Source organism: Gossypium hirsutum, chromosome D11, assembly GCF_007990345.1.
Source record: "Gossypium hirsutum isolate 1008001.06 chromosome D11, Gossypium_hirsutum_v2.1, whole genome shotgun sequence".
Taxonomy (NCBI): Eukaryota; Viridiplantae; Streptophyta; class Magnoliopsida; order Malvales; family Malvaceae; genus Gossypium; species Gossypium hirsutum.
The window spans coordinates 40,708,266-40,780,354 of NC_053447.1; the positions used below are offsets into that span (position 1 = coordinate 40,708,266).

General features: G+C 36.1%; 3 non-coding genes across 3 annotated transcripts; all 3 read left to right on the top strand.

Moving 5' to 3' along the window:
- Positions 1-32,760: 32,760 nt before the first annotated feature.
- On the top strand, positions 32,761-32,867 carry LOC121223897 (small nucleolar RNA R71). The gene has a single exon (XR_005921363.1). It is a non-coding gene; the product is annotated as a small nucleolar RNA R71 (small nucleolar RNA).
- A 7,753-nt stretch (positions 32,868-40,620) lies between these two features.
- Positions 40,621-40,727, top strand: LOC121224050 (small nucleolar RNA R71). Its single transcript, XR_005921513.1, has one exon. It is a non-coding gene; the product is annotated as a small nucleolar RNA R71 (small nucleolar RNA).
- A 1,723-nt stretch (positions 40,728-42,450) lies between these two features.
- Positions 42,451-42,557, top strand: LOC121223877 (small nucleolar RNA R71). Its single transcript, XR_005921343.1, has one exon. It is a non-coding gene; the product is annotated as a small nucleolar RNA R71 (small nucleolar RNA).
- The last annotated feature ends 29,532 nt before the right edge of the window (positions 42,558-72,089 follow it).

Genomic DNA, 72,089 nt, shown 5'->3' on the forward strand with positions numbered 1-72,089 from the left:
TTCTTTTATTTATTTATGCCCACTTTCATTCGAATAGTTTATTTGCTTATTCTTTTGCATGTTTAATTCGTTTTTTATTTATTTATCTTTTATTTGTTGTTACTCGTATTATTCATACTTACATTATCGAATTCATTATTGTTTTGTTACGAGCATTAACATCGTGTTTTATTTCTACTATTACGCGTTAAATTATTTTTCATTCAATGTATGAATTATGATTTTTGAATAAACAAAATTTCATGTTTAGACTCGAGAAGGTCGTACCCTAACTTATTGGGTTTCGATTTTCACGATAAATCTAAATACGCGAGTTTTTTTTAACCAAAGTTTTAAATGATCTCGGAAATTAAGAAAGGATCAAGTCCTAACTTACTGGACTTGATCCCTTTTTTAAATTCGAAATAGTTAAACATCTTTTAAATAAGTAATTTTTTTACATTCATTCGCGTATCGGGAATTCGAGACATTGTGTCCTAACTTACTGGATACGATGCTTTCTTTCTCGATTAACGTGGAACGTACCTTCTTTCCTAAAATTTTTAACATTTTAATACAAGGATCGTATTTTTAAATTTCTTTAAAGTTTTCAGTTTTTCGACACTAAGACATTAAGTAATCAACTAGGTACCAATTTTGGGCGTATCGAGGGTGCTAATCCTTCCTCGTGCGTAACCGACGCCCGAACCCGTTTTTCTAAATTTCGTGGACCAAACTTGTTGTTTTAATAAAATCAAACCGCTTATTAAAAACAACCACTTTTCGAGGTGATCCAATCACACATTATCAAAAAGGATTGGTGGCGACTCCCGTTTTTATTTTCAAAATCCAAGTCGACCCCGTTTTCTATCTAAAAAATGGTGTCAACAGCTTGGCGACTCCACTGGGGAACAAAATAAGAGAGTCAGGCCACATGTTGATTACTTTTTGTCTTTTGTCGAAAATTGAAAATTTGGTTTAAAATTACGATCCTTTCATTGCATTTTATCGGTCTTTATCATAATCTTCATCATTGTGGTTTATAATTACTCTGTTCATTTAAATTTTGGGTATCTTTTCGCATTGCATTGCATGACCGTTGGTCACACATTTTTAAGTGGGAGTGAGAAGCTACGCATTCGTGAGGTTTTCACCTCCGCATGGGATAGTGAATCGCTTTCGGGATACATCCGTACCTATGTCTTCGTGAGATTTTCATCTCCGCATGGCCATAGGGAAATGTATCCCCCTGAACTGAACTGGTCCATATGAGCCTATAATGGGTGAGGATCGAGGAATCTGCTGGTTCGAGTACCATTACTTTAGAACCAATCCTCATGTAGTGGACTTAGGAACTTAACCTAGATAGAGCCACTCCAAACCCCTAGTAGTCACCCGATTAGGTACTTTCTGTTCTCCTTGTTTATTTTTGTACTAACCCCTCTTATTGTACTTTGATTATGATTGCATCGCATCTGCATCTTAGGAAAGAGATATTGATTCAAGTCCGATTACTAAATTAGAAAGCTTGTCATGGAATACGGATTCCTTGATAAAGTGGAAAATAATACGACTTCCCAAATATATTCTGAGAAACACAAGAAGGGTGATAAAAGAGTTCGTGACCTTGTACCGGGGCCTGTGGATTCAAAATGATCGTCTGAGGGCTTTCGACGTGTCAATGCCCTTAAAGAAGCTGACGAGCTTTATGAAGATGGGCAGGTGATGGATCGTGACCAAGATTAAGAGAAGGAGCTAGCAATGGCATCTATTGGCAAGATTACCTCAAACATGCAGATGAAGAAAAAGATTGATGTTGTTTCTTGGAATATGAGGGTGAAGCCGTACATGTATCCGTTTTATGTAAGGGAATTTGCTTTCTAGAAAAGTTTTCTAAATGTAATTGAATCAGAATCAATGTCTCTTTAGGCATACATCTCATGCATTTGCATTACATGCATTAGAGTCCATTTAAAGGGTCTAATTGAGTAAATTTATTTCAGCTAATCTGGAAAACCAATCAACCATACATCCTTACAGTACTCGTTGCAAAGCCAAAGAAATGGATCAAAGGTTAGAGAAACTGGAGCAAACGCAAAAAGAGATGCAAGATCAACTACAGAGGCAAATGAAAGAACATATGGAAAAGATCCAGAAAGACATGGTGCAAAAGATGAAAGAGTCTCAAGATGACCTAATGACTAAATTAACGCAATTAATAACCAAGGGAGCGGATAAAGGGAAAAGTCCTGTGATTTGCGATGAAGAAGGAAACGATGATGAGCCACTTTTTCCTCTAGGATTCACGCATCCGCAAGTGCAAATTCAGATTGAACCACATCCACGAAGACCTTCTGTTTCGATTAGGCCTCAGCACTTTCAAGATGATGCTTCAATACCGAAGAACCTTCAGGTCAGATCTGGTTCTAGTCCTGGTGATAATCTGGTTTCCCGGACTTCGATGAAGTAGCTGAGAAAGACAAGATGAAGGAGGAGTTACCAAAGCAGTTTGAGGAAAAATGGAAATGGATTGAAGAGAAGTTTAGGGCGATAGAAAGTATCGACAGCTATCGTGGAATAGATGCGAAAGATCTGAGCTTAGTTCCGGATTTGGTGTTTCCTTACAAATTTAAGATACCGGAATTCGAGAAATATAATGGGACCAGTTGCCCAGAAGCTCATATCACTATGTTCTGCAGGAGAATGACGGGGTATATTAATAATAATCAATTATTAATACACTGCTTTCAGGATAGTCTTATAGGTGCAGCGTTAAAATGGTACAATCAGCTAAGCCGGACCAAAATTACTACTTGAGAGATTTGGCACAGGCATTCATGAGACAATACAATCACGTCTCAGAAATGATGCCTGACAGGATAACTCTGCAGAATTTGGAGAAGAAATCGAACGAGAGCTTCAGACAGTACGCACAGAGGTGGAGAGAAGTGGCAGTGCAGGTGCAACCACCTCTTTTGGAAAAAGAAATGACGACGCATTTTATTAATACATTGAAAGCCCCATTCATCACTCACATGTTGGGAAGCGCTTCAAAGAATTTCTCAGATATAATCATGAGCGGCGAAATGATCGAGCATGCTATTAAAAGTGGAAGAATAGACAGAGGGAAGAGCAATAAAAGGACAGCCCCGAGGAAAAGAGAAAATAAGGTGAACAACACAGGTTACTCAAGGTCAGTAAGTCATCCAGGTAAAGGGGTCGCTAGTCAACAAGGTTCATCAAGACAAGAATCGTATGTGAAGCAAGGCACTGAGAACCTCCAGTTCACGCCAATTCTGATGTCGTATAAGGAGCTGTATCAAAGCTTATTCAACGCACGTATTGTCGCCCCTCTCTACACGAAACCTCCACAGCCTCCGTACCCCAAATGGCACGATGCGAATGCACAATGCGAGTATCATGCGGGAAATACGGGGCATTCCACAGAAAACTGCATTGCCTTTAAGAAACTGATTGAAAGGCTTATCAATATAGGCGTCGTTAAATTTGATGATTCCTCCACTGCGGAAAATCCATTACCCAACCATAATTGACGAGTGGAGTGAATGCAACGCACAAGCAACTGAAAATGGACCTTGTTAGATGTCGGCCCTTATAAATTTGGGAGTGTTCTAAGTAATCCCTATAGTGTTTAGGGCTTGTTTAGAGTAATGTTCAGAATACACTTGTTGCTTTTCGCCTAGAGGCAACAAAAACTTTTTTGTGAAATAGGCTCATGTCTGAACATCATTATTTTAATAAAAATGCATCTTTGCGATCTTTTTGAACCAATATTCTTTCATTTCTTATGAATGATTATTCTTTTATTCTTTCTTCCAGATCATTATTGCATTCATAATCCTATTGTACATAACTTTATATATTCTTTGGTACCTACAATAGGTCTCTAAATATCAACAATATGAATGACACTGCTACAGACTTAGAATCTCCTTTTGAGCGAGACATGTGTTTAGAGGGATCTCACGACTTTGAAGATGACATAGATCATAGCTTATCTCCAAACTTATTGAGGATGGTAGAACAAGAGGATAAACAGATCTTACCTCTCAAGGAATCATTAGAAATTGTGAGCTTGGTGAAGACTAGAATTGATCTGACCACAGAGACGAAGCAAGACCTTGTTGAGTTACCTCTAGAGTTCAAAGACGTCTTTGTATGATCATACGAGGGTATGCCTCGATTCTTATGATAATACCTGCAAAACAACACGATGTCAAAAATTTACAGTGCGAATGATGCAATTCTTTGTCGGGGTAATGCCTCTCTCGTTGAGTCAGCATAGCTTTGCCCATTTGAAGTCAAGTTTCCATCCCTTCAAGATGTTGTTGGATTTTATCCTGATTAAAGAGGAAGATCCAAAGTTTTCTGTCGTAGTTGCGTCCCAAAAGGGCTCTATGAAAGAAATCTGGTACCAAAGAAGGTTTTTCACATACAAGATGAAAGTGGAAGATCTTATATGGAAGACTTTAGAATAACATTGATTCTAGTCGAAAAGCATGACCAGGACTTGCCTGATCTCATGAGTTCAGACTCAAAAAAAAATCAAAAAAATCAAAAAAATAAAAAAACCAAAGTCAAAAATAGGAGAAAAAGAAAAAAGAAAAAGGAGAGGTCAAGGCGAAACCCCGCAAAGGGCGCTTTGACCAAAGGTGGATCTGAGTTGAAAACCCGAAAAAGGGCGACTCAAATTTTGAGTAAAAAGGGGCATGGACATCACCATTATCGAAGGCTTCTAATGGGCATTGCTTCATTTTTTTGAGAGGCTACTTCATGAGCCAAAGTCATCGTATACCGATACAGAATTTCAGAGAAGAGGGTATTGGAGAATGCATTGAGCTTAAACAATAGCACGATAGCTGAGGTCTCAAATTAACTCAGAAGTGGACACCACGATTTGTCACTGAAGTTCCTAGAGTTGAACATCGAAAATTGAAGGAAAATGACTGAGACTTACAAGGATTGACGTGAGAAATTACCATTTGCCCTCATTGTTTGTTAAACATCGGTACTGGGGCAACACCTCTCTTTTTGATTTATAGGATTGAGGTAGTTCTACCTATTAAAATCCCCTCATTGCTTGTTGAAGGGATCCAATCGCAATGTGATCAGTTGGCCCTAGGAAAAGGGTTAAAAGCTATCCATCAGGGTCAGATGTACCATAAATAAATAATATGAGCCCATAATAAACATGCTCGTCTCAGAGAATTCCACAAGAGGGCTGGATGTTGAAAAAGATTCTTCCTTAACGAAAGGATTCTAAAGGGAAATGAATGCCAAACTAGGAAAGTCCCTATGTTGTAAAGAAGACCATTTTTAGAGGAGCACTGATCCTGAGTGAGATTGCTAATCCTATAAACTCGGATCCAGTCAAGAAACACTTCGTTTAAAGAAGAAGGAAGGACCAAGGTGAAAACCTGCAAAAGGGCACTTTGAGTAAAAAAAAAGATGAAAAAAATGAAAAAATGAAAAAGAAAAAGGAGAGGCCAAGGCGAAAACCCGCAAAGGGCGCCTTCAGACCAAAGGGGCTTGAGTTGAAAACCCGAAAAGGGTGACTCAAATTTTGGATCAAATTGGGGCATGAGGTGATCAGAGCGGCTCAAATCTTGATCAGATCGGGGCATGTGATGATCTTGCTATACCTGAATCAATAGGAAAGGGTAGGCAACATCTTGGGGCATCGACAAAGTCTTGTAGATCTCCTAAACACATGTCAAACTCAGAATGGTCTTTCAAAGAGTTTGTACAGAGAAGTTCAAGCTGCGATATCTGGGGCACCTAACCTTCATACTATTTGTATTGATTTTTTTTTCGATTTTTTGGAATACTTCATTCTTTTTCAAGATACGTGTTCCCAATTAATTCCCTTTTTATGCTTACTATCCTTGATAATTTATCCACTTCAGGCTATGGTCTCAAATTAATTCTATCTTATCCATTGTTATGATATTTTTGCAAGCATGTTGCATTGGAATAATGATTAATGGACTAATAAAACTTTCACAAGGGAAGTTTTGCATATTACTCTAGAAGTTTCTAAATAATATAGGAACCTGAAACAGGACTATTGTTTAGAAAACACCAAGTTTAAAGGGTGAAATATCTAAGAAGGAAGGGTCTAAGTTAAAGACTATCCTTTCAGATTTTGTTGTCCAAACATTGATTGAGCAAAATGACAAGATGTCGTGTTGGTAGCAAAGCTTCAATGAACCAACAAGTGATGTTCACCAGGCAAAAAGAAAAGGTCTTCTAGGAGAAGAAAATTTTGCAATTGTACATGAGCATTTGGTATGACACCTTGGGAATGGGGTAAAGGACCAAAGAGCTTTACATTCTGTATCCTTGAATTGCGATAGGAGAAGATTGAGAAAAGCCATATCTTTCTACCCTTGGGTTACAGTGGGAGATTGATGGTACAAATTTTATGTCCCAGTGGATTGAACTTTGACGTTCACAGTGGGGGCAATCAGATTAAATGTTTCTTCATAAAAGCCAATCAAGCAAGAAGGCGTCGTAGCACGTTAGTCACAAAGCCTTAGTAAACTTTGAGTAATGATAACCTAAGAGGGATCATTTTCAAAGAATAAAATTCTGCATTCATGCAAACACCATCCATACATGTCTAGTTAGGAGTATTTGATTCATTTTGATCATGCCATCCTAATCATTAGGCATAATTAGGTTCATTATACAGGTCATGTTCCCTAGAGAACAGATCAGTGAAGACAAAAGATCTTGTCTTCCTGCATTGACAACGAAGCAGGTCGAAGACACAAACCTTGCCTCTCTCGGTTGTGATAGAGCTGGTTGAAGACAAAAGACCTTGCCTTCCTGCATTGAAAGCGAAGCAGGTCGAAGACTCAAACCTTGCCTCTTTCGGTTGTGATGGAGCTGGTTGAAGACAAAAGATCTTGCCTTCCTGCATTGACAGCGAAGCAGGTCGAAAACATAAACCTTGCCTCCATCGGTGGCAGTGGAGCTAGTTGAAGATAGCAGATCTTGCCTTCATGCGTTAACAACGAAGCAGATCAAAAACAAAGCCTTGCCTCCCTGAGATTACAGCGGAGCAGATTAAAGTTAGTAATCCTATCTCCCTGAGATTACAGTGGAGTGGATTAAAATAAAGGATCTTATCTCTCTGAAGTTACAGCAGAGTAGATCGCGTCAGGTCTTATTTCCCTGAGATTACAGTGGAATAGACCAAAGAATGTCAGATCTTATCTCCCTGAGATTACAGCGGAGCAGATTGAAGTTAGTAATCCTATCTCCCTGAGATTACCGTGGAGTGGATTAAAATGAAGGATCTTATCTCTCTGAAGTTACAGTAGAGCAGATCGCACCAGGTCGTATTTCCCTGAGATTACAGTGGAACAGACTGAAGAATTTCAGGTCTTATTTCCCTGAGATTACGGTGGAACAGACCGAAGAATTGCAGATCTTATCTCCCTGAGATTACAGCGGAGCAGATTGAAGCTAGTAATCCTATCTCCCTGATATTACAGTGGAGCGGATTAAAATAAAGGATCTTATCTCTCTGAAGTTACAGTACAGTAGATCGTGTCAGATCTTATCTCCCTGAGATTACAGCGGAGCAGATTGAAGTTAGTAATCCTATCTCCCTGAGATTACCATGGAGTGGATTAAAATGAAGGATCTTATCTCTCTGAAGTTACAGTAGAGCAGATCGTACCAGGTCTTATTTCCCTGAGATTACAGTGGAACAGACTGAAGAATTTCAGGTCTTATTTCCCTGAGATTACGGTGGAACGACCGAAGAATTGCAGATCTTATCTCCCTGAGATTACAGAAGAGCAGATTGAAGCTAGTAATCCTATCTCCCTGATATTACAGTGGAGCGGATTAAAATAAAGGATCTTATCTCTCTGAAGTTACAGTACAGTAGATCGTGTCAGATCTTATCTCCCTGAGATTACAGCGGAGCAGATTGAAGTTAGTAATCCTATCTCCCTGAGATTACCGTGGAGTGGATTAAAATGAAGGATCTTATCTCTCTGAAGTTACAGTAGAGTAGATCTCACCAGGTCTTATTTCCCTGAGATTACAGTGGAACAGACCGAGGAATTTCAGATTTTATCTCCCTAACGTTGCAGTAGAGCAAACTAAAACCACAAACCTCATCCCCTGAAGTTGCTGCGAAGAAGATTAAAGCTACAAGTCAGATCTTTCTGAAGTACAATGGAGTAGATTGAAGTAACAAGCCGCAGTGGACTGGAAAGAGGTTACCTGAAGGGCACCAAGAAGTCAAGATTCGGCGAGACCGGGCAAAATTGGTCTTTCTTAGTCTTTGCTCTGTTCTCGTTACACGACAATGAGCAAAGAGGGGCAGCTGTACAGACCCAATTTTACCCGGGCCTAGTACCAAAAATATTAACCCAATCCAGCCCAAATCAAAAAACAAAAACAATTAACCACTACCCAAACAGACCCAAAAACAAGCCCAAACTAACCCACAGCCCAAAACCTAAAAAACCCAATACCCATTTTCAGAAAAAAAACAAAAGAAAACCCTAGCCGCCGCACCTAGCCCACTTGCCCTGCCACCGCCGCCTCTGACCAGCACCGCCACGATCACGTCGCCTCACCCACTTGTACCTGCAACACCTGCAAAACAAAGACCAAACACGCAAGCAAAGAAGGACAAAACAGCAGTAGAAATAATAGAAAAATTGTAAAAATGGTTATTTAAAAAGCCATTCAAACAGATCTAGTGGGGGGGACTTTTGTTTTTTTGAAATCGGTATACAAACCGATTGAAACCTTTGTAACAGGGGGGTTGTTTTTTTCTCTTCCGATTTTTGTAAGGAAAGAAACCTTTTTGGTACAAGTTCTATTTTCCTTTTTTATTTTTACTTTTCTCTTTATTTTTTTCTCTTTTCGTAACTGTTTGTATTTCTTTATTTTTATTTTTCTTTTATATTTAAAAACTATATATAACGTATAAAAAAAGCAAAAAAATACCTTCTTTTGAATTTTTCACGGTGGCCGGCGTGGCAGCGACGTGGCGGCCCTATTCACCGGTTTCTGGGCTCTGGTCGGAAGAAGGGAGAGAGACTTGAGAGAAATTTTTTGTTTTTTTTTGGAGAAGAATGGAAGAATGAAAATTTTGAAAAAAAATTATTTTAAATAAGTACTAAAACGACATCGTTTTGAGCAGCCTTCTCAGGCACCAAAACAGCGCCGTTTTGACCTGAGCCGTTGACCGACCCGACCCGCACCAGGGGGATCCGCGTGTTTTTGACGGAAGGGCTAATTACACGTTTAGCCCTTCCTCTTTTTAATGCTTTTAAAATTAGGTTCTTTTAATCTTTTGAATTTTACCCGGAAATTTTTTGCATTTTCAATTTAATCCTTACCCGAACTACGTCATTTTAATGGAAGGGAAATTTCCTTTACTGGTCCCTCCATGTTTTATGAATTTTCAGAGTAGTCCCCCCGCTTTTGTTTATTTGCGTTTTGAGCCCTGAATCTTGTTTTAATGTTTAATTTAGTCTTTTTGCTATTTTGTTTATTTTCCTAACAAATTTCATATTATTATTATTATTATTATTATTATTATACTCTTTTAATCTTAAAATTCTTGTTATATATTTACATATACAAACGCATACTTTTTATAATATATATGTGTACATATTTTATTTTATTTTTTTGTGTGTGAATATATACATTTTCCTAGTACATATACACATACATTTTAAAGTTATTATAAATATATTTTTATATTTCATTTTTCACACTTACACATACCTATATCTATTTCTACATATTTTATTACACATAGATATACGTATACATATTTTTAAATATTTTCTATGTTCTCATAATTCTAAAATATATATATACATGTATTTATATATTTTTATTTCTTTTATGGTTTCGTTATTTCGCGTGGTGTTTACTTTCTTTTATTTATTTATGCCCACTTTCATTCGAATAGTTTATTTGCTTATTCTTTTGCATGTTTAATTCGTTTTTTATTTATTTATCTTTTATTTGTTGTTACTCGTATTATTCATACTTACATTATCGAATTCATTATTGTTTTGTTACGAGGATTAACATCGTGTTTTATTTCTACTATTACGCGTTAAATTATTTTTCATTCAATGTATGAATTATGATTTTTGAATAAACAAAATTTCATGTTTAGACTCGAGAAGGTCGTACCCTAACTTACTGGGTTTCGATTTTCACGATAAATCTAAATACGTGAGTTTTTTTTAACCAAAGTTTTAAATGATCTCGGAAATTAAGAAAGGATCAAGTCCTAACTTACTGGACTTGATCCCCTTTTTTAAATTCGAAATAGTTAAACATCTTTTAAATAAGTAATTTTTTACATTCATTCGCGTATCAGGAATTCGAGACATTGTGTCCTAACTTACTGGATATGATGCTTTCTTTCTCGATTAACGTGGAACGTACCCTGTTTTCCTAAAATTTTTAACATTTTAATACAAGGATCGTATTTTAAAATTTCTTTAAAGTTTTCAGTTTTTCGACACTAAGACATTAAGTAATCAACTAGGTACCAATTTTGGGCGTATCGAGGGTGCTAATCCTTCCTCGTGCGTAACCGACGCCCGAACCCGTTTTTCTGAATTTCGTGGACCAAACTTGTTGTTTTAATAAAATCAAACCGTTTATTAAAAACAACCACTTTTTGAGGTGATCCAATCACACCTTATCAAAAAGGATTGGTGGCGACTCCCGTTTTTATTTTCAAAATCCAAGTCGACCCCGTTTTCCATCCAAAAAATGGTGTCAACAACGACTCTTTCAGACGACACCAATATGTATTTGTAAAAATACCCATGAAAATATAAGTATAAACAGTGGGAGAAAATGAAAAAAATACAAGTATATATGAGTATAAAAAAATTTATTAGTGTTCGCTTTCTCTTTCATTTAGCCTTCGGTGTCCCATCATCATTTTTAGATGCATACAATAATTCATTTACGAAATCACCATTGATTTCACAATAAAATATAGAAACAATTAACATCAAATATGAATGCATATTTTCATTTAAGTATCTTAAAAATCCCAATATATGAAATTCTCGTGTTTTTACAACTCTCCTGTTCAAATATAAATCTGACTTCATAACTATGCTCTAGGGAGCTCAAACTATCAATAAACAACATTTTTCGCCAAAGTTCACATCATATCTCTATCTAACTTCAAGCATTCAACCATGATTATCTTAATAAAGTTTAACAATTTCAAAATCTAGCAAATGAGTTTAAACTATCTAATATCATAAGTTAAGAATCCATAAAAATTCAAATGAAAAGTCACTACTTACCCCAAGAATAATGCACGAAAATGGAGAGGAAACTAAAGAAAATTTTCTTCTCTCTTTTCTTAACTAGTTGGTTTCTTTCCTTAACTAGTCGGTAGAGAAAGATGAAGATGAAACCTGGTAAATGGAATATATTCTCTCCCCCAGTAACATATGTTTTTAGCTTAATAAACTTAATTAAGAAAACCAAATCAATTTCCATGATTTATTGATATGGGATGAGTGCGGTACAAGATCGTAAGTTTGTCTAAGTCGCAAATTTGACTTAGGGCTCAAGATGATAAAAAAGAAACTAAGATTTTGAGACAACCTGAAGCACAAACAAATCCAAGTCAGATATAAGAATTTAAAAATTAAAGGAAGCAATTAAAATAGATAATTAAGATAAAAAAGTGATTAAATAAATCAAAGATTTGAATAATTAAATATGAACAAAATAGAATAAAGGAGAAAATAAAACAGATAGATGAAAACCTAAGTCCAAAAGAACCTTGGAAACCCAATGAATCCATAACCCCCTTCAAACGGCTCTGATTTTCCCTCCAAGAAAGAAAACTTGTCAAGAAAAAGCTTGAAGATAATCCCCACAATCTGAAACAATTATTAAAACTCTTCTAAAAGTAAAGTCAAGAGAAATTCTTAAATAGAAAATTCAAAGAGAATTTTATTAACTTAAAGTGGATAATGAATGAATTAATTCTTGAATAATTGTGTACAGTGAAGAGGCCTTTTTTAACACCAGTTATCTTTATTGATCGAAACTTAAGAAAAGTTAAGATTGAATTGAAAGGATTAGCAAATTTTCTAACTCCACCAGAAGATTCAAAAATTTTAGTGGCTGAATTTTGATTTGTTGGATCTCAATTCTAGTTTGGTTAGGATGGAACTGGCTGGTTCCATAATGGGAGACCAAATGATTAAGGATGGATGGTTGAGATGGATGGTGAGGATTGTGCCTAAGGAGTGTATATATAGGTGTGGGTGGAGACAAAATTTTCTCAATTTTGTTTACAAATATTGTTTTTCCATAGCATCATCTTTTTCAATTATTCTGAAGAAGAAAGGGATGCAGTTGAAGGAAGCTCTGCATGTAGCAACAGTCACGTGAATTGAAGTCTGGTAGTAGAGAAATTGAGAAATGAGTAAGCTTTTTTATCTCTCTGTACTTGTGGATTGAAGAAAGGAGTGAAGTAGTAACTCTTAAAAGCTCCTACAAAATTATAGATTTCTAGTTTTTAAGGGTTGAACACCTTTAGTTTAACCAATAAATAGTTGCCATGTTTAGCTTCCAGGACGAAGAAGACTCTGGCGTTCGGACAAGCTAAGTTGATGATGATAAAGGAATCCAGGTGAGTTTCTATATCCCACTGTTTGAGTGAACTAAGATACTATGCTTCTAGACCAAAATACCTTCTTGACTGTTACGTAGTGTGTCTAGAAACTTGATTGTGAATATTGTAAGAATGATTGCTGCTTGTCTGTGGATTCTTCTCGATGTTTGAATGTTTGGCACATTGTGTATGGGTATATAGTGTCTTATAGTATGTTGAAATGAATGATTTGCATGTCTATAAAGGCAGAGTATGGAGGGGAAATTATCGACTAGTTAGACAAAGTTAGGATTCGGAAAGTTGGGTTTCCGTTTACTACCATACGGTGTTACTGGGTACAAACCATGATTTCTGAAACTTTGGGCCTTGCGAAGGGGACACTGGGGTGTTCGAGCACCAAGGTATAGAAATGGAGAAATGGAGGAATGGGCGGATGAATAGGGTGTTGGGTCACTGGGATGCCCCGAGATGCAGTAGAAAAATTATTCCGATGATTCAAACCAGGAATCCATGCAAGAGGAACGAATCGAGAAAGAAAAGTTTGAAAATGTACCTTTCAATATCTGAAAAATACGAAGGAACCACTGCTGGTTGAATACCCTTCGCACGCTGTTGATCCAAAACCGTAATAGAATCGTCCCGGCCTCTACGTAGTCCACCCAGTTGCGAACGAACGAACAAAAACTTTCTCTGAACGTTTTAGAGAGTTTTTTCCAAAAAAAAATGCGGCTGCTAAACCTAGGTTTCTTTTCCTTTTCGTGGTTAATCTTGGTAACACTCTCTCACCTTAGGATTTTTATGATTCCCTTTTATTTTAATATCCATATTAAAACCAGAATCATCCCTTTTTGGTGCCAAAAATATATGGAAAATATCATAATGTAATATCCTCTCCAAAAAGATATTACCATATATTTTATGTTTGACCGAAATTATTATAACACTTTATTTTAATAATTTTGGTAAACAATACATAATTAATATTTTATATGAATTAAATTCATACATTTATTTTAACTATGTTCTCCAGTCTTGTACAACAAATTTGTACATATACTATGTTTATTATTTAACTATCAAATTAAATTAATTCAATAATTAATATAAATTTTGTGACAGTTAAATTTAATACCAATTGTGTTTGTAACATTGGTACATATAATTTGTACATATAATTTATTTTAACTATGCTTGTAACATTGGTAGTAATACTAGAACACCTCTAACATTACAAGTAATGAGTGGAATCTAGCAATGCATCATCGCTACCTAAGTTACAATAAGTTGTGGTTCGGCATAACCTTTTTATGATAAATTTTCATGTATTATATCCTTTTGTCCTTTATATCTTGATTGGACACAAGTCATGAAGTAGTCACACTTGCAAAGTCCAATATCATGTTTCTTGATGCCCGAAGTAGAATACAATTAACAAATAAGTGTAATATCTTATATTAACTTATTTGAGCATGACCATGCATTTCCAGTCTCACTTCATCAAGTGGCCTAAGATATTGCTCCCATTAAGTTGGAGGGACAAATCCTATCTTGATCAATAATATCCCATTGCATAGATTGTGGCATACCCAACATCAGTATTTATAGTACAACCTGTTACTGTAGACGTTTGACTATATCAAAATATACGACTCACTATGTTGGGAAATGATGATCTTAGGTCCAAGGATTGTAACAGCCCGATTTTAGGCCTAGTCGGAACAGTGGTTTCGGGACCACAAATTCGACGAGGAAAAATTTATTTTTTATTATATTTTTATGGTCTACAATTTCACAGAATGTTTTCGTAAAAATTTCGTTAAAAATTTCGACGTTTAGGCACTCAATTTAGCCAAAAGGACTAAATTGTAAAAAAGGCAAAAGTTGAGTTCTACATGTTAGAAGTGTCCAATTGTTATGAAATTTTAAATTGGAGGTCCTTAAATGGTAATTAGACCATTGGTTAACTTGTTGGACAAAAATAGACAAGAGATAAGTGAAATAGGATATTTTTAAGTTGGCGGCATTTTGGTCATTTAGTAATTAAAAGAATTAAAAAGGCCAAAATAACCAAAAATTTTTCCATCTTCTCCATGATGAACGAAAATAGCAAGGGGGAAGCCATGGTTAGGGTTTTCAAGCTTCCAAGCTCCATAGTAAGTGATTCCAAGCCCCGTATTTAATGTTCTTTACGTTTTTTAAGTCCTAGTAGCTTAATTTAACTTATTATAGCAATAATTTAACCTAGGGTTTATATTTGGAAAAATACCCATAGGTTAAATGTGTTTATTTTGATGTTGTATGGTAGAATATGAAGCTTAAAATTGTGTTAAACAATTTTTGCTAAAGCGATTTTTAGTGAAAACAAGTGAAACGACATAATCGGTAAAAAAATATTATTGTTCATAAGTGCATGTTAGAGAAAGAATTTGATGTTTCTATAGAAGGGAAAAATGTTCAGCATGTTATAAAACATAAAAAAGGAATAAAGTTTAATTTATGAGCCTAGGGGAAAATCGTAATTTTGTGAAACTTTAGGGGCAAAAATATAGTTTTTTCAAAATGTGATTTTTGGACTGGATTGAATAATGTGAATGTTATATAAGCTAAATATGTTATTATAAATTGAGAAAGACAAGAAATTGACATTGATTAGTAAAAAAAAGTGAGAAGAAGTGAAAATTACAGGTTGAACCTTCGGAATGAAAGAGATACGAGTGAAGTTACTAGATCACGTGTGTAGTACTATGTGCAGGCTACTACGTGTATCGGATGAAAATGGTCATGTGTGTAGTACTATGTGCAGGCTACTACTATGTGTACTGGAATGATAGGTCGCATGTGTAGTACTATGTGCAGGCTACTATGCGTACCGGATAGCTTCGATCACGTGTGTAGTACTATGTGCAGGCTACTACGTGTATCGGATGAAAATGGTCACATGTGTAGTACTATGTGCAGGCTACTATGTGAACCGGGTATCATTTATTATAAGGTGGTTGCTATGTGTTGATTCCACCGTGTATCTGTTATTATTCCGAAGTGTTCATCGGGAAATTGACTAAGTGTAATTGAGTGATGAATATATATGTGGAATTGAATTGAAGATTGACTTGAAATTGGAAATGAGAAATTGGATTGCTTTGAATATAGTGATAAATTGAATGAATTGTATATGAATTGAAATTAACTATAGGAATGAGATGTGAAAAATTCAATGGAATTGAGATAGTGAAAAAGTGAAATTATGAAAAAATACATTTTACAACAAAACAATTTAGACAGCAACAGTTGTGTGAATTTGAAAAATCACCAAAAATGGTGAAAATTGAATTAGAGAGTGAATAAGATATGAAATCAAAACTTAATGAGTCTATTTTTACATAAAAGAAACAGAGCAAGCAAAAGAGTTATATATTTTGAGATATTTTAATTTTAGTGAGGTAAGGTCGGATTGATTTTGGAATCCCCTGTTCTGACTTTGGAAAATAATTAAAAATTTTACAAAAATAATTATGAGTTATAATTTTTATTCTTTAGAATCCTTAATGAGTCTATTTTCAAAGGAAACAAACGGAAATATCATCCAAATTCTGTACAATGAGATAATTCATTTTTAGTGAAGAGAGGTCAGAGATGTTGAGTAGTGAAACATGGGTGACTTTAAAGAATAAAATGTACTAATTGGACAAGTAAAAAATTCTGAAAATTTTATGGTAAGAAGATATGTGAGTATAGTTTTGGGTAACATTAACAGATCTTAATTTGAAGCTCTGTAGCTCCAGTTAGTGACTCTGACTGAAATAGACAGCTTTGAATTTAAATATAAGTAAATAGTGAAATTATGTATAATGCTATTTGAGCATGTTATATACATAAAGGAGGAGGAGGACAATAAAGTATATGAATGAATTGTGTATAATTGGTTATATACCTGATTATAATCGATAAACGTTGAAATAGGAGTGATGTTTATATTGGTGCATTACTGGTCATGGTAAGCTCATGAGAGAAAATAAAGTTTCATAGCATGTGTGTGGTATATTTGGCATGAAGTGATGTCATGAGTGACTCATGAATTAACTATGTTGGTAAGTTGATGCATAATTATAGTATTCAAATATATACATATTTGTAATATTTTGCTATGTGATTCGAAAAAAAAAGGTAATAAATAACATAATGAAAATTCGGCCATGGTGCTAGTTTATGTTAAATGAGTGTTTTATGGCATATCTTAAGTAATGGAATGTTATAAATTTTGAGGTTAATTTTCTAGTCAAATAAATGACAAATGAATTGACTGCATATTCGTAATTTTGACATATGCTTGGTATATGAAACGTAATAATATATGCTTGAATAAGCTTTAAGTATTCAAATGGCATGGATTTGATGGTGATAAGAATCAAATATTGAATTCATGAAGCACAGGTGATGTATTATTGTTGTGTGATAGCTTGGTTCGAGAAATTGATTAGGTAAATGGTAAGTGGAAGCATTTATGGATTTAGAAGAAAATTTGGAATGAACATGAAATTTAGCTCAATTAAATGATTTCATCAATTAAACATTGTGTATACCAGAATGTGTTAGTGAATTGCATATTTGTAAGTTAACATTCGAAGTTCAGTAAGTGATATATGAAGTTAACATGAAAAGATTTATGATTGTTATTAATATTGATTCTGACATAAAGTGGATTCTTCAATATTGGATTGATTTAACGAATATAATGAGTATATAAATGGGTATGTATTGGGCCTCGTATACCCTAATTAGTGACTCGAAAATAATAATTTGAAAGTTTTTAATTTGGATGAAATTTTATAACTCGGTTTAATATGTCTATAAGTGTATTTATTCTGGTAATGCCTCGTACCCTATTCCAGCGTTGAATACGGGTAAGAGGTGTTACAATGTGACATCACCAGATTCGACCCTAATGTTTAGGCTGAGTTTGGGGTGTTACAAGGATTGTATACATAGTTATCACTATGAGTAATGTTGACTATTATATAATAATCCAAGAAACATACTCATAGCAGGTCAGTCCAATATGTCGCTTTCTAACATATACTCATGTATTGATTTTGACATCCCTTTGTAAATGACAACACTTTGTCATCAATCAACTACATATTAGTCTTAATGCATTATTGTTGTCCAAGCCCACAATAATACTTGACAAAGGACCTTTTAAGAATAATCATATTATTCATTGGAGATTATTATAAATCAGTTTATTTTACACACACAGAAAGTGAAACTGAAATAACAATGACAATGCCTTTTATTAATAAACAAGGTAGAATGAATATGTGATTACAGTCATCTCATGATAAGTCTTTGGGCATACTTTAACATAGAGGAGTTGGAATTCTGTTAAGATATCACCATATGGTGCTGCTTAATGCAAATCGTGATGTGTGAAGCTTCTAGTGTTGGGAGGGACACTACGATGTTCGGGCATCAACGTAAAATGTGAAAAGGAATGATATTGACTGGTCATTCGAGGCGACACCATGACAATGATATTTCGGTTCTATAAAGCAACACCGTGACGATGATATGGTTCTTCAAGATGGCACCTCAAATAGGTTTAAGGTGTAAGACCATAGCTCAACTATTGTAACCAGGAGAGTCTGCTGAGACAATAAACATGGGTAGTTAGCTAGGACGTTAAACATGGGGTATATTGTGTAAGACCATAGCTCGACTATGATAGCATAGAAAATCCTTTAGGAAATTAAACCTGGGTTCAGACTAAGTAAGATCGTAGCTTGACTATGGTGTCTGTGAGATTCACAAAAAATATTGGGCTAGGAAGATGAAAGTGCAAGGGTAGAAGGAGTTCAAATTATGATATACTTGGAAAGTAACATGAAAGAGCAAGTATGAGTCACCCGAGAACACGGGTAAATGGGATAACCCAAAAAGATCCGCCAAATTAAGAAGATACGAAAGATGAGTAAGAACATATAAGGCTGCAAGTATTTGGTGAATAACCCTGAACAAGGTGTAATAGTTGATCAAGCGGAGTACTCTAAGCCAGTAAAATTCATCATTCGAAAGTCATCATTCATAATTCTAATGTTGTCTTTTCTCTCTTTCTTTTTCATTTTTTCTCTCTTTTTTTTCTTTTTTCTCGTCTTAGCCCTCCATCACTTAAATAGTCCCACTTTTCAGCCACTTGATTTGGCAGATTTGCTTCAATTAAATTGCACATTGCCTCTTTACATTAGTATTCCCTTGCATAATAGAGAGGCTACAACTTACTGATTATATATTACTAATTAGCTTCTAATTTTAGCAAAAAATCACTCCAAGTAACTCTTCAATCAGCCAACAATCCTTCGATACAAAATTGAAAATCAAGATGAACTCCCAATTGAATTAACTAGCCTAGAGAAGGTGAGTCAAAATCATTCAAGCTTGGTTCAATTTCTGGAGGTAAATTAATAAAATTGGGGTATTAAGCCTTCAAATTGGCTAACTAATTGGAGATCGTGTCAAGGTCGGTCTTTGTGGATAATGTGGCTCGCGTCCTAACACCTCTTAAATCATGTTCATGTGGATCAAATGTATTACTAGATTCAATAAGATCTAAAGAAAGTTCTAGAGTAATTCGCAATTGATAACAATAATGACACATGAATAAATAATACTGCTATCACAAGTTGGCGTGGATGTCCCAACTTCACACTCTAAGCTCAATTTTCTCGCAAGGACCACATGATTGATCAATTTAGCAAAAGAAATTTAAGCCAGTCCTGATTTTAAAGTACAAAATTAAGTATGAAATTGAATTTTTTTTCTTTTTTCCTAAACCAAAAGCAGTTACTTGAAAACAAAATTGAATCCGACTAGTCGACATGCAACAATCACCACTAAATATGTTAGAAAATCAATCAAATGAAATGATTCTCCCCCATACTTAATGTTTGCATTGCCCCTAATGTAAAAAAAATAATTAAAAACTACTAATGAAAAGAAAGAATAAAAACGTAAAAGATAAAAGAAAAACTTCTCTAAATGAGTGGTTGCCTCCCACAAGCGCCTTTGTTTGATGTTGTTGCCTCGACATTGCAATTCTTCATGGATCCTCAAGATTGATCTCCTCCATCCAAGCTGCTTGCTCCCCTTCATGGAAATGCTTCAACCTGTGACCATTTACCTTGAAGATTTTATTAGGTTCGAGGCTCCTAATTTCTATTTCCCCATGATGATGCACTTCGGTTATTATAAATGGTCCAAGCCACCTTGATTTTAACTTACCGAGAAACAATTTAAGCTTGGAATTAAATAGTAGTACCTTCTCACCTACCTTAAATTCTTTGCGAATCAGCTTGGAGTCACGAAATGATTTCAACTTACCTTTCTAGATGACCAAATTGTCATATGCTTTTAGGGCGCAACTCCTCCAACTCTTGCAGCTTCAATTTGCGCTCTTCCCCTGCCAAACTATAGTCCAAATTGCATTGCTTAACAGCCCCAAATGACCTATGTTCTAGCTCTACGGAAAGATGACATGCCTTCCCAAAGACAACCCTATAAGGCAATATCCCTATTAGAGTTTTGTAGGCTATTCGAACAGCCCACAATGCTTTATCTAGCCTTTGGCTCCAATCTTTCCTATTAGGCTTGACAATTTTCTCTAAAACTCCCTTAATTTCTTTGTTGCTACTCTCGGCTTGCCCATTGGTTTGAGGATGATAGGCTGTCGATACCTTATGGCTAACACTATATTGTGCAAGCAAGGCTCTCAAGGTTCGATTACAAAAATGGGTCCCCTTATCACTAATTATAGCCCTAGGTACCCCATACCTATTTAAGATGTTGGCCTTAAGAAGTTTCATAACTGTTCTAACATCATCAGTACTAGTTGGAAATGCTTCCATCCATTTTGACAAGTAATCAACACACACAAGAATGTATAAATAACCAAAAGAGGAAGGGAACGGCCCTATAAAATCAATGCCCCATACGTTAAATATATCACAAACATAGAAATTATGTAATGGCATTTGATTTCTACTACTTAAGTTGCAAGTTTTTTGACATGATGCACACTTTTTACAAAATGCATATGAGTCTTTATGAATAGTTGGCCAAAATAACCCACACTCAAGTATCCTATGGGTTGTTCTCTTCGGTCCAAAATGTCCTCCACCCTCTTGAGAATGGAAAAAATTAAGCATGGATTCTATCTCACTATTATCGACACAACCCCTAATCATTTGATCACTACAAAATCGCCAAAGGTATGTCTCATCCCACAGGTAAAATCAGGCTTGACTTTTGATTTTCTCTCTCAAGTGTCTAGATACATTCATGGGGAACTCTTTGGTCACTAAGTAATTCACTATGTCATCATACCATGGTAGAGCACTAGACACACTATAAAGCTTCTCATCGGGAAATAGATCACTGGGCTTACTCCTCGCATCCCCGGTCTCTATCCTACTCAAATGATCAGCCACAAACTTCTCTTTGCCCATCTTATCCTTAATTTCTAAGTCAAATTCTTACAAGAGCAAAATCCACCTAATCAATATGGGCTTGGCTCCTTTCTTATGCAATAAGTATTTAAGAGCACTCTGATCGGAAAAGAAAATGACTTTAATTCCTAACAAGTATACTCTAAATTTCTCTAAGGCAAAGACTATGGCGTATAGTTCTTTCTCGATTTTGGTGTAATTACGTTGAGCCAAGTTTACTAGTTCACTGGCATAACTAATTACATAGGACTCTCTACCATTTTTTTCTCCTAGTGCCGCACCAATAGCCCTATCACTAGCATCACATAAAATTTCGAAGGGTAAAGCATAATTTGGTCCTTGAATGATAGGTGTTATGATCAATTTTAGTTTCAGTTCATCAAAAGATTTTTTACAATTCTCTTTAAATTCAAATGTGACATCCTTGCCTAGCAATGCACATAAAGGTGAAGATATTTGTGAAAACTTCTTGATGAATCTACGGTAGAAACCTACATGTCTAAAAAAGATCGAATTTCTTTACAGTGCTCGGATAAGGTAGATTTTTAATCACCTCAACCTTAACTTGGTCAACTTCTAAACCTCTAGTTGAGATGACCTGTCCCAAAACCACACTTTTCTCAACCATGAAATGACATTTTTCAAAGTACAATATCAAATTTGTATCAATGCAACGCCTAAGCACTAATGCAAGGTGATGCAAACATTGATCAAATGAATCACCATGAACAGTAAAGTCATCCATAAACACTTCCATTAAATGCAAAATAAAATCTGAAAAAATGCTCATTATACCTCTTTCAAATGTGGTCGGTGCATTGCACAATCCGAAAGGCATTCTCTTGAAGGCATAAGTTCCAAACGGGCAAGTGAAAGTGGTCTTCTCTTGATCCTCAGGTGCGATTGGAACCTATAAGTAACCTGATTAGCCATCTAAGACACAAAACTGTGAGCAACTAGCTAGCCTTTCTAACATTTGATCCATGAATGGGAGAGGATAGTGGTCTTTCTTAGTGGCTTTGTTTAGCTTCCTATAGTCTATGCAAACCCACCCCACCAACCGTTTTGCACTCTTGTAGGAATTTCTAACCCGTCCTCGTTGGTAACTATTGTGGTTCCTCCTTTTTTAGGGACAACATGGATCAGACTTACCCACTTTGAATCAGCTATAGGATAGATAACATCAGCCTCTAACCATTTTAAAATCTCTTTCTTAACCACGTCTATAATTGGTGGATTCAATCGGCATTGGGGGTCTCTCTTAGGAACTGAATTTGGTGCTAAGGCTATATTGTGAGTGCACAAGGTCGTACTTAGTCCCTTAATATCAGCTAGTGTCCAACTGAAAGCTTCCTTATACTCCCTAAGTACTCTAACCAGCTTGGATTCTTGGGTTTTGGTTAAGGCTTTCGACACTATCAACGGTAAAGTTTGATTCTCACCTAAATAAACATACTTTAAGTTTTTGGGCAGCTCTTTTAGCTAAAGTTTAGGTGGTGAAATCAGTTGGGGAATTTTTTTAACAGTCACCTCGATGCTAGGGTAAATCGGCTTAGAGTGTGCCAATTGAGAAGAATTTAATGAACAAATTGAATCAATCAAAAAATTAGAAACAACAAATTCATGATTATTCATATCGGCATCAAAAATACTTTTAGCTAGAACATTCTCTAACTCATCATCCTCCCCTAATTCATAGAAATTATGAACAAGATTATCAATTACATCAAGGGCATACACAGAATTAATATCGGTGAGATATCTCATAGCATCAAATATATTAGATTTTATTATCTCACCGTCAGACTCCATAGTTAAGTTCCCCATATGTACATCAATTTTTGTTTTAGAGGTCTTAAGAAAAGGTCTACCTAGGAGTAGAGGTACATCACTCGAGCTAACATTAGGTCCCATGTCCAAGACATAAAAATCAGTCGAGAAGACTAACTCGTTTACTTGCACTAGCACATCTTCTAAGACACCATCGGGGTAGGCATTACTCTTATCAGCAAGTTGAATTATCAATCCTGTTTCTTTTAATGAACCTAAGTGTACCTTGTCATAGATACTCCTAGGCATGACATTTATAGAGGCTCCTAAATCGAGCATAGCTCTATCAAGTTTAAGGTCTCCTATCTTACAAGGTATTGAAAACATTCCAGGATCTTTGCACTTCGGTGGGAGTTTCTTTTGAAATATCGCAGATACATTCTCGCCTAAACTAATCCTCTTATTGCCAATCAATTTCCTTTTAGATGTGTATAATTATTTTAAAAACTTAGCATATCTAGGCACTTGCTTAATGGCATCAATTAATGGGATATTAACTTGTACCTTACGAAAAGTTTCCACAATTTCAGTATTGACATCATCTGATTTTTCCTTCCTCAAACGTTTTGGGAAAAGGGGCTTTCAGTGCATAGGATCATTGCTGATTATTAATGCTCAAACCTCCTTCAATTTGTGGCTCAAGGGACTGCATTTACTACTCCAAATTTGCTGCATCACGTGAAACAATAACATGCTGTAGGTGCAATTTTTCTGCCTCCTTTTGGCTTGTTCGTGGCAGTTGTATATCAGCCCTTGGCATGGCTGAAATCTCCTCTGTTTTATCACTAAATTGGACCTTTTTTACCTCAGTTTCATCTTCTTCATTGCTGTATCGGACTTTTTCCAGAATAGGTCTCACTTTCTTCCCACTTCTTAAAGTTATTGCACTAACATTGTCCCTTGGATTTGGCACTGGTTGTGATGGCAACCGATTGTTTACCTGAGCTTGCAAATTTCCAATGTTAACATCGGTTATAGAAGCTCGAGTTTGTAATTGTTTTACAGCTGATTCAAGAGCCTAAAATTTCCCATCGGTCTCTTTCTTTTGGTCAGACATCATCTTCATCATTTGTTCAAGCATGGCGTGAGTCTTAGTCTCGGCATTTAGGTTTTGTTGGGGCTACTGCGGTGTATTGTATGGTCGGGATTATGCTACTCAAATCCATGGGCTGTGGCTCAGTTTTGGTACCTTAAATAAGGGTGGTCTCTCCATCCTTCATTGTAGGTGACTGAATACGGATCACACCTTCTCTGACTTGGAAAAACAGCATTAACGTCCCCGTCTTGCAATGTGGGACACATATCCGTGGCATGTCCCTCTCAACAGTAGATACCACATAGTGAGGCTTTCAAATTGCTTCCAGTCATCAACTTACTCACCATAGTTGTCAAGTTAGCTAATTGAAAATCCATCATACTCGATTGCCCCTCATCCATTTGTCTACCCGAATCAGACCTCCTCAGACCAAATTATTGCGTATTTTGTGCCATATTAGCAATTAAATTCCAGGCTTGCTCAGGTGTTTTGTCTACCAACGCACCTCTACTCGCTGCATCAATCATACCTTGGTCTTGTGGCATCAACCCTTCATAAAAGTATTGTACCAAAAGCTGCTCACTAATCTGATGTTGCGGACAGCTCACACATAACCATTTAAACCTTTCCCAAGACTCATATAATCTTTCCTAAGACTCATATAATGACTCACCTACCAACTGTTTTATCCCACAAATTTCTTTCCTAATCGAGCCTATCCGTGATGCCGGAAAGAACTTCTCAAGAAAGGCTTTATGTAGCCTTGTCCAAGTTGTGAATGAACCCAGTGGCATGTAATATAACCAGGCCTTTGCCAATCCTTGTAATGAAAAAGGAAAGGCTCAAAGCTTGATTTGTTCTTCCTCAATACCGCCTCGCTGCATGGTTGAACAAGTTATGATAAATTCATTAATATGTCGGTATGGATTCTCACCTGGCAGTCCATTGAATTTCAGAAACAAATTTAGGAATCCTGAGTTGAGCTTTAAGGGCCTATCAAGGGTGGGGGTAAGTGATAGATAGAGGCTGGGCAGTCAGGTTAGGTGCAGCCAATTGCTTCCAAGTCTGGTTGGCCATGTCGATGTCTTCTAAATCGATAGACTCGGTGTGGGGGTTGCGATTTTCAGCTTACTGATTGGTGGTTCTAGCAGGGGACTTCGATGTTTTTCATCTGCTCCTTAATAACATAAACTGAAGGAATAAATCTAGCTGCCAAAAACAGAAACAAGAAAACAAAATAAGTCCTGAAAATCAAATAGATTCGACAACGTCGCTTCCCTGACAACGACGCCAAAATTTGGTGAGATGTCGCTATGTCCACCAAATTAATTCCACTACTCGACCAATATTAACTAGTAATATAGGGCAAATAAGGTATCAATCCCATGAGGAAACTAGTGTTAAATCTATTTGAAAGAAAGTTCGAAATAAAATTAAATGCAAATAACACACACGCATACGTGAGGGGGGTTTGTTTGAATGTTGTTTGCTAAAAAAAATGATGAACGAAAGAAGTTTAAATCGAAAATGCTTGAATTCGATAATCAAATGGATTAAAGGATGCTTAGTTATCGACTCCTTAATCCACCAGACACAAGTAATTGTGACTCAAAATTATTCTAGAAAATCTACTCAATAACGAGGTTGTAAAATCACTTACGAAGTGACTCCATACCTCTACCGATTTTAATCCAATTATGAAACATTCTTAACCAAAAAATACCCTTAATCAGCCCTATGTTTGATCAATTAAAGATGCATTAGGTACTTGAGAGGCCTCGCCTAGCATTAACCATAAAATATCCTCCAGCGGCTTCTATGTAATTAAATCCGTAGTTTTTTTAATTAGTGGCTAGCCAATTAGTTTCCACCGATTCTAAGTCTAATTAGGAAATACTATTTCTAAAATTTAACTTAGATGATGATAAGGAAATTCCTAAATTAACTAGGTGATCAGTCTAATTAATTTAGAGAAAAATCCTTTGAAAAATAACAAACTAAAGATTACCAAATTTAAATTCTGAATAAAATGAGTCCTTGAATCAACTTGTGTTTGGCTTCTTAAGTGTCTAACTAAGCATAAAAAGTTTAGCCTCTCATAGCCGACAAAACAAAACAGGAATAAATTAGAATCATAGTGAAATTTGGATCAATCTTACTTAGAAATACTGCTCTAGTCGTCGAACTTTCCTCCTCTCAAAGTCGCCGAATTCTTGAATTGATTTCCAACTCCTTTATCGGCACTTGCTAGGTTGATTGGAAGTGCTATGCTTGCTGAATTCTTCGAACCTTCCTCTTAGATTTTTTTCCTCTCCTGCTGGTTCTTCTCCCCTTTTAATGGAATAGAGTCAGCCTTAAATCCCAATCAAAAATATGATCTCCTCCTTAATTTTTGCTCATCCTATCGCATAAAATCAGCTCAAACCAATTAGTCTTTCACTCCAATTTAACTTCTCAAGGTTGAATTGGTTTGTCTATTGTACACTAGGATCGGTCATAGCTGGAAAAAGATAAATTTGAAATAGAATTAAATCTGATTCCCTTGCTGGCTCGTCGCACTATTTCCGCCTAGTGCACCTCCAAATTGGATCGAATCTTGCCCTTGTTTTCAAGGTCTTTTGTGGTCGATTTGGTTACTTCAATTTGTATTTTGACTACGTCAATTTTAATTTCAAAAATCAGCATACGCCCAGCCCTATCCATCAGCTCCATCCGTGGGAATTGGATTCCCAGTTAAGTCCATTCGAACCATCTAAATGTACCTGTCTTGTACCATGACTTAAAACAACATTAAATCAACGTTTTGGAATGAAAAATAAATTAGCAAGGCATACGATACATTTAATGTAAATTGAGCTAAGTAGAAACTAATTGATTACAAATTCATCAATAATTAAAGTAATTAGTGGAATAAGTTAAGCTCAAAATTGAACTTAACAGTCTCACATGGGCATTGGAATAGTCACAATACTACCTATGAATAGTTTGTAAGAGGACATTGTTAAGAAGACTATGGTGAATGAATATTTTTGAGTTATTGCGAGAATTTTATCTCATTGTTCTTAAAAGAACTTACTTGGACTTATCAAGGTTCCCCTCGTGGCGTCAAACCTTGTTCTTTTGAACTTATCATATCCTTTCATTCTTTGTTCTGAAGTGTGGCGTTCTAACATACTGTTGGTTCCTATTTTGCTAAATAGTGGGTCACAGTTTACTTCTTTTTTTTCAAAGATTTGTTTGTTATTTCACTTTATAGAAATCGGGTCACAATCTTTCATATCGTTAGATCATTTCTAAGTGTCCATTTCATGCAAGTTATCCATCCACCACCATTTCCATCCTTTCCATCGAATCAATAACCATTAATCTCATCTTCACTTTAAATTTTATTTCAAAACGATACAACATTAGACGATCAGGCAACTCAACATCTTGTAATCAAATTCACGATTACGAGCACACATCATTTGGTATCAGAGCTATGAAAATCTAATCTAGGTATCGTATTAGAAGTTTTGAAATAGTGAAGAAAAAGAAAGAAATTTGAAATATTAAAAATATTTTGGAAAAAACAATTTCAAAAAAAATTACAAAAGGAAATTTCGTGAAAAAGAAATTTGAAGTTGAAAAAAAAATCGATTCATATCCTGGAGTATATCTTACATTTTTTGACAAGTTGTCACACTACTGAAATCTTTTGATTAAAAAAAATTGTTACTTTATCCTTTTCTTTTTGTACCTATCCTACCACATATCAACCGTTTGTTGCTAACCGACTGTTGCAAGTGTTCCTCATTCAAGTCCTAGCTAGTTTGATCCAGAACTTTGAGAAGAACTTGAGAGGAAAAAGGCAAGAGTGGTGAGATTAAAAGAGCAAGAAAAAGCCAAATTGGGTTTAAACATGAGTGGAGTGAAAAAAACAATTTTTGTTTGTGAGAGAAATTCATGAGGTTTGTACTGGTAAAGTATTCATCTTCTATTTTAAATTCTTTTATTTTCCAATGTTTTTAATAAATCATGTTTCAAGAAGAGCTTTCAGATTCAAAACTTCAAGATTTGACGAAAGAAATGCATAGAATCATGCGATTGAAATTTGAACAATTGCATAAAATAATTGATCGTGTGGAAGGAAGATCATCAAAGGAGTCCTTTATACAAAAAGAGTGAAAAGATTCATTTAAGAGAGAGTCATGGCTTGATTCCTATTCTCCAAGGAATTCAAGTCGAAATAATGAGAATTCTGAGATTGAAGCTTTTTGAGGTAACAAATGCGAAGGTACGACTAACTTTTCAAGTGCACCAAAGTATTCATCCATGGAGTTTCAAACACAAAGAGGAGATTGTGTTACATGTATAAAACATTCGACTTGTCACCAAAGAAAGTCTACTCATTTTGATTCTTTCATTTCAACCCCATATTGTAAAGAAAGTATGAGACAAAAAGAAATTGCTAGAAAAGAAAAACAAGAGTTGATAATGAGAGAAAATGAGAGAAAAGTAAAAGAATTTGAGATAAGAAAAAAAGAAATGAGAGAAAAAGAAACTGAAAAAGAAAAATAGAGTGAAAGAAATAAAAGAGAGATTGAGATTGAAAAAGATCATGAGCAAGAAAAGAAAATTGAAAAAGAGATTAAGATTGAAGAAATAAAAGAAAGTGTGAGTGGATCGAGTGACATTGCTGGAAAAGAAAGAGAAATTAAAAATGAAATGTGTGAAAAGGAGAGGAGTGTTCTTACTAACCAACATGCGAGTTGTCCTCATATTATCTCTTCATTTTAAGTTTTTAAAGATCCATTCGACAAGTTTCAACTTCATTACCTTTCCAACTAGAGACAGTTTCAATTGATCAAGAAAGGTAAGATAAAAAATGACATTAATCCACAAGTGCTTAAAGGTAAGCAAGGTATGGAATCTTTAGCAATTGAATCACGGTAATCTAATTTGAATGTTGTTGATAAAATTACCGGTGACTTAGTTTTCAAAATATCTCCACACATTGTTTCAGTTAATTATCATTCTTTGATTGTTGTTGATGATTTTGTCTCAAGTAGTGTCCTAAAGAGTTTTTCTCATTATGTGTATTGTGTTGGTAAGTCTATATCGTTGGATTAAATCGATGTATAAAAAATTTGATCGTGTGTGATAAAGAATTTTCACATAAAAAGCTTAATTTGTTTGATTGTGATGGTTATGTGAATTCTTTAAATCTTTGTGCGAAATCTTCATGAAAGTGCATGCCTATTCGGATGAAATTGGAGAGGTTTGGTTGTTTGAATGTGTGTATGCTTAAATCCTATTTGTTTAACATGTGTGAATTATTGATAAAAAAGAAACTTTTGCTACATTTGGGAACTAGTGATCAGAATTATGTGTTTAAACTTGGAGCTTGTTATTCTGAATCATTATTGAGAGAAACCAAGCATCATAATTTTTGTTTGAATAAATGTGTGAACAATTTTTGCTTGTTTCATGTTTTATCTTTAAATCTAAAAACAAAGTATTTGAACTGTGATGAGTTGCAAATGCAAAATCAAACTTTCGATCTCGGAGATTGTGATTCTATATTATTGTTTAAGGGATTCGAGCCATGGAATTTTGTTTTCCAATATTTTAACTGTTGAATGCTTTGTGATTCTGCTTTGTTTCCATCGATGAAACTTTTGATTCATTCTGAAAAGGTAAGACCAACTTATATTTTGATCTCGACATTGGTTTATGTGTTCCATTTTTTAATAGGATTCCAGAAAGTTATTTTGTGCTTATAATTCATAGTGTCACTAATTTGTTTCATTCTCGTCTAGATGACAATTTGAAATGGTACCCTTGTAAAGACGGAGGGTATGCAAATAACCTTATCTTTTCGAACAATGTGTGATTCTCAGGTTTTTGGAAGTGACTTTATCAAGTTCATGAATTAAGGGGTTAGTGATCTTCAAAGGTTTTTGGCAAGCAAATGGCCTGATTTGAGGAAAAATCATTTTGAAGAGGGAGGGGATGATACATGCACAGGAACAATTGAAGTGCACTCGAGCTCATTAAGTGGACCAAATTCCAAGTTGTCAGTTTAAAGAGAGGATCCGATTGAAATTCCCATCGGGCCTATAAAGCGTGCTAGATCCAGTAAGCTTAAAAAGGTGATGATGGGTCTAATTCAGCAAGTTTGGGTCAAACATGAGATGTCCAACCGTTATTGGACCCAAAATAACATTCTAAGCCCATGTCATGTTTTGCATGTGGTTGTTTGATTAGTTTAATTAATTCTACAATTTTTAATTATGTCTTGATCATTAAGTGTTTTTATCTTTTAATTATGACATGCATTATGTGTTTTGTATTAAATAAAGTCATGCATTATGTAACTCTCATGTTAGTTAAGTTGCATCATAAATTATGACATGCTTTATGTTACTCTCGTTTTAGTTAAATTTTGCATCATAAATTATGACATGCTTTATGTAACTCTCATGTTAGTTAAAGTTTGCATCATTACATAAAGTCATGCATTAAGTAACTCATTTGTTCATTTAGTTTACATCTTAATTAAGCTTGCATTTAAGCATCTTGTTTGTTCATTTAGTTTAAGCATGAGTTAGTAAGTGTGTGAAGTGTGTTTAATTTGGCTGTTACTTTTAATGCATAGTATGATAATTATCATCATAAATAAGGTGTTAATAAAGTATGGTTTAAGTTGCATGTTTATTTAAATAGTGTGAATGAATGATATTAAATATGTTATTTTTACAAGTGTTTTGAGTTATTGTTTAATGGTTAAATATCTATTTTGTAGGTGACTTTTCATATGATTAAAGACTCTTCAAGTTGGAAGGTTTCAAAGCTTTTTAAAGAACATTATTGAGGTTGTTTAATGGACCAAAGGAGACTCTTCAAGTATGAACATTTTTGAAGTCTTAAACCTTCATAATGATGTCATTTAAAAAGATGTTACATAAGCTTCTTCATCTTCCAATGGCTCAAAACCTAAAGTGTTTTCCAATGGGTCCTCTACAAAAGTATTCTTGCATTCCATAGAAAATAAGGTTTCTAGCTCCTCCATCACTGAACATTCCTCCATCAGATCGGGAAATTTCATCTCTTTAAGAGCATTAAATGTTACTTGATTGTCTTGAACTCTCATGGTGAGTTCACCTTTTTACATGTCTATTAATTTTCTTCTCGTGGCTAGGAAAGGTCTCCCCAAGATGATTGACGCTTCGTTATCTGCTTCAAAATCTGAGAGAATGAAATCAGTAGGAAAAATAAACTTATCTACACATACCAAAACATTCTCGATCTTTTCTTCTTTGTATGCTAAATATCGATCCGCCAATTAGAGTGTCACAGTCGTGGGTCTTACTTCACCTATTCCCAACATCTTGAAAATAGACTTGGGCATCAAGTTGATGCTTGCCCCTAGATCACATAAAGCTTTACCACAATAAGATTCTCCAATATTACAGGGTATTGTAAAGCTTCCGAGGTCTTTCATTTTTGGAGGTAGCTTGTTTTGTAATAATGCACTGCACTCCTTCATTAAGGCTATAGTGCCAAACTCACTAAGTCTCTTATTTTTAGACGGAACATCCTTCAAGAACTTGACATAATTGGGCATTTTTTCTAAATCTTCTACCAATGGTATATTGATGTGAAGCTACTTTAGAACATCCAAAAATCTCTTTCATTGCACCTCTTATTTTTGCTTATGTGGTTGGAATCTTTGAGGATATGGAGGTGATGGAACTTTGGCTTGGACTTGACAACTTTTCTAAGGAGATACATTTGCATCTAAATAAGGTGTTAGCTTATAAGAATTCACTAGTTTAGATTTTACCTCATCAGACTTTGTAAGTTCTAGCTCTTCTGGTGCAGGAATTTCAACTGATGGTTGACTTTCCTCTTTTTCAATAGGTTCATCTTCAACCACAGCTTCCTTGGGTTCCAAATTCTTACCACTTCTTAAAGAAACTAACTTGGAATATTCCTTACCTAATTTCCTTGGATTTTTTGTATCACTTGGCAAGGCTCCTTGCAGTCGATTACGAAGCTCTATAGCTAATTGACCCATTTGGTTCTCCAAATTTCTCAATGTTACTACTTGAATTTAGATTAAGGAGTCATTGTTTACCATGTACACCTTGAACAAATTCTCTAAATTGTTAGATGATTTAGCTTGTGATGGTTTTGGAACTTGATTAAACCCTTGGGCTTAACTTGATCTATGCTGTATGAAAGTGTTGTTCGGTCCATTTTGTTGGTTACTTCAAGAAAAGTTTGGATGATTATGCCATGAAGGATTATAGAATTTGGACTGTGGTCCTTCTCCGCTTCTATTTTGGTGTTGATTTCCTACATAATAAACTGACTCAGGATTTGATGGAAAATTCTTAAAAGAATGACAATCCCCACAATATACATAGGAAACAACATCAAATTGACTCAGTGGCTGAGGTGCAATATGATTAAAACCGTTAGTAGTAAACTGTTTCAACATTGAAGAGATAGAAGATACCTTAGTTGAGAGTGAAGTAAGGGCATCTACTTCATGCAGTTCGGCTACTCGTCATTCTGAAGTTGATCGATTTTTTTGCCATTGATAGTTGTTATTGGCTATCCTCTTGATGATCTCGTAAGTCTTATTATAAGACTTTGATAAGAGTGCACCATTCATAGAAACATCTACCACCAACCTTGTGTGTGCGTTAAGACCATTAGAAAATGTCTCCAACTAGATGCAACACAAAATCCTATGGTGAGGACATCTACGAAGTAACACTTTGAATCTTTCCCACGCCTCATATAGGTATTTATCATCCATTTGTTGAAAAGTAGTGATCTCACTCCGCAACATAGCATTTTTTCTAGGTTGAAAATACATTACTAGAAAGCGTTCAACTAATTCTTACCATGTAGAAATTGAATGGCAAAAATGTGTTCAAACAAGCAAGCTTGAGCTTCAATTTTGATTTGTACGTTTCTCCTCTTGATGTGGAGCTTTAACAGAGACAAAGTATGCATTACAAACTAACAATAGCAACAAGAAACATGAATTTTGATAAAGTATACGAATCTACATCATTGTTCTAAACTACCTTATCGATGTTACAAAACTAAGCCGAAATATGAAATTCATAAATTAAACTTCCTTTTCAGTACCTCAAACCACTTCTAATCTTCATTCTTAGTCCAATAACATGTATTCTAACAGTTAATTTCATCATTTAATCCGTTTCATATTTCCAAAAAAATCATCAATGTTCTTAATCAAATTCGAATTTCTCAAATTGATCCATAAAAAGTATTTGATCTTTTGGTTTAAGATTAAAAACCTTTTATTAGACCTATTTTGAGCTTAGCATCCATTAATATATTGATTCCAACTCAAAATTAAAGATCGACCATAGGTGATCCTCAAGTTCAAGAAAGAAGAAATTAAATTTGAAAAACCATTATAATCACTTTAATTAATAAATAATGATTGAAATAAACCTAAAATCAAGTTTAGAGATAATGATTACCTTGAATTGAACTCAAATCATTGATTTTAAAACTCCCACCTTATTTTCAAACTTTTGGGATTTTTCCATGAGACTACTCCCCCTTTTCCCTTGTTTTAAAATTTTCTCATTTTCTTCCAAAATTCCAAAAATATGATTTATTTCCTATAAAACCTCTTACATATTTTCCTTATTTTTAAAATTAGTCTCATTTAATTAATATTTTAGATCACCCAATTAAACCACCATCTTAAATTATTTTTAAATTCTAATTTAACCCAAAATATTTATTTTTACCTAATAATTATTTAAAACCATAAAATTTATTTTTTCTAAAAATATTTTTATTTTTTGAAATATTATTTGCCAATTTTTTAGATGAAACTAAGCTAACTAATTAAGAACATAAATTGCTAATTAACCCGATTATTTTCCAATTTTCATTTCACTTAATCCACTGTCACATGTTCTAGGATTATTGAAGAATTAAGCTCATCATCAAACATAACAAGTAAAAATTGTACTCATCATAGTCTAACCAATTCTTGGCTACGTGGGAAAACAAATTTGGCTATACTAGAATGTCTATACTAAAATTAGCATGCTTAAAAATTACATGATGTGTGCTAAATGCTCGATACACCCCAAAACCTAAGGGATGCATTAGCCTCAATGCATGAACATATATGTAACATGAATGTAGGAATATATATATATATATATATATAGAAAATGTCATAGTAAAAAATATGAACGCATGAGTATATAAGGGGAAGAGAACTCCTCTACCTTGGATGTTGGTGATTATTTCTTCATTGTCTACGAGTGGATTTGCGTGCACTGTGCTTATAACACAACTTCCTTTTCCTTGATTGGAGTGGCACATCCTCCCTGTCTTTATGAGACTTAGTGATATCATAAATAATGTGATCAGTTTCACGGTCTTGGGTAGTCATGGTTCTAAGTGGTGTGGGTGGAACAGTTTCTTTACCCTTCTCGGCGGCTTTAGTGGTAGGTATGGGTTCATTTTGCTCATATTTGTCACTCTCAATATTAAGAGATTTTGTTTTCTCAGGCTCTTCCTTAGCTACTTTCACTGTTCAGGAGTAGCTCTCATGTTCACAGGTTCGGCCTTGTCAGATTGGATTTCAATTGGTTCCTCCTTAGCCTTGGAAAATGGTAGCAAAGTTTTGGGGAAACTAGGGAAGTTAAGAATAGGCTTGGTGAAGCTCTTCTGCAAGAACCGTTTTAGAGCCATACCTATATCCCTCATATAGGACTAGCAGCAAGCATGTTGTTCTTGGGCCATTGTCATCTCTTCAACAAGTTGAAATTGCTTAATCTTAAATAGAGACATTCTCTACTCCAGTTGGTTTAATGATTGCAACACACTTTTTTCAAAGGAGCTATGAAATGGTGAGGCTTCTGCTATGGGAAAGTGCTTGGCAGAAGAGGTGGGTGCCTTACTATGCTGAGGTTGTTTTGACGTGTCCACTTCTTGGATTTTGGAAAATATAGCACCAGACATTCCTCCCTTGTTTCGTGTGACATCCTCATTGGCATTTAAAGGTACTTGAGTTGTTTTGCAAAAAATAATGATGAGCGAACGAAAATTGAGGTTGTCAGCATTCTTCTGTGCACATTGATGCACTTCATGGAAAATAACCTGACCAATGTTTATTTTTCGACCTACAATGATTGAATGCAACAATAGCATTCGTCCCTTTGATATTGTGGTAGTGTGGGTGGATGGCATCAGTCAAATTTTGAGGAATTGGTACCAAACTTTACCTATGGGCTTTAGGGAAGCCCTCTCGATTGTATGGCATTATTAGCTAGAGACAGTCCATTGAGTGCCTACAATACACAAATCATTTAATACTGGATTTAAACTATCAGTAATAATGGTTTCGTAGAATGGAGTATGTTTTTCTTGAACATCAATTAGCCCAAATTGGGCATTAATATGGTCTTCATCAAATGGGACTGAGGTTCTGCAAACCGAATAAAAGGATTGTTAGGAGAAGTGATATGCACATGGAACTCATGAACGAATTACCCTAAAACATCATCTGAATGTAAGTAGAAAATTTTCCATCCATTCTTATCAACAATGGAGGAAACTGAGTCATCATATAAGGTGCATCTTTGAATAGAAAACCTTGTTCAAAGCAAAATGGTCGCTTGGAGAAATTGTTGTTGTAATTCGCAGTAGCACTGTTGAAGAAGGTTTTAGGTTTGGTAGCACTTGCTTGTGAAGATTCACCACCTTTGGAAGTGGTTTTTACTCTTGCCATTAAAGAATGTTGACAAATCTTTGAGAATGTGATTTAGGTTAGATGGGAAAATAACACTACTCAAGAGAAGTTAAGGAAGTTGAAAGAGCAAAAGGAGAGGCTAGGGAGGTTTAGGGAAAAGAAATGGTAAATGCGAAGGAATTGTGAAAAATGAAATAGGGGTGGCTAGTTGAAGAAAAGGAAATGGGGGTAATGGTGTTGACGGTTCAGAAAAGCATGCAGAGTAAGTTTTGTGGAATGAAAAAGGAAAAATAAAATTTTTTTGGAGGGAACCCTATAATGACCTAGCCCTAAAGTAACACATTTGGCATTTTTTTCATGGGCTACCTAATTAACCAAGTTGTCTAAAACCTCTTCCTTAAACCATTCTTTCTTGTCAACCCTTATTTTTTCTTACTTCAAAATCTAATAACCCTATTTGTTGTGGTATCATTCTTTTTCGAAATGTTGGGGAAAACACCCCTTGGTACTACATCTAAAAAGCTTGCACCTTCATTCTTTCCCTGAAATTCTTGCTAAAGTTTTACATTAATAAAAATATATAAGCAAAAATGAAAATAAGGTTAATTAATTAAAGAGAAAAACTATAAAGATAGAAAAGATTTTGAGCTCAAACATCTCAAAGGTTAATGGAATGTTTGTCTCGATCCACATGAGCACCCTAGTAGTGCTTTAAATGTTGACCATTAACTATATAAATTACCCCAGTCTTGGTATCTTTGATGTCCACTGCGCCATAAGGATAGGCCTTCATCACATCAAAAGACCCTTACTATCACGGTTTTAACTTACCAAGGAACAATTTCAATCTTGAGTTAAATAACAACACTTCTTGCCCCTATTCAAATTGCCTTGGCATGATCTTCTTGTCGTGCCATCACTTGGTCTTTTCCTTATAGAGCTTAGCATTCACATAAGCTTGGGCTCTAAATTCTTCCATTTCATTCAACTCAAAAAATCTTTTATGTCCAGCGGCTATCCAATCCATATTCAATTTTTTAATGGCCCAAAATGCTTTGTGCTCTAACTCAACAGGCAGGTGACATGGCTTACCATAAACAAGCTTAAAAGGTGACATTCCTAATGGTGTTTTGAAGGCAGTATGATAAGCCCACAAGGCTTCATCCAATCTCAAGGACCAATCCTTTTGACTTGGCTTCACCATCTTTCTAGAATTTTCTTAATCTCCCTGTTAGAAATCTCAGCTTGTCCATTTGTTTGTGGGTGATATGTTGTGGCAAGTTTGTACATCACCCCATACTTATGCAAAGCATTAGTGAGGAGTTTGCAATAAAAATGAGACCCCTCATCATTGCTGATGGCTCGAGGCATACCAAATCTCATGAGGATGTTCGTGTGTAAGAACTTCATCATTGACTTGGCATCATTGGTAGGAGGGATTCTACCCACTTGGAAACATAGTTGACTGCCACTAGTATGTATAGGTTGTCAAATGAGAGTAAAAATGGACCCATAAATTCTATTCCCTATACATCAAACAACTAAACCTCTAAAATGTTTTGCAATGACATTTCATGTCTCCTTGAAACATTACCAGTTTGTTTACATTGGTCACATGCTTTATAAAAGCTATAGGCATCCTTGAATAGACTTGGCTAATAAAATCCTAACTGAAGTACTTTGGCAGCAATTCTAATTCCTCCAAAGTGTCTTTCATAAGTGGCTAAATGGAAATGTTGCAAAATGTTGTATATTTCATCATCAGGGACACAATTCCTAATTTTCTTATCAGCACACTACTTGAATAGGAAGGGTTCATCCTAATAATGACATCTTGCATCATGAAGGAATTTCTTTTTTGTTTAGCGATTAAGATCAAGTGGCAGCAGACCGGTTACTAAGAAGTTCACTTTATCGACATACCAACATAATACCGTGGCAGCCAACAGTTGCTCATCTGGGAAGTCTTTATTAGTAGGCTTAACATTGCCATCCTCATTTCTAGCTTCTAACCTAGATAGATGGTCTGCTACTGGATTCTCTATTCCTTTTCTATCTCAAATTTCTAGATAGAATTCTTGTAGCAAAAGAATCCACCTGATCAGTTTTGGCTTTGTGTCTTTGTTGGCTACTAAGTATTTAGTTGCAGAGTGATCGGTATATACTATGACCCTAGTGCCTACTAGATATGATCTAAACTTATAAAATGTAAACACAATAGCCAATAATCCCTTCTTAGTGGTTGTGTAATTTAGTTATGCTTCTATTAGAGTGCAACTAGCATAGTAAATAGTGTCAAAAAACTTACCTATACGTTTCCCAAGCACTTGTCCAACAAAAAAATTACTCATGTCGTACATAAGCTCAAATGGCAGCGACCAATCTAGGGCCACTAGTATTGGAGCAACCACTAGTTACTTCTTCAGCTCCTTAAAAGTAGACAGGCAAGGATCATAGAAAAGAAAAGGTTTATTTTGTTCGAACAAGGTACACAAGGGCTTAGAGATATTAGAGAAGTCTTTGATAAATCTCCTATAGAATCCAACATGCTCTAAGAAGCTCCTAATTCCCTTAACACTCGTAGGGGGTGGCAACTTCTCAATTACTTCAATTTTTGCCTTGTCAACTTCAATTCCTTTATGAGAGACCTTATGCCCTAGGACAATGCCTTCTCATACCATGAAATGACACTTCTCCCAGTTTAAAATAAGGTTAGTCTCCTCATGGTGTTGAAGTACTAGCTCTAAGTTGTGACAACAACCTTCAAATTCATTCCCAAATACAGAGAACTCATCCATAAACACTTTGAGGAACTTCTCAACCATATCCGAGAATATTGACATCATGCACGGTTGGAATTTTTCCGGTGCATTACACAAACCGAAGGACATTCTTTTGAAGGCAAATGTACCATATGGACAAGTGAATGTTTTTTTTTCTTGATCCTCTAGGGCGATTGCAATCTGATTGTACCCAGAATATCAATATAAGAAGTAGTAGAAAGCCTTACTAGGTAATTGGTCTAACATTTGATCAATGAAGGGCAGTGGAAAATGGTTTTTCCTTGTGGATTTGTTGAGCTTGCGATAGTCCATACAAACTCACCATGCTATGATAGTTTGTGTAGGTATGAGCTCATTATTATCATTACTGACCACAGTGACACCACCCTTCTTTGATACACATTGGACTAGACTCACGTAAGAGCTGTCTCAGATTGGGTAGGTAATGCCAGCATCAAACCATTTGATTATCTCCTTTTTCACCACCTCCTTCATAATGGGGTTCAATCTCCTTTGTTGCTCAATAGAACTACCACAGAAATTTTCTAAAAAATTTTGTGCATACAGATTGTGGGGTTGATTCCTTTAATATTTGTGATTATCCATCCTAATGCTTTTTTCAATTTCCTAAGTATAGCTAACAATTGAGCCTCTTACTCATAAGTTAGCTCAATAGATACAACAACAAACAGTGTGTTATCCTTCCCCAAATAAGCGTACTTTAATAGTACAGGTGGAGGCTTCAACTCTAATGTGGGTGGCTCTTTAATGGATAGTTTTGCAAGGTTAAAGGTTCGAATAGATAAATATAATGTGTCAAACCACTTTCTAGGTTTATCGACAATTATTTTGGATGTCAGCAACTACTTATGGTGTCCTAATGACCCTTCATCATCAATATCAACTGAATCCAATTCACTATGCTCTTTGTCTTGGTATTTTTTTTAAATTCCTATTCCAAAACAGAGTTTAACAAACTGACAACATGGCACTCTTCTACATCATCCGCACATTTTAGAGCCTGGAAAACGTTAAAATTGATTTGTTGATCGTTCACCCTCATAGATAATTAACCTTTTTGAACATCAATCACAGTCCTACCTATTGCAAGAAAACGTCTACCCATAATAATAGGCACACCTTTGTCAGCTTCGCAGTCTAATACAATGAAATCAACAAGGAAAATGAAATATCTACCCTTACCAGGACATCTTTGATTTTACCTTCTAGGTGTGTATATGATCGATCTGCCAATTGGAAGGTCACAGTGGTAGGTCCTAATTCATCAATTCCCAGCTTCTTGAACACAGACATGGGCATAAGGTTTGTGCTCGCTCCTAAATCGCACAAGGCCTTCCCAACATATTGGTTACTAATTAAGCAAGATATTGTGAAGCTTTTTGCGTCCTTCAACTTTAGAGGCAATTTATTTGTCAGCATCATTCTTGGCCATATATTCCTTCATTAGAGATTGAATAAATGAGAAAGAAGATGATGTCTGCCCTTGTTTAACTTGTTGTTGAGGCGGTATAGACTAATGGAAACCAGGTGGGGCATTTATGGTATTGGGTCTGATAGCTGTGTTGGAATTTCCAGCTCCTTAATTATTCCACCTAAAATTTGGGTGTTGCTTCTAACCAAGACTATACCTGTTGGAATAAGAGTTGTTGTTCGTATTAAAGTTGCCCATACAATAGACAAATGTTGGGTTTGAGGGACACTCTTCAAACACGTAATCCTCACCAAAGTAAACACAAGGAAACCTAGTTGTTTTTAGCTCTTTCACCTCACTAGGCTTCTAGATGGTCTTTATCATGTTGGCTACAGAAGATACCTGAGTATTAAGTGATGTAATTGTATCAAGTTCAAATGATCCAACTACTCTCCTACCAGTTCCAGCTCTTACTGAAGGTTATTAATAATCATTATTGGCAATTCTCTCCAAAATCTCGTATGCTTTATTGTAAGACTTGTCTAGCAAAGTTCCATTAGATTTAGCATCAACCACAATCCCTGTCTATGCATTCAAAACATTATAGAACATCCCTGTTTGGGTCCAATGTTGAAATCCATGCATAGGACATTTCCTAAGGATATCCTTAAACCTTTCCCATGCTTCATATGGTGTTTCATCCTCTAGTTGCATGAAGGATGTTATTTCATTTCTTAGTTTAGCATTCATATTGGGTGGGTTATATTGTAGTAGGAATCTTTGACAATGATCATTTCATGATTCTATTATTCCAAATGGAAAATCATTGAGCCATGTTCTAGTGTCATGGGTTGCGCATCCTAAGTCCGTGACACTAGCACGATCTCTTAAAGAACAGGGAAGAAATTGAGTTTTAAGGCATCTTCAAGGGAACCTTATTGTCTGAAAGAATCGCAGACCTGTAAGAAAAGTCTTAAGTGTAATCTAGGATCTTCAATTGGAAAACCACCAAGCTAACCAATTGATTGAAGCATCTGAAATATTACAGGTTTTAACTCAAAGTGGGGGCTTTAATTTTTGGTCTGACTATTCTAGTATTCAAGTGTCTAAGATAGGAACTACATGCTCTCAAATTGGCCTATCCTGATCATAAAACATCTGAGTAACCTGAGGATTACCATTGCCAGCTCCCGGATTAAGTAGCTCATTCAAACCAAGTTGATTGTTACCATATTGATTCATTGCTCTTTGTTCTTTTCTCCTTCTTTGCAAGGTCCTTTCAATTTTTGGATCTAAAAGATAGAGTTCTTCAATAGAAATGCCTCTACGCATACAACTAGTAATAGACCTATTGTAATCACGAAATAAATAAATTAACAGCTAAAAATATAAAAACTGCAATAACAAAAACTAAAGTTGCCAATCGTTAATCCCCGCCAATGGTTGATCATTCACCCTCATAGTTAATTAACCTTTTTGAACATCAATCACAGTCCTACCTATTGCAAGAAAATGTCTACCCATAATAATAGGCACACCTTTGTCAGCTTCGCAGTCTAATACAATGAAATCAACAAGGAAAATGAAATATCTACCCTTACCAGGACATCTTTGATTTTACCTTCTAGGTGTGCATATGATCGATCTGCCAATTGGAAGGTCACAGTGGTAGGTCCTAATTCATCAATTCCCAGCTTCTTGAACACAGACATGGGCATAAGGTTTGTGCTCACTCCTAAATCACACAAGGCCTTACCAACATATTGGTTACTAATTAAGCAAGGTATTGTGAAGCTTTTTGCGTCCTTCAACTTTGGAGGCAATTTATTTGTCAGCATTGTTCTTGGCCATATACTCCTTCAGTAGAGATTGAATAAATGAGAAAGAAGATGATGTCTGCCCTTGTTGAACTTGTTGTTGAGGCGGTATAGACTAATGGAAACCAGGTGGGACATTTATGGTATTGGGTCTGACAGCTGTGTTGGAATTTCCAGCTCCTTAATTATTCCACCTAAAATTTGGGTGTTGCTTCCAACCAAGACTATACCTGTTGGAATAAGAGTTGCTTTTCATATTAAAGTTGCCCATACAGTAGACAAATGTTGGGTTTGAGGGACACTCTTCAAACACGTAATCCTCACCAAAGTAAACACAAGGAAACCCAGTTGTTTTTAGCTCTTTCACCTCACTAGGCTTCTAGATGGTCTTTATCATGTTGGCTACAGAAGATACCTGAGTATTAAGTGATGTAATCGTATCGAGTTCAAATGATCCAACTACTCTCCTACCAGTTCCAGCTCTTGTTGAGGGTTATTAATAATCATTATTGGCAATTCTCTCCAAAATCTCGTATGCTTCATTGTAGGACTTGTCCAACAAAGTTCCATTAGATTTGGCATCAACCACCATCCCTGTCTATGCATTCAAAACATTATGGAACATCCCTGTTTGGGTCCAATGTTGAAATCCATGCATAGGACATTTCCTAAGCATATCCTCAAACCTTTCCCATGCTTCATATGGTGTTTCATCCTCTAGTTGCATGAAGGATGTTATGTCATTTCTTAGTTTAACATTCATATTGGGTGGGTTATATTGTAGTAGGAATCTTTGACAACGATCATTTCATGATTCTATTATTCCAAATGGCAAATCATTGAGCCATGTTCTAGTGTCATGGGTTGCGCATCCTAAGTCCGTGACACTAGCACGATCTCTTAAAGAACAGGGAAGAAATTGAGTTTTAAGGCATCTTCAAGGGAACCTTATTGTCTGAAAGAATCGCAGACCTGTAAGAAAAGTCTCAAGTGTAATCTAGGATCTTCAATTAGAAAACCACGAAGCTAATCAATTGATTAAAGCATCTGAAATATTACATGTTTTAACTCAAAGTGGGGGCTTTATTTTTTGGTCTGACTATTCCAGTATTCAAGTGTCTAAGATAGGAACTACATGCTCTCAAATTGGCCTATCCTGATCATAAAACATCTGAGCAACCTGAAGATTACCATTGCCAGCTCCCGGATTAAGTAGCTAATTCAAACCAAGTTGATTGTTACCATATTGATTCATTACTCTTTGTTCTTTTCTCCTTCTTTGCAAAGTCCTTTCAATTTTTGGATCTAAAAGATAGAGTTCTTCAATAGAAATGCCTCTACGCATACAACAAGTAATAGACCTATTGTAATCACGAAATAAATAAATTAACAGCTAAAAATATAAAAACTGCAATAACAAAAACTAAAGTTACCAATCGTCAATCCCCGCCAATGGTGCCAAAAACTTATTGCGTGTTAATATGATTTTCGAATTTTGCAAGTCTACATGTCGAATCAAGTAATAAAGTAATGAGTGAGTACCATCCCCACGAGGATTTGATTAGTATTCCATGTCTAAATTATCATAATTAAGTAGAAAAGATAAATGAATCGAATGATATTTTGAGAAATAACAATGTAGAAAAGATAAATGAATCGAATGATATTTTGAGAAATAAAAATGTAATTAATACACTAAAAATGAAACAAATTGTGACACCCCAAACCCAGCCGGGACGGACCGGCCCGAATTCAAAGCATTGCATTAGCCACCTAAGTGACTCTCTGGCTAACAACCACCCAAGACACACCCCGACCTTATAACACCTCAATCTTATCTAATTATTAGTTATTTATTAATGCAAAAGCAAATTATGAGCCAATTTTAAACTTTTCCTAGGTAATTTAACCTAAGGGCATTTTCTTCATTTTACCACCTATGGTAAAACTAACCCGATTTTAGATCTAAGTGTTTACCGACCTTCTTTTAGTCAAATTATGCAAGCCTAAAAATTTCATCTTAATTTTAGTTCGTTTACTATGTCTAATTCAAGTTAGATTATTAGGGACTAAATTGTAACTTAAACAAATTAGAATACCAATTTAAATAGACAAAAATTCAAGCCCCCTTAAAACCCATACGGTCGTGTCCCCCAAACCGTGTGTCATTGAACGACCGTGTTCGCATCATGAAAAACTTTTAGACTGTTTGGACATGCCCGTGTGTGATAGCTCCAGTCTCCATACACCTATGTTACTTACCCACACGCCCTTGTGCAACCCTTCACACACCCGTATGGATAGGCACACGACCGTGTGAAAATCGTTACACCTATTTTTGCGAAAAACTCATTTTAAAACCCGATTTTGCAAATTTTAATGGTCAAACACCTTCAATTGAGTTTAATGACATCAATCATGCCTCAATTATATAGAATTAGGCAATCAATGTCATGCACAACAAACACCGAATAATCAAACAAGTGGCGTACCTTAGTCGCTAGTAAACCACTCCATGGAAGCTTCATTTAAACAATCGTTAGTATAAATTTCATGCCTCACACACTGTGTTCTCAATCACGGTGTTATCAAGCAACAATACACTATAAATCATTCAATAATTAAAATCAAACATGCCTCAAAATTACTATAAAACATTCCAAAATAAATTGTGCAATGTCCAAAGTCCAATTACAACCAAAATTAAACTAAGTCCCAAGAGTTCAACAATGCCCAATTACAGTCTCTAAAATGTGTAATAAAGTTTCTATCAAGCTTAAAATTTTTGGTACTCTCTTGCTTGGCTCCTCAGCTCCTCAATCCCAACGATTACCTGCACAAATTGAGAGGGTGTGAGCTTTAAAAAGCTCAATGAATGTCAATAAAAATGACTAGTAAATCAACATCCAATCAATCACCAATTATTAGCCATAATAATGAAACATATGAATTTAATTTCCATATGCTTTATCAGTATCATGAACCAATTATTCATGGCGTACAAACATCGAATGATATAACAATAATCATACATAAATATATATAAATACACTTGTCATGGTTTAATCAGACGATCATACATTAAATAAACATATCTCTGAATTCCTACAAATATTAAATACAGTCCACTGAGTTGAGTGGGCCGAAGCACATGCTCCTTTATAGTGCCTCAAATAACCCAATGAGTGGAGACTCATGCTCAACACTCCCTTATCTACTCCAAACAAATAAGTCCACCTAGGAGCCATATGCTCACATTGTCACAAATAAAGATGAGTACTCACAAACCCTATGGCATGCCAACTATATCCAATGGATCCACCATGCATGTTGCCAATATATTCAATCAAACATAGCATATAAATCAGTCATTATTGTGTCAATTTAATGTGACAAAATGCTTATGTGTAACATGTAACATAACCATTTAACATCTAATTAAATTAAGCATTTCATTTGCGATTTTCCAATGTTCAATTGCCACTTGTAACACCAATATATCATGATCAAAGACTCCAGTAACCATGCTCTAATCATCAATATAATTAGCCTAATTAAATTGCACAAAATCACCTAAAAGCTTACGTACCATTATTCAATAAAATTTCAACTCTTGTACATATAATATCAATCTTGCAAAAATCAGCCATTCGACCATAATTAATCAATTGAAATCATCAATTAATTACTAATTAAACATAAATAAGGGTCAATTTACCAAATCATGCTTAGAAGCAGTCACCACACAATTTATTCTACCACAAACAAGTGATCAACCAAGCAAATCCAAGCTTCAATTTTGGTTAGCTCGGTCCTTTTTAAGATTTAGAGCTTCAACAGAGATAAGGTAGACATTACCACATTTCAAATGCTATAATAAACACAAATTTTAATTAATTATACTAATGAAAATCCTCTTACAAAGATACCTTACCAGATTTGTAGCATTAAGTTGAAAACTCGATTCCTCACAAAATCGACCTCTCCAGCCCTCCTAAACACTTTCAATCATCAATACTAGACCAAATACACTTATACTAAGAATCAATTTCATCTTTAAATCAATTTCACAAAATTCTGGAAAATCAGTTCATGATGATGAAATTCAGATTTCTTTAAATTACCTCACAAATCATGTTTAATCTTGATAAATACGATAAAAAACATTCTACTAGATCCATTTTGAGTTGGAACATCTATTGATTTGTAGATTTCCTCTCAAAATTCAAGATCCACCACTAAAGAACCATGTGTTCTTGGATTTTCCATTACACGTGCATGTGGGGGCAACTGCTGAATGCTCTAATTGATGACTAGGTATTTGTATTTTTCTTCCTCAGCATTTCCATGACAATCTCTCATAATGCCTCGACAAATCTCCATCCTTTGATATCTTTTCTCCTCAAACCTGTAATTCAACTAACACAAAGCCTTTCCACCAACAATTAAAAGTACAGATGCACTAAAGTAATCACCGTCCAAAGTATTTACATGCAATACTCAATTAACTAAAAAATAATCATGTAATTACCTAAAATGAAACTAATTTTACTTGAGTACAAGCAGTTAACTAAGTCTAAAAGTATGAATTATAACTCTTTCCAAGAGTTATCAAACTCATTCACCAAAATCACATATATCATATTTCATAATTAATCAATGTTTTCAAATAAATGCTTTCTCACATTATATTCAAATATAATATTTTGATTTACAATTCACACATTAAAAATCATATATATACACATTCATAAACCAGTGGTAACATTATGTATATACATGTATGTACAATTCTATACCTACGAACTTACCTCGACAATTATAGTTGTAAGACAAGGCCGACGACTAATCCGACACATTAGCTTTTTCTCAATTTAGATCTGTTTGATTCATTTTTGAATCTAAATAATAATTCTTCATTCAATTAATACAATTCTAGCACTTAAATAATATGTCTAATACAATTAAGTCCTTCCATAAACATATTACAAATTTATCCCAATATTTTACATTTTATGCAATTTAGCCCCTAAACCCAAAACTTGTAAATTTACAAATTTTAGTTAAAAATTATGCTAGCCGATTTTCATAGGGTTCATAATCAGCCCATTTTTATCATCATTTCACAATATTTACCTTGAATTTTACTATTTTCACAATTTAATCCTTAATCATTAAATTCATTAAAAATCACATAACAAAATACTTATAAATAACATCTAATACCTCAAATTCATCATTTAACACCTAAAATCTCAAAGATTCATCAACGAAAACATTCAAATTTTTTAACAGTTTCAATAACGAAGGCATGGGCTAGCTGGACCTACTTGCAACGACCTCAAAAATATAAAAATTACGAGAAATGGGTTCAAAACAGACTTACATGCGTAGAATTTTGTTTGGCCGAAACTTGAAGCTTGTCAAATGGAGTTTCTTCCTTCTCCTTTCGGTGAAGAAACAACGTAAGATGATACTTATCTATTTTTTTTTTACTTTTGTTTTATTATTTTAATACTTTAAACATTAATTAATAAAATAAGTCAAATAATAACTTAATAATCAACCACATTGTCGTCCACTATCACAAATTATGGTTAATTTTCCATATTAGACCATCCATTTATATTCATTAACTGTAACACCCCTATCCCGTAACCGTCGCCGGAATAGGTGAGGGGCATTACCGGACTTGTAACTCATGTCAGAACAGTAAAATTTTGAACTTTTTCTTGAAATAAAGATCATTCATTTAAATAAGTACTAAGCACAGCCAGGGATAAAATTTAAACTTCTCTAAGTAAACATTCAAAAGATGCCATTTTCGCATGGCTTATATACATTAACCAAAGTATCCTCTCACTACTAGTCTATTCTATACATGCCATAAGATAATCCAAAACGTAGAAGTACCAAACAATGGATAGTGATAGTGTGACTAGTTGCTGATGATCCCCGAGCCTGTAGCTTCGCAATGAGATCTATAAAACAGAGGAAACAGAGTAAACGGAGTAAGCATTACAATGCTTAGTAAGTTTTAAGCAGTGTCAACAGATAACAATCAAATTATAACATAGTTGTTCGTATTTTTATTTCACTTTTCCTTCGGGCATACCATCCCTTTACCGAATATGCATATCTCATCATATACAATAGGCAGATAAACTTTCACATAAAAGTGAGCTCATGTGACATAGATATATCGTATGATTTCACATAACCTCTCACACTGATCCGATGTCACATAATCATAGGAATAGTCTCATAGATTGCTCTCGTATGCATCACATAACTACCTTATGATTTAGTGCAAATCAAGCTCACATATAAACTTGGAGTACATACCTGTTTAACCTTTCGCATTGAATATATTTATAAGCAATTCTTATTACGAAGTCTTACCCGGACATAATCTCCACACGAAGTTATCGGGTCTTACCCGGACAAAATCCCCACACAAAGTTATCGGGTCTTTAGAGCTCGGATATAGTACGAGCACGAAGCTTACGGACATTAATCAGTGATAATATTCTCGCATAAAGCCAGCGGGGTTTTAACCCGGATATAGTACTGACACAAATGCCCTTCAGGACTTATCACATTTATACACTTTCACATCCATCACGTTGGCCACTCGGCCTGTCGCATATATACACTTTCACATTCATCACATCGGCCATTAGGCCTTATCACATATATACACTTTCACATTCATCACATCGGCCATTAGGCCTTATCACATATATACACTTTCACATTCATCACATCGGCTATTAGGCCTTATCACATATATACACTTTCACATTCATCACATCGGCTATTAGGCCTTATCACATATATATACTTTCACATTCATCACATCGGCCATTAGGCCTTATCACATATATATACACTTTCACATTCATCACATCGGCCATTAGGCCTTATCACATATATATACACTTTCACATTCATCACATCGGCCATTAGGCCTTATCACATATATATACACTTTCACATTCATCACATCGGCCACTAGGCCTTATCACATATATACACTTTCACATTCATCACATCGGCCATTAGGCATTATCACATATATACACTTTCACATTCATCACATCAGCCATTAGGCCTTATCTCATATATGCATGTTCACATCCATCACATAGAATCCTAAATCAAAGTATAGATTTTCATGTATTCACATCACAATTATCCAAATATACTTCACATACCACATATACTTTCACGTATACACACTGTCTTGGCTGAATCTACATCTATCATTTTCCAATATCACAATTTAGAATCCACGTATGGGTTTAATCAATAGCTTATGAGCAACTAAAACAAGTTTATCAAGGTTTACAACACAATCTCAAATTCATCACAAGCTGTTTTTCCTGAGCAATAGTCACTAAATTATTTATAACTGGAGCTACAAAACTCCAAATCACTTTCCATTAATTTTTCTTGAATATAGACTCGTATATCTTCCATCCATAAAATTTCCAGAATTTTAGGTTTGGCCAACCAATACCTGATTTTTCTTAAAGTTTCCCCTGTTTCACTGTTTGACTAATCTGACCACTCTTCACTACGAATCAAATTTATCATTTTACAGAATTCAAAATGTGTTGTATTTGATTTCATTTGAAACTAGACTCATTAAGGAGTCTAAGCATATAAATTTTATCTTATAACAATTTTTGTACAATTTATAATGATTTTCTAAAAACAGAACAGAGGATTACAATGTCATTCTGCGCTGTCTCACACAACTTTAAGTATCTCATTATCAGAAATTCCTTTGCTTACACGGTTTCTTTTATAAGAAACTAGACTCATTAAGGTTTAATTTAATGTCTCATTCAGCCTCTAATTCAAATCCATAAATATATGGTGATTTTCTAAAGTCACGTTACTGCTGCTGTCCTAAGCAGACTATTTCAAATTACCCTTAAATTCCCAAGCTCAAACACTTAAGAACTTACCATTTGAGCTTAGAACATATCATGGCCACATCATATCTTATTAAATCAACTCATCATGTCCTATTATAATTGAATTTACTCAACGTTTAATCACTTAAAACTTACCTCGAATGTTGTTGAACGATTTCGACGGCTATTCGATCATTTTTTCCTTTCCTTTATCCAACTTTGGTCCTCTTTGCTCTTGAGCTTAATTAAACAAATAAATTGATTTTGAGCATCGAAAAGAGGAACACAAGGCACTTAGCCCATATTTATACATTAGACATTAAAGTCACATACATGTGAAATCATGCATCAACTCAACATATTAACCCACACTCCCTTTTAGCCGATTGTCCTAACCAAGATAAAGGCATCATTATGCTTGCCTTTAACCGAATGCATGCAACACTAATCTTCTCATGTGGCCGAGTATGCATGTATATGTTGAGGCCAATTATATGCTTAATACTTCCCACAAGTATGGTTACTTGTATTGGTTATATACCGTTTCGTTTCAAATTCAAAACTCGGCTAATACGCATTTATACACTAGTAATCAAATACTAACATTTTGCATTTTATCTTACTACCATTTCACATCTACTTTCTACCATGGCCGAATGCATCAAGACACCATTTACCCTTGCAAGGCATAAATTCCATCGTCAAAACTAACAAGCTTATAATCCTATGACCGAAACCTCTAACAACACCAATTAAAATACTTCATGGGTTTGAGGTAAAACCAAGAAAGAAACTCATGAATATCGAGATATAAGCACTAACATTGTTCATCTAGATTTAGCATGACACAACATCCATCACCCTTATATTTACCATAGCCGAAAACCTTACTCATTCCAAAAATTCAAATCTCAACTTGGTCACAAAAATAACTTGATATCTCACCAACACAACATCAACACCAAGCAAGAATGATGCATCCATGGCCGAGTGTCATTTCCATCACATAGCAAGATTTAGACCATGGGCTTGGTAGAACTCAAGCTAACAACTAAAACATGCATGCATCTCATGGAACATCATCAAACATACCTTAGCCTAGTTACATGCATGGCCGAACCTCTTCAACCTTTCTTCTTCCTTCCTCCTTAAAATTTTCGGCCAAGGATGAACCAAAGGATGAACACTTTTTTTTTTCTTTCCTTCAACTCACGGCAATGGGGGGACAATCACACATATCCTTTCTTTTTTTTTTTTGTTTCTCATCCTACTAACACTAATATTTTATTGCCCATGCTCTTTATTTTATTGTTTCCTCCCATGATGCACCAACACAACATGCTTGTTTAATCACATTTTTGCTTAAAGAGCTAAATGTGAGGGTGAGTGATATTAAGGGAAGTTTAGTAAATTGGATTGATTAAATGTTAAATTAAAGGTTTAATTGGTGTTATTAATGACTTAATTGCATATTGGATGGTTGAATTTGGAAAAATAGGTTTTATTTTATAAAAGAGCAAAATAACAATTGGTTTGGTAAGTTGTGTATTATGATTTTTGCATGATTAAATTGTATGGAATTGGCATATGATTAAATTAATATTTGGAGCATGAATTTTTGATTTATTGAACATTTGATAAAGGTGTTCTAATTGGTATAATATTGGGAAAATAATATTTGCCATGCTTAATTTTATTGATGTTAAAATTGCTTAGCAACATGCTTTTACATGCATTTTAACATAATAAATTCAGTGATTAAAGAGCATATTTTATGCCTTGTATGTATGATTATATTGGCAACATTGTATGGTGGATCCATTGGATATAGTTGGCATACAATAGGATTTGTGAGTACTCACCATTATCTGTGATGTTGTGAGCATATGGCTCTTGGTGGACTGATTTGTTTGGAGTAGATAAGGGAGTATTGAGCTTAAGTCTCCACTCATCGGGTTATTTAAGGCTCTATAAAGAAGTGTGTGGCTTCGACATTCTCAATTCGGAGGACTATAATTGATTTGTGAGAGTTCGAAGATCCATTTATCTAATGTATGATCACATGTGTATTTATTGCCATGGATTTATTATGCCAATATAATTGATTGATTGTGCCAATATAATTGAATGTTTATGTGTTAAAATATGATTTTACATGCCAAAGAAAAATTAATTCTTAATTCTTGAAATAGCATGTTATGTTATGGTGAAATGTTATCATGTTGTGACTAAAAAATTAATGCTTAATTGCTTTGATTTATGCATGATTTGGTGCAAATTACTTGATGTTTTTACTATCATTCACTGAGATTTTTAAGCTCACACCCTTACATTTTGTGTAGAGATTTTTCGGGCATAAGGAGTCACGAAGCGAATGCAAGGGCGATCCAAGAGTAAGGCTCGGTAGTGGCTTAAGAAATTTACTTTAGAGACTATATAGGGGAACTGTGATGCTTTTGGGACTAGTGTTATTTTACTTGTAATGGACATTAGACATTAAACTTGGTGATTTTATAATTGTTTTAATACATGATTTTATGTCTAATTGATATTTGATTTATGGTATGTTGATGAGTGTTCGTATGGTGCTTGATAACACGGTGTAGAAGCATGTATTTTATAGTAACAATGTTTAATTGAAGCTTACCACGGAATGGATTTCTTGCAATTAAGGTAAGTAGCTCGTGTGAATTAATTGGTGTTTGCTAAGCGAGTAATTCGATATTAAATTTTAATTAATCACTATATATTTGTTGTAAATAAATTAAATTGGAGATTTGTGGATGTTTATGGTAATTTATTGTAGCTATTTCAAGTTTAATGGGCAAGTAAAATATGTAAAATCGGGTAATTAAAACAAATTTTTGACAAAATAGGTGCAGCGGTTTGTACACGGGCGTGTGCGTTTTCACACGAGCATGTGGGTTTTTGGGGGTTTGATTTTTGGTTTTGGAATCTAATGTTCTAATTTGCTTAATTTATAATTTAGTCCTAAAACTTGACTAGATTAATTGAAGCCTTTAATGATAGGGAAACTTGGTAATATTCTAGGATTAGACTTGTAACTATTAATATTTTATAGAAACACTCTTAATTTTTAATTTGGAAAATGTACTAAAAGTTTGTAAAAGTTACGATTTAGTCCCTAAAATAAAACTTGAATTAGACATAAGAAATGAACTCGAATTAAGCTAAAAATTTGAGGGCTTGCATAATTTGATTAAAAGAAGGTCAATAACTATTTAGAAATAAATTCGGGATAGTTTAACCTTAGGTGGTAAAATGACAAAAATACCCTTAGGTTTAAATACTTAGAAAAAGTTTTAAAATGGCTCACAAATTGCTTATGCATTAATAAATGATAGTTAATTAGTCATAAATGAGGTGTTATAACATTGGGGTGTGCATCAGGTGGTCGTTAAATGGAGAGTCGCTTCGGTGGCTAATGTAACACTTCAAATCCAGGTCGGCCCCTCTCGGTTGAGTTTAAGGTGTCACATTTTTTTATATCATAATAATGCCATGGCAAAATCTTGACCATTCTACTACTCAAGGATTCACTGTTGCAGTCAACTTCTTTCAAGAGCTAGACTTTAAGCTATCATTCACCTAAATAATAGTAAAATTTAGACCATGGGCATTAATGATAGTAAAAATTCACCTAAATAATTCCAACCTAATGAGATTTTGCTCATGTATTGGACATTCAAATCCAAAAGAAAACCATTTAACATCATCATTCAAGTTGACGAATCATAAAGTTCAAATTAGAAAATAAAGGCAAAACTGGAGGAAGCTCTTGCTACTCCAGCTTTCACTTTAATATTGAAATTTGATGCAAAACCCAGGGCAAATTTCTCTTCCCTTTCCTTGCGTTTGTGATTTTTTGCTCTATAAGTTGTTACCCACTCCTCTCTTTTCTTTAAAATTTTCCACGAGAATTCGATGTAGAGAAAACCTATTCTCTAATTCCTCTCTCCTTAAAATCCTCGTCCCATCTTTTTTTTCTCTTTCCTCCTTTATAGGGTACGTCCCTCCCTCTAAGCACACACATTTTGCTTCCTCTTTTTCAGGGTGGTTTATCTGGTACAAGTATAGTTGGCTGAGAGTGACGTGGAAATATTTCCATGGAATTCTTTTTGGCAATCTAACCAACATTTTGCCTTGGAAATATTTCACTTCCTTAATTTTCTTTTTTTTTTTCTCTTTTCTCTTCTTCATCCTGCACCTGTTGTCAATAATAAGCAACACATTTGATCCCCAGTAACAAATAATGACATTTATAGCACAATCCAAGCTTTATTATGCAATGTTCTAAAAATATCCTAAAAATGCAAACATATTTAATTAATTAAAAATAAGTATTTTAACCTAGAGGCCTGAAATATAACTCTTTTCAAGAGTTATCATGTAGGGGATGGGGGTAGGATGACTTGTTTCTGCATCTATTATGCTTTGATAAGTTTTGTTTCTGATCTGTATACCTATAAATAGATTTGTATGATTTCTGTACTGTATGTTTCACACTGACTTTCAAAACCTCACGTTCTTTTTTTCTATAACTTTTAGGTAACCTTCAAACTTAGGTCGGTCGATGCGATGAGAGCTCGATCATAATAATATTTTCGTAAATTCAATTTATTTAAATTTGGGTTTTGTAAATTTTTTACTATTTGGACATTTTTGGACTATTTTAGCTTTGGACTTTAATTTTTATTTCCGCATGATCCATTTCAATGTTTTATCAGCAATGTTTGTTTTTCTACAAAGCAATAGATTTCAAAATAACAAACTGGTTTTTCCAAAATTTAACTTTCTAAGAACTTTCACTGCAAAGCTATACGTTTTTAGAACATGTAAACAAACAACGCTTCACGAAATGGGAAAAAAGGATGTGTTTTCAAATAAACCAGATTTTTGTGTACCAAAAGCTAACAACGCCTTTTGAAAATCAACCAATTCTGGGTTTTAGAATAAACTTGCAGTAACATATTTAGATCTGGCCATAATGTCTAGGTCGAATTTGGGGTGTTACATTTGGTGTTATCAGAGTCAGGCTGCAAAACTTGGGCTATAAAATTTTGTGTTCAAAATTTTTGTGAAAACTATTGTCTGAACAAAACTCATTTCTACTTTAGTCTGAAAAATAAGTTCATAGAATACCGAGTCTCTGCGATCGATCCTGTAAGTATTGTAACACCCCGAACCCGAGACCGACACCGGAGTCGGACACGAGATGTTAACAAACTTTGAAAAATTTTTCCAGACACTGCCCAGTCTGAGTACTAGTCGCTTCAAAAATCATATCTTGAGTTTCACAACTCGAAAATCAGTTTTGTGATTTTTCCCTGAAACTAGACTCATGTCCCCACCTATGTATTTTTTTCTAGAAATTTTGGTTGGGCCAATTAGTACAGTTTATTAGTCAAAGTCTCCCATGTTACAGGGGTCGACTACACTGACCTTTTCCCATTACGACTTGGATATCTCTCTGCACAGAGCTTCAATACTGATGCCGTTTATTTCTATGGAAACTAGACTCAGAGAGGAATCCATACCTATATGGTATGATCCCTAATTATCTCTGGTCAATTTATAGTGAATTTCCAAAATCGGAACAGGGAATCCAGAAACTGTTCTGGCCCTGTTCCACAAGAACCCGAATATCTCTTACTGTACTGTTCATATGATTGTTTCGTTACTTTCATATGAAAGTAGATTCATCAAGGTTCGATTAAATAATTTATTCACTATTTAATTCCACTCCTACGAATTCTTGTGATTTTTCCAATCCACACCACTGCTGCTGTCAGCCTCTGTTTTCAAAGTAAACCTTACCTATTTTCGGGGTTTCATGGACCAACTAGGGCCTTGTCATACATATGCCCACATATGATCATACTTAGCCATTCCAATGGCTGATCATTTGCTCAACACTTCCATTCCAACTATAGTTACATCATGAAACCATCTATACATTCATAAACACGAATGGTCTAATGCCATACTCCACTTCTACAAGCCATTTTCGCATGGCTGTACACTTATACATTTCATAAAGTACTCGAAAAACAACAATGGGTAGTCCTATACATGCCATATCAAAATTCAACCAAAATAGTACCCAAAAGAGCCTTTGATAGTGTGGGCGACTTCGACTTCAAGATCCCGAGTCCGATAGCTGGAGAACCAAAAATCTATAAAACAGAGGAGCAGTGTAACGAGTAAGCAATTTATGCTTAGTAAGTTTTGAGCAAGGAATTCCAGCATAAACAAAGAATAACACACATTTAGCTAAACGGAATATTTCACAATACGCAATTTACCGATATCAAACTTGCTTCACAACATTAACAACCCTTATGTACATACACAATAGACTAACTTAGCCGAAGGCCGGTAGCTCGTTTATCAACTGAGCGAACATTTATTTGTAAGGGCTCGATTAAATTCAACACATACGTAACATATCCCCATATTGGGATGTTTTTCGAGTATTCGCTGGAATTTTACAGCAAACTCATTCATTACCAAATCACGTACCTTCGGGATTTAACCGGATATAGCTCCTCGTTCAAATGCCTTCGGGACATAGCCCGGTTTTAGTAACTCACACAATGCCTTCGGGACATAACCCGGATTTAACAACTCGCACGAATGCCTTCGGGACTTAACCCGGATTTAACAACTCGCACGAATGCCTTCGGGACTTAACCCGGATTTAGTATCTCGCACAAAGGCCTTCGGGGCTTAACCCGGGATTTGTATCTCGCACAAAAGCCTTCGGATCTTAGTCCGGATATATTCACTTAGCACAAAGCCTTCGGGACTTAGCCCGGACAGCATTCAATTAATCATGCACATCTAACAATAATTCATGGCACATTCATATTTCATTTTCATTTGCGAAACTCAAACACAAGGCACATATCCTCCTTGCACATTCGGCTCAATAGCCACACATAGAGCATGATTTAATCACATCGTAATTTAAGCTCTCTTACTCAAGAACTTACCTCGGGTGTTGTCGAACGATTCCGCTAACTATTCGACCACTTTTTCCTTCCCTTTATCGGATTTATTTCCCCTTTGCTCTTGAGCTTAATTAAACAAATAAATTGATTTCATCATTTAGGCATCAAAAAGATGAACACAAGGCACTTAGCCCATATTTATACATTAGACATTAAAGTCTCATACATGCAAAAATCATGCATCAACACAACGTATTAGCTAATTTCTTTCCCCTTGGCCGAATATGCATGTCTATTTTTGGGGTCGATTTCAACACTTAATACACACATATACACACTAGTAAAGCATCCTCCCCCTTTTCATCAATTTAACACATGCATTGCTCATTAACATGCAAAGTTACATTCGGCCTTAGCACACATCTTGCTAGCCGATTCTTCTCCATTTAGCAACCAATGCACATATGTGCTCACACAAAAATGCTAAAAAGGAGGTTCAAGAATCATCAAGCCATCACCACATGCATCATTAACAAGCTTCATATTTTGCATGCAATGGCATTAACACGACCTCCACCTAGGCCGAATCTTAACTCATCCTCATGCCTCATCACCACAACATCAAACATCAACCAAGAATGATGCATCCATGGTCAAGTGCCATTTCCATCACATAGCAAGATTTAGACCATGGGCTAGGTAGAACTCAAGCTAACAACTAAAACATGCATGCATCTCGTGGAACATCATCAAACATACCTTAGCCTAGCTACATGCATGGCCGAATCTCTTCACCTTTCTTCTTCTTTCCTCCTTAAAACTTTTGGCCAAGGATGAACCAAAGGATGAGAAATTTTTTTCTTTGTTTTTCTTTCTAATTTAGGCTAAATGAAAGTGAGAAAAGGATGAACAAAGATCTTCTCCTCTCTTTTCTTTAGCTCACGGCAATGGGGGGGAAAGAATCAACTACACACTTTTTTTTTGTGTATTCATCATACTCCTTTTCATTATTTAATTTCCATGCCTATTATTTTATTTTTTTCCACCCATGATGCACCAACAAAACATGTCTATGACATGTCTTGGCCATCAAACTTGGTCTACCATGCTTGTCATGGCCGGCCACTACTAGTAGGGGGGGAATTTGACATGCAAGTCCCCCCTTTGTCCACTTGCCTAATAGGTCCTCACACATTGGCCTATCACATTTTAGAATTTTCTCACATAAGTCCTATTGACTAAATTCACATGAAATCAACCAAATTGAAGCTTGAAATTTTCACACATTCATAATTACATATTCTAGACAATAAGTATCACATTCAAACATTTCGGTGACTCGGTTTAGCGGTCCCGAAACCACTTCCCGACTAGGGTCAACTTTGGGCTGTCACAACTCTCCCCCACTTAAGAAATTTTTGTCCCCGAAAATCTTACCGGTAAATAGGTTTGGGTATCGTTCTTTCATCGAGCTCTCGGTCTCCCAAGTAGCTTCCTCGATCCCGTGTTTGAGCCATAACACCTTTACTAGCGGAACTCTTTGTTTCGCAACTCCTTCACTTCACGAGCTAGGATACGCATCGGTTCTTCTTCATAGCTCATGTCGACTTGAATTTCAACCTCTGATGGGCTAATTATATGCGATGGATCAGATCGATAGCGTCGAAGCATCGAAACATGAAAGACGTCATGAATCTTTTCAAGCTCCGGGGGCAAAATCAATCTATATGCAACCGGACCAACTCGTTCGGAGATTTCGTACGGCCCAATGAATCTTGGGCTCAACTTGCCCTTACGGCCGAACCTAAGTATCTTTTTCCAAGGTGAAACCTTAAGGAACACTTTGTCTCCCACCTGATACTCGATGTCTTTTCGTTTCAAATCTGCGTACGACTTCTGACGATCCGTGGCTACCTTCAGACTTTCACGGATTACCTTTACTTTCTGTTCAGCATCTTTAATCAAATCAACTCCGAAAATTTTACCTTCACCGAGCTCGGTCCAAAACAATGGTGTACGGCATTTACGACCGTACAAAGCCTCGTAAGGTGCCATCTTAATACTTGATTGAAAACTATTGTTGTAAGCGAATTCAATCAAAGGTAAATACCGTTCCCATGAACTACTGAACTCGAGGATGCAACATCTCAACATATCCTCAAGTATCTGAATTATCCGCTCGGATTGACCATCGGTTTGGGGGTGAAAAGCAGTGCTAAAATGCAGCTTGGTACCCAGAGCTTCTTGCAATTTCTTCCAAAATCGTGAGGTGAATCTCGGATCTCTATCCGACACGATAGAAACAGGTACCCCGTGTAATCTCACAATTTGATAAACGTACAATTCAGCTAGTTTATCCAATGAAAAATCCGTACGTACGGGGATGAAATGAGCCGACTTAGTCAGTCTATCAACATCAACCCATATCGCATCCTTCTTACTTGCTGACAAGGGCAGTCCGGACACAAAGTCCATTGTGACTCGATCCCATTTCCACTCGGGTATCATGATCGGCTGGAGTAATCCTGAAGGCACTTGATGTTCCACTTTCACTTGTTGACATATCAAACATCTCGAAACAAAGTCGGAGATGTCCCGTTTCATACCATGCCACCAAAATTGACGTTTCAAATCGTTGTACATTTTCGTACTCCCCGGGTGAATTGACATTCGGCTACAATGGGCTTCGTTCAGAATCATCGAAATGAGTTCCGAATTCCTTGGAACACACAAACAATTTCTGAACCTCAAACAATCATCATCATCAATTTGAAACTCCGATTCCTCGTTCGGAACACACTTAGCCCGTTTTGCAACCAATTCATCATCGACTTTCTGGGCTTCACGAATTTGGTGAGTCAATAATGGTTTAGCTTTTAATTTAGCTACCAACACATTGTCTGGTAGAACAGGCAAACACACATTCATCGCTCGTAAAGCAAACAATGACTTCTGGCTTAAGGCGTCCGCAACCACGTTAGCCTTTCCCGGGTGGTAATCAATGACAAGCTCGTAATCTTTCAACAACTCAAGCCAACGTCTTTGTCGCAGATTCAAGTCTCGTTGAGTCATCAAATATTTGAGACTTTTGTGATCCAAAAATACATGGCACTTCTCACCAAACAAATGATGTCGCCATATTTTCAAAGCAAATACGATGGCGGCTAGTTCGAGATCATGGGTCGGATAATTTCTCTCGTGTGGCTTCAATTGTCTCGACGCATAGGCCACAACTCGACCGTCTTGCATCAATACGCAACCCAACCCAAGTAGGGATGCGTCACTATAAATGACAAACTCTTTACCCGATTCGGGTTGCACTAAAATTGAAGCTTCAGTCAAGTGAGTTTTTAGTTGATCAAAACTTTTCTGACACTTCTCTGTCCATTCGAACTTAACGTCCTTTTGAAGTAGCTTCGTCATTGGTGTGGCTATCATCGAGAAACCTTCGACAAATCGTCGGTAATAACCGGTGAGCCCCAAAAAGCTCCGAACCTCAGTAATATTTCTCGGAGGTTTCCAGTCAAGTATGGCTGAAATTTTGTTCGGGTCAACTCGAATACCCGACGCGGATACCACATGACCCAAGAAGCTAACCTCTCTTAACCAGAACTCACACTTACTGAACTTAGCATATAACTGCTTTTCCCGCAAAATTTGCAGCACTAGCCTCAGATGCTCAGTATGTTTGGTCTCATCTCTTGAATAGACCAAAATGTCATCAAGTACATACGCAAGGTATGCTTCGCACCCTCTTCTTACATATTTCTGTGCCAACATTGCTGATATTACAGCTGGCATCCCCTCCAAGTCCGCAGATTCAACTCGGATTACTTCGTTATTTGCGCACCTCAAATCAATAGTCTTGCTCTTGCAATTCACAACCGCATCATGCGCGGTCAACCAATCCAAACCAAGGATAACATCAAATTCATCAAACGGCAAAAGCATCAAGTTCGCCGGGAAACAGGAACCTCGAATTTCCAGGGGACATTTCTTACACACTTTGTCGACAAGCACGTAACGACCCAAGGGATTTGACACCCGAATTACGAACTCAGTAGACTCAATGGGTAAAGTCTTACTGGAGGCTAAGGTTTCACATATGTAAGAATGAGTAGAACCGGGGTCAATCAAAGCAATTACATTAGTATCAAAGAGAGTGAATGTACCGGTAATAACATCAGGCGAAGAAGCATCCTCGCGGGCACGTATAGCATAAGCTCTAGCAGGCGCACGAGCTTCGGATCTGGTTATATCATCTCTAGATCCTCTCTGACCACCACTAGCATTGCCCGTATTTCTAGATGGTCTACCTCGAGCAGTGGTAGCACCCGGTTTCCCACTCTGATTTTCATTCTGTTCAAACAACCTCGGGCAATCTTTAATGAAGTGGTCAACTGATCCGCACTTGTAATAGGAGCGGTCAGGGAATCTACAACTCCCCGAATGCCATTTACCGCAATATCGACATTTCGTTCTATCTCGACGTTCATTCCCAACACTGGCGACCGAAGTGCCTCGTGTACCCACAGGGGGTCGATCACGATCTCGTCTAAAAAGGCCCGAAGTGCCTCTAAACTGGCCCGCATCATCTCGAAATCTCTTCGATGTCTGTTGAAGAGACCTTCCCGAGGATCTTTTACGAAACTCTCCAGTTCCCTCATCAACTCTTTGCTTTTCTTTTCTATGCTCTTCGGCTTTACAAGCTCGTTCAACAAGTACCACGAACTCTTGTATTTCAAGAACGCCAACGAACATTTTTATATCTTCATTCAGCCCATCCTCGAAGCGTTTACACATAATAGCTTCGGACGAAACACATTCCCGAGCGTATTTGCTAAGTCTAACAAATTTTCGCTCGTAATCAGTAACCGACATGGAGCCTTGCTTAAGCTCAAGAAATTCCTTCCGTTTTTGATCAACAAATCTCTGACTGATATACTTTTTCCGAAACTCAGTTTGGAAAAACTCCCAAGTTACTTGCTCTCGGGGCACAACAGAAGTCAGAGTACTCCACCAATAGTAGGCAGAATCACGTAGCAAGGAGATAGCACACTTTAGGCATTCATCGGGTGTACAAGATAGCTCATCGAGTACCCGGATAGTGTTGTCCAGCCAAAATTCAGCTTGCTCGGCATCATCGCTATCCATAGCCTTAAATTCAGTAGCCCCATGTTTTCGGATTCTATCAACTGGGGGCTTATTTGACCTTATTTGGTCCGTTACCGGTGGTATTGTAGGTGCGGGGGTAGTATTTGTCGGGAATGGAGGTTGTGGAACAGCCATATTAGTTCGAATGTATTGGTTGAACCAATCATTCATCACGCTATAGAATGCTTGTCTAGCTTCATCATTCGGATTACTAGCATTAGGTTGAGAGTCTGCCGGCACTGTCCCTTGTGCGGGAGCAGGCGCTACACTCTCAAGATCATCAGCTACCTCTCGGTCACGATCGGGATCCATTACTATAAACACATTTACAATTTTCAGAAGTCACCACACTATCAAGTAATCACATAAAATGGCATGTATAGCTAGACCCAACACATTACGGTAGTCCTAGAATCGACTAAACCGTAGCTCTGATACCAATTTAATGTAACACCCCGAACCCGAGACCGACACCGGAGTCGGACACGAGATGTTAACAAACTTTGAAAAATTTTTCCAGACACTGCCCAGTCTGAGTACTAGTCGCTTCAAAAATCATATCTTGAGTTTCACAACTCGAAAATCAGTTTTGTGATTTTTCCCTGAAACTAGACTCATGTCCCCACCTATTTATTTTTTTCTAGAATTTTTGGTCGGGCCAATTAGTACAGTTTATTAGTCAAAGTCTCCCATGTTACAGGGGTCGACTACACTGACCTTTTCCCATTACGACTTGGATATCTCTCTGCACAGAGCTTCAATACTGATGCCGTTTGTTTCTATGGAAACTAGACTCAGAGAGGAATCCATACCTATATGGTATGACCCCTAATTATCTCTGGTCAATTTATAGTGAATTTCCAAAATCGGAACAGGGAATCCAGAAACTGTTCTGGCCCTGTTCCACAAGAACCCGAATATCTCTTACTGTACTGTTCATATGATTGTTTCGTTACTTTCATATGAAAGTAGATTCATCAAGGTTCGATTAAATAATTTATTCACTATTTAATTCCACTCCTACGAATTCTTGTGATTTTTCCAATCCACACCACTGCTGCTGTCAGCCTCTGCTTTCAAAGTAAACCTTACCTATTTTCGGGGTTTCATGGACCAACTAGGGCCTTGTCATACATATGCCCACATATGATCATACTTAGCCATTCCAATGGCTGATCATTTGCTCAACACTTCCATTCCAACTATAGTTACATCATGAAACCATCTATACATTCATAAACACGAATGGTCTAATGCCATACTCCACTTCTACAAGCCATTTTCGCATGGCTGTACACTTATACATTTCATAAAGTACTCGAAAAACAACAATGGGTAGTCCTATACATGCCATATCAAAATTCAACCAAAATAGTACCCAAAAGAGCCTTTGATAGTGTGGGCGACTTCGACTTCAAGATCCCGAGTCCGATAGCTGGAGAACCAAAAATCTATAAAACAGAGGAGCAGTGTAACGAGTAAGCAATTTATGCTTAGTAAGTTTTGAGCAAGGAATTCCAGCATAAACAAAGAATAACACACATTTAGCTAAACGGAATATTTCACAATACGCAATTTACCGATATCAAACTTGCTTCACAACATTAACAACCCTTATGTACATACACAATAGACTAACTTAGCCGAAGGCCGGTAGCTCGTTTATCAACTGAGCGAACATTTATTTGTAAGGGCTCGATTAAATTCAACACATACGTAACATATCCCCATATTGGGATGTTTTTCGAGTATTCGCTGGAATTTTACAGCAAGCTCATTCATTACCAAATCACGTACCTTCGGGATTTAACCGGATATAGCTCCTCGTTCAAATGCCTTCGGGACATAGCCCGGTTTTAGTAACTCACACAATGCCTTCGGGACATAACCCGGATTTAACAACTCGCACGAATGCCTTCGGGACTTAACCCGGATTTAGTATCTCGCACAAAGGCCTTCGGGGCTTAACCCGGGATTTGTATCTCGCACAAAAGCCTTCGGATCTTAGTCCGGATATATTCACTTAGCACAAAGCCTTCGGGACTTAGCCCGGACAGCATTCAATTAATCATGCACATCTAACAATAATTCATGGCACATTCATATTTCATTTTCATTTGCGAAACTCAAACACAAGGCACATATCCTCCTTGCACATTCGGCTCAATAGCCACACATAGAGCATGATTTAATCACATCGTAATTTAAGCTCTCTTACTCAAGAACTTACCTCGGGTGTTGTCGAACGATTCCGCTAACTATTCGACCACTTTTTCCTTCCCTTTATCGGATTTATTTCCCCTTTGCTCTTGAGCTTAATTAAACAAATAAATTGATTTCATCATTTAGGCATCAAAAAGATGAACACAAGGCACTTAGCCCATATTTATACATTAGACATTAAAGTCTCATACATGCAAAAATCATGCATCAACACAACGTATTAGCTAATTTCATTCCCCTTGGCCGAATATGCATGTCTATTTTTGGGGTCGATTTCAACACTTAATACACACATATACACACTAGTAAAGCATCCTCCCCCTTTTCATCAATTTAACACATGCATTGCTCATTAACATGCAAAGTTACATTCGGCCTTAGCACACATCTTGCTAGCCGATTCTTCTCCATTTAGCAACCAATGCACATATGTGCTCACACAAAAATGCTAAAAAGGAGGTTCAAGAATCATCAAGCCATCACCACATGCATCATTAACAAGCTTCATATTTTGCATGCAATGGCATTAACACGACCTCCACCTAGGCCGAATCTTAACTCATCCTCATGCCTCATCACCACAACATCAAACATCAACCAAGAATGATGCATCCATGGTCAAGTGCCATTTCCATCACATAGCAAGATTTAGACCATGGGCTAGGTAGAACTCAAGCTAACAACTAAAACATGCATGCATCTCGTGGAACATCATCAAACATACCTTAGCCTAGCTACATGCATGGCCGAATCTCTTCACCTTTCTTCTTCTTTCCTCCTTAAAATTTTTGGCCAAGGATGAACCAAAGGATGAGAAATTTTTTTCTTTGTTTTTCTTTCTAATTTAGGCTAAATGAAAGTGAGAAAAGGATGAACAAAGATCTTCTCCTCTCTTTTCTTTAGCTCACGGCAATGGGGGGGAAAGAATCAACTACACACTTTTTTTTTGTGTATTCATCATACTCCTTTTCATTATTTAATTTCCATGCCTATTATTTTATTTTTTCCACCCATGATGCACCAACAAAACATGTCTATGACATGTCTTGGCCATCAAACTTGGTCTACCATGCTTGTCATGGCCGGCCACTACTAGTAGGGGGGGAATTTGACATGCAAGTCCCCCCTTTGTCCACATGCACTAATAGGTCCTCACACATTGACCTATCACATTTTAGAATTTTCTCACATAAGTCCTATTGACTAAATTCACATGAAATCAACCAAATTGAAGCTTGAAATTTTCACACATTCATAATTACATATTCTAGACAATAAGTATCACATTCAAACATTTCGGTGACTCGGTTTAGCGGTCCCAAAACCACTTCCCGACTAGGGTCAACTTTGGGCTGTCACAAGTATTTCTGTTTAGTTAAAATGCTTAGTTAAAAATGAAACTGTAGTATTAAAAATAGTTATGCTTTTGATCAAAACTATAGCAATTTTGAAAAGTACTCTGATAAGACTTTCTGACATAAAACATCTGATAAGAAAATTTGAACTGACACATAAAATTTTATAATGTAGATAATATACGATGAGTACACATGGAACTCATGGAAGGGGTACTCGTGGGTGCATTGGTCATCGAAGAGGGGCTTCGGCTGAGTCATCCTCAATGTGCAACATGCCCAATTTAGATACAAATGGAACATCAGGTACACCTCCTACTGAGACTAGATTTCAAACTCGGACGACTAAGGACGACTCATTGTCCCAAGCCATGTTGAGGGTTTTAGAGAGGGTTGTTGGACCCTAGTTTGGATCAAGGAGCAGAGGGTTGCTAACTGAACGACTCCAGTCCAACGATGCGGAACATTTTAAGGGCGTCACTAGAGTCACCCCGACTGTGGCTAAATATTGGTTGGAGGCCACAGAAAGACTTATTAATGATATCAGCTGTACCGCTGAGTAAAAATTTAAGGGTGCAGTATCTTTACTTTGCGACGAGGCATACCAATGGCTGTTGATGGTTTAGGAGTGTAGTCAGCCCGATCAGATTTCATAGGATTATTTTAAGAGCGCCTTCTAGAGTAAGTATGTAGGGGCGAGTTATGTAGATGCTCGTAGGTGTGAGTTTATTGGTTTTACTCAGTGATATAGGACCATGGCTGAGTATGAGGCTGAATTTCTAAGGCTTAGTAGATATGCTCGTGGACTAGTATCGACTAACTATAATAAGTGTATCCACTTTGAGGAAGGGTTGAGGTATGACCTCAAGGTTCTGATAGCTCCGCAGAGGGAGCGGGTTTATGCCATCTTGGTGGACAAGCGAAGATCACTGAGGAAGTTAAGCACATTGAGTGCGAAAAGAGAGATTGTCTAGCAGTGGACTTGCTTGTAGATTATCGGACCAACTTGGATTATGCTACAAAAAGGTTGGTTCTAAGATCTGAGGATGGTGTGGAAGTGGTTATGATCGATGATCATTAAGATTACCTCTCTGATATGATCTCCGCTCTTATGGTCGAAAAGTTAGTTCGTAAATGGTGTGAGACATTTCTAGCCTATGTTTATGATTTGAGTTCTGTGGATTCGTCTGTTAGGGGTATTCATATGGTAAGGAGTTTCCAGATGTCTTTCCTGAGGAGTTGCTGGGATTGCCTCCGGATAGGGAGGTCAAATTTGGTATTAAGATTTTACCAGGTATAGTTCCAGTGCCCATTGGTCTCTACCGCATGAAACCAAATAAGCTTTTGGAATTAAAGGCTCAACTTTAGGGGCTTCTAGATCGAAGGTTCAAACGGCCTAGTGTGTCTCCGTGGGGAGCACCTATTCTATTTGTAAAGGAAACAGATGGTACAATTAGAATGTGTGTGGACTACAATCAGTTGAATAAATTGATGGTAAAGAATAAGTACCCACTTCCAAGGATTGACGACTTGTTATATTAGTTTCGTGGGGCTTCTATGTTCTCTAAGATAGATCTCTATTCTAGTTACCATCAGCTTAAGGTTAAGGAGGCTGATGTTCACAAAACTAGTTTTAGGACTCGTTATGACACTACGAGTTCCTAGTCATGCCCTTTGATTTAGCGAATGTTCCAGTTGTAGTCGTGGACCTTATGAACTGAGTTTTCCAGCCGTATTTGGATTAGTTCATTATGGTTTTTATTGATGACATTCTAGTATACTCTAAGATTAATGATTATCATGATGAGCATCTTATAGTAGTTCTTCAGATATTTAGTGAGAAACAGCTCTATGCAAAATTGAGTAAGTGCAAATTATGGTTAAGGGAAGTAACCTTTCTAGGTCATGTGGTTTCTATCGAGGGGATCCAGGTTGATCCTAAGAAAATTGAGGTTGTGCTTGAGTGGAAGCTGCCTAGGAATGTTTCTAATATCTGCAGCTTCCTAGGGTTAGCGGGTTATTATCAGAAGTTTGTAGAACGGTTTTCACTTATCGTGGCTCGTCTAACTAAATTGGTGAGGAAGAACACACCATATATCTTAACTAATTTATAGCAATCAAGCTTTGAAAAGCTCAAATCTATTTTTACTCAGGCTCCTGTTTTGATATAGCCTGTATTCAGTAAGGAGTTTGTGCTTTTTATTGATGCATCACATGTTGGATTGGGTTGTGTTCTGATATAAGATGGTCAGGTAGTAGCTTATGCATCCCGACAGCTTAAGTAAAATGAAGGCAACTATCCCACACATGATCTTGAATTGGCTGTGGTGGTCTTCGCCTTAAAAGTCTTGAGGCATTATCTGTATGGTGAGAGGTGTATCATTTACAACGACCACAAGAGCCTCAAGTATCTCCTTACTTAAAAGGATTTGAACCTTAGGCAACGTAGATGGATTAAGTTGCTTAAGGACTACAACTGCACTATTGAGTATCATCCCGGTAAGGCCAATGTTGTGGCTGATGCTCTTAGTTGTAGAGCAATGTCTAATTTGGAGGAGATGTTTGCTCGTCTAAGTTTGTTCGATGATGGGACTCTGTTAGCAAAGTGGTAAGTTAAGCCAACTTGGATTGATCAGATTCTAGTTAAGCAGCTGGGGAATGATTCTTTAATTTCACGGTTTTGTTAGGTTGAAAAAGGTAGTACTTCTGATTTTGGGTAGAAAAGTGATGGGGTTTTCCATTTTCGAGGCCAAGTTTGTATGCCTAATGATTCTGATTTGAGGCAATCTGTTCTGCAGGAAGCGCATAGTAGCCCTTATCTTATGCATCCTGGTGAGAATAAGATGTATTTGGATCTCCGTGAGTTATACTGGTGGCCTGGTCTGAAACGAGAGGTTACGAATTTTGTCTCTAGTTGTCTGGCATACCAACAAGTTAAAGTTGAGCACCAACAACCTTCGGGTTTGCTTCAGCCCGTTAAGATTACTCTTTAGAAATGGGAACGAGTGACCATGGATTTCGTTACTGGGTTACCCCTAACACCCACTAGGAAGGATTTTGTTTGGGTCATTATGGATCATTTAACCAAGTTTTCCCATTTTATTCTTGTTAGGATAGACTACTCCCTTCAAATATTGGCTAAGTTGTATGTTTCTGAGATCATTAGACTTCATAGGGTTCTGTTCTCGATTATTTCTAATAAGATCCTCGCTTCACTTCTCAATTGTTGAGGAAGCTTCAAGAGGATTTGGGTCAGTTGGACCTCAGTACTGCGTTCCACCCTCAGACAGATGGACAATCTGATAGGGTGATTCAGATATTGGAGGATATGTTACGGAGTTGTGTGATCAATTTTTGAGGTAGTTGGAAAGATTTTCTGCCATTGGCCGAGTTCTCGTATAACAACAGTTTCTAGGCCAGTATTCAGATGGCATCTTATGAGCCTCTATATGGTCGTAAGTGTCGCACTCCATTGTGTTGGACCGAGTTAGGTGAGTGACAAGTTCTTGGTCCTAAGTTGGTTTTTGAGACTGAGGACAAATTTAGACTGATACGAGATCATCTTAAGGTAGCTTCTAATAGAAAGAAGTCATAAACAGATTTGAAGAAGTGAGTTATTAAGTATTTTATAGGTGACTATGTTTTATTTAAGGTATCTCCGTGGAGAAAGGTTATTTGGTTTGCACGTGAGGGCAAGTTGAGCCCTAGGTTTATTTGGTCGTATATGATTATGAAACGTGAGGGGTCGACCGCTTATCACTTGGATCTACCTCCAGACTTGGACCGTATTCATGATGTGTTCCACGTTTCCATGTTAAGGTTGTATTGGTCTAACCCGTCTCACATTGTGTCTGTTGAGGAGATTTAGGTGAGACCGTATTTGACTTTCGAGGAGGAGCCAGTTCAAATTCTGGATTGAGATATTAAGGTTTTGAAAAGGAATATCATCCCGTTAGTTAAGGTTCTATGCCGAAATCGTGGCACTAAGGAAGCCACATGGGAACCTAAGGACTCGATTCGACAATAGCATCCACATATGTCTGAATCAGGTAAATTTTGGGGCTAAAATTTCTTTTAGGAGGAGAGTTGTAACGCCCTAAAAATCTTGATTTCTGTTTTGGTTAAATTCGATCATAGATAAGTATTTGTATTAGTGGTTCACTACTTTCATGGTGTGTTTGAGGTCGTGGGTTTGAATCATTCTTTTAGGAAAATCTAATTATTTTTGCTACCAGCCTTATCCTTATGTATTTGGCTTAAATAATATTTTCAGTCAACTATTGACCAAATGAGCCTACTAGTCATAGTGGTAAGGTGTTAGATTTCCCTATGATCTTGAGTTCAAATCCCCGTGTGAGCAAAAGGGAAATATTTTTTACAATCTCCTGCTTATGTGGTGCTAGTAGTGGAATTTGAATGGAAATCGGATTTTGGTTGTTGGGTGGTTTTAGGGTACCTACTATTAAGGGATTTTGTGAGCAGTTAAGTTAGTGGTAGGGTATATTGGGTTGTTAATTTTATTTTTTTGTATTTCCTAAAATATTTCCTTAAATTTTGACTTGCATCATTCCTTTTGCTTTTTTTTCTCACGTTTTTCTTTTGTTCTTTCTTTTTCTCCATATTTTTCTTCTTTTCTTTCTCTTGGTTTGTGGCTTTCTTTCGCAATCAACTAATTTATCGGTGTCTTTGTTTCGTCTTGTGAATATTTTCTAAGTGTTTTGCTCAAGGGATTCAGTGGTAAGTATTCGGGTTTTGAATCATTATAGTTATTTATTCCTATTGGTAGTTCTTGCGGGGAGATTAGGATTTCGGGTTTATTTTGTGTATCATTGTAATGGTGTTGTTTTCTTAAGTGGAGAATCTAAACCATGTGTTCATTCACCGGGCTAGACTACTATTGAGTTGTTGTTTCCTTGAAGGTAAGTCATCAATTGAGAAATTTGAGGTCATAATTTTGTTGGACTTTGAACGAAAACGTTGTTGAATTTTTACGAGTCAGGTTTGGTAACCGTCTTAATGGATGTTTATTTGACGTGTTTAGGATCTAGAATTCTTGTGAGTGATTTCGTATCAGAAACAAATCATGTGTGTAACGAGAAAAATGAAAAATAGCAAACTGTAAAAGCTAAAAAATTAAACAGTTGACACCACACAGCCGTATTCCAGGCCATATGGTAGGTCGTGTGTGACACAAGGCCATGTGACAAGCTATGTGCTGGACCGTGTGAGATACACAGTCCAAGCTATTTGGGTGTTGTAGGCCACATGGGTGTGTGTGAGGCCGTGTGGGCCCAAAATTTTGAATTCTTCCCTAGGGCCGTAAACATCTTTTGGATCGAACGTAGGCCTTTCGTAAGGTCGGTACACTATTAAATAAGTTGTAAGACACGAATTTTGATCATCTGTTAATGTAAAATTGGATATAAATATGTATGTTTGAAGTGATATTAGATAGGTAAAACTAATAATATGCCATATTTAGCCTGAAAAGCATTATATATGTTCTGTATCTGTCATGGTAAACATGTACATCGTAAACATACCTGATATCTGTTAGTATTGCATCTGCTTCTAGGTTGGGATTTGATATATGGAGGAAGTGTGGGCAATATTAAACCTACCGTATTTTGTGGCTCAGCCACATATATATATATGTTTCGAGAAACAGTGATAAATCACCTAATACACTGGTAGCTCTGCTACAAATATTTTGAAAGCTGTCAAACCGACACTAAGCAGTCTGCAGAGTTGGATGGGTATGATACCCTATATGGTGTATTGGGATGGTTGAAGATGATGTGTAGCGGATAGAGGTAGGATTATTTGTTTATGCATATGTTATGCTCTGATAAGTTCTATTTTTAATATGTATAACTGTAAATACATTTGTTTGATTTCTATACTATATGCAAGGCCCCAAAAATAGGTCTACTTGTGTCGGGTAAGTTTACCGAGTTCCGAGATTAGGTTAGGTTTCTTGATAATCAAATCCTAAAAATAAGATATCCTAACCTCAATTACAATTGGACTATAACAAGTTTCTGTTAATGAATTTAGAGATTCTTAAAGCTAAACTTAGTAAAATTGCCAAAGCATTACTTAAAGAATTACCAGTAGACACTCCATTGCTTAGAATTGCCAAATAGTTCAGCAATACTTTGTTTGCTCCATCGTGCTGTTGGCTAGAAAAGTAACGTAAGCAAGGGTGTGTAATAATGAAAAAGGAGAATTAGGGGCATTCCATTATAGTAACAGGCTGAGTAGCTAAGGGGGTAGTTGTTTGGTCATCCATCTTCTAAGTTAAAAGCCTTAGTTTAATGAGTGAATTCCATTCAAATCATGACATGATTTAGTATCCGATAATTTGGTATATGCTCTATAGTGATTATCGAGTGAAAGAATTATGTAACGATCTGAGCCCCTATTACTACTTAAATAAAACTAAGTTTAGATAAAAGACGACCTAAGTATATTAGGAGATACTAGCTCTAGCCAAAATGTACATATGAGCACTCAGGAAATTTGTTTTTAGGGTGAGATTCTCTACACTACCTTTGCTAAACAAACCTTTGAAACTTGAACAAGTTTATAGACTTAGAAGATTGCTAATAACTAATGTATAAATTGTTCTTTGAATGGATTAGTAGTACAAGGT